This window comes from Aulonocara sp. 'chitande type north' Nkhata Bay, linkage group LG14, assembly GCF_057382095.1.
Source record: "Aulonocara sp. 'chitande type north' Nkhata Bay isolate Kocher_YH1m ecotype deep benthic linkage group LG14, A_spYH_male_GT1.1, whole genome shotgun sequence".
Taxonomy (NCBI): domain Eukaryota; kingdom Metazoa; phylum Chordata; class Actinopteri; order Cichliformes; family Cichlidae; genus Aulonocara; species Aulonocara sp. 'chitande type north' Nkhata Bay.
The window spans coordinates 18,738,924-18,811,012 of NC_141357.1; the positions used below are offsets into that span (position 1 = coordinate 18,738,924).

The 72,089-nt window shown below is 38.7% G+C and overlaps 1 protein-coding gene across 1 annotated transcript; it reads right to left on the bottom strand.

The window, feature by feature from the left end:
• Window positions 1–2,094: 2,094 nt before the first annotated feature.
• Window positions 2,095–55,316, bottom strand: pdgfd (platelet derived growth factor d). The gene is made up of 7 exons (XM_086261372.1): window positions 54,618–55,316; window positions 24,237–24,426; window positions 21,131–21,308; window positions 13,805–13,864; window positions 11,700–11,916; window positions 5,836–6,053; window positions 2,095–2,807 (listed from the first exon to the last, which is right to left on the bottom strand). The coding sequence occupies exons 1-7, from the start codon at window positions 54,733–54,735 to the stop codon at window positions 2,673–2,675; spliced, it is 1,116 nt and encodes a 371-aa protein (XP_086117498.1). The 5' UTR covers window positions 54,736–55,316; the 3' UTR covers window positions 2,095–2,672.
• Between the last annotated feature and the right edge of the window lie 16,773 nt (window positions 55,317–72,089).

A 72,089-nucleotide genomic window follows, 5' to 3' on the forward strand; every position in this document is an offset into this window, starting at 1 on the left:
TCAAAACCAACAGACTGATTTTTTTAAATAAAACAACAGAAAAAGACAATAAATTATTTAGGTAAAGCATACAGTTTTGTCTTTAATATATTTTGAATGGAGCAACAGAGGTTGACTTTTGTTCGTTAAAACAGACATCAACAGCTTTTCTCTGAGTTAAAACTACTTAGCCACCTGTTGAAATTCTGGGAAGGGAAACTGAAACAAATCTCTTTGAAAGGTACGATACTCTCAAATGTTCCCAAAGGCCCTCTGTTTGTGTTTGACCTAAGAAACTAGTTAAAGTTTTACGCTGAGATACATGTGATCTCATATTCAAGAGCTGCAGGAGAAAACAAAACAGCTACATGGAAAAAAGAGCATGTCACTGGTGCATGCAACAGTGGAATGTGCTGATAACAGCAGCAAACTGGCAGACACAGGATGCACACGCTCACACGCACACACACACACACACACACACACACACACACACACACACACACACACACACACACACACACACACACACACACACACGGGTGCACAACCACAGGTCCTGCTACGTTTATAATACATCAATTTGCATGTAAAAACTATTCCTTTATTTTATATGCATGGTCCAGAAACTGCAGCAGCCGATGTCCTTATGCACTCTAAAAAAACAAACCTCACTACTGTTGGTTTTAAAGATTCTGCTTAAGTTGGATTTATTGGAGAAAGTTAACTTGAGTCCCTTGTGTTACTTCAACACAATACTATGCATTTAAAAACGTTTTAGCCTAAAATGTTGACCTGGCAAAACAGCATTTTGTTGAAATAACATAAATGACTTGAGTCATTGTGTGTTGACCACACAGCATGAATTTAACTTGCAGAATGTGATGTCTCTGATATGCTGATTAGTGATGGTGATGACTCTAAGCAGAGTCAATGAGAACCCAATGAGAAGCGATAAGAAAAACACTTTTCTGAGTGTACCAAAAGTCTAACAATGAAATAACACATAGAAATTAAAAAATATTTATTAGCGATTCAGAGATGATTTGGCTTTTGTTTAAAAAAAAATCATAATTTACGTTTAGATGTTTGTTCTGTAAAGTATCTGTAGTCCCTTCTAGTCCCTTCTACATACACCTGTACACTTTTCCAGCAGAGCGCCTCAGAAATCTGTCATTTTACCTAAACTTACCCAGATTTGTCATCTATTAATAATAATTCAGTGTTACAATGTGAACGTTTCATTTAATTTCTAGCTTTGCTGCTTTGACTCTCCATTAAACCGACAGCTACACACACATGCACACACAGTCACATGCTGAGCATTCACATGCTTGGATCCGCTGCCAGCTCTTACAGACTGTTGGTAACCCTCCACCCTTTAAACAAAAGGACCTCTTCCTGCGCTGCTACAGGGGGACTGACACGCATACACACACTCAAGTGCTGCTTGTGTTATGAGCAGAGATCAAGAACATCGCTCACGGTAATTCCCACAGATCTCTGCAAACTTACAGGGCAGCGTGTGAGATTGTGACACACACGAGCATTTAGAAAATTCAAGAAAAAATTGGAATCTATCATAAAAGCATCGTGCTCCTCTTATCCCGACGTGCTGGTGATCTACAAATAGAAGGCTCGATTTCCCCTTTTCCATCAGCCTCCTCTCCTATAAACTTCCTGTTTCCCTCTCTCTTTCCTTTGCTGTGCGTTCAGGGTCTAAGTGTCGCGGTTTTATCCGCGTTAGCAGAATTCCGCTTAGCAGCTGGAATGCCAGGAATGCTTGGAAAATTGGGCACGGGGCAGGAGCCGGATCTGACATTTTCTTTGATGTGTTCGACTCGGAGGCAGCGAGAGAGAAAGAAAAGAAAGACGCATGAGCTGTGTGGATGGACGGACAGATAACGAGGAGCGTGATATCCAGACAAAGTAGAAGAAGCCTCAGGATCCTGTATAAATAACTACAGTTTTTTGGGTTTTGGAAGCCTGGAGTGGATGTGTGTGCATGTAAATGTGTTAATGTGGAGGGCTGTAGTTAGCCTGGAGGTTGTAGTTCATATCAAGTGTTATTTTTGTGTAAACTTCCTTCAACCCATCCCCCCTCTCTCCCCCCCTCTCCCCTTCTGTTTCACACTCACTCATCTCAGCATGCTCGTGGCAGTTGCCTAAAGTTTCTAGAAACAGTCTTATTTAAAACAAAAAATGCAATAAAACATGTGACATAAAAGTAAAAGACTTCTTTTCTAGGGCTTGGAGAAAAATTCAGGTTCAGTTCAATCAGGCTGGCCTCCCTTAAAATCCTTTCATCAAAATGTAAATTTAAGTTTACAACAACGACGGTTTTAAAATTTGGGAGGAAAGAAATTGGACTGAGTTTAATGGGGATTTCTTTGGAAGACGTTAACACTCATACCATACATGTAATGTTTAAATGCAGCACGAACAGTGAAGACAGAAATACCAAGTTGCAGGAATGGTAAATAGCAAACATTGGGATGGGAGTTGCGTTTACAGGATTTACAGGTTTGGCCCATAGACAGAGGAAAGGTAAGTCATGACGCGAGCTGCAGTTTACAAGTCAATTGTTACCTTCTTCTTTGTTGCATGTTTGTCAGCGGTGCTATTATTATATGAAGTCCATTGCAAAATAGATAGAAAGGACAACTCGTCTAACAGTTCCAGATGTGCCCGCCTCAGCGAGGGGGCTGGGAGGGACACGCGCACTCACACTGTTCATGATGTGAGAGGAAAATTTCATCAATGACCCAGCGAACCTTTGGACTCTGATGGCGCTGATACCGAATGGGGTCTGGAGCATACTTCAGCACCTAGAAGAGGCACAGAGGGAAAAAATGGTAAGGACGCAGAATGGGAATGAAAATGGGCACAAATTATTTCTTGTTTTCCGTCTCGTTGCCAGACGTTGTTTTGTGCTGTCAAGTGATTGTATTTGTTGAATCCTGTTTGAATATAAAAGAGGAAATATCAAGAGGAAGCACACCAGTCGGGACAAAACACTACAGGAGTTCAACAACAACAACAAAAAAGAGGAACTGCTACCTGAGAGGATTTGAATATGTCAGAAAACTTGGCTTTGAAGCAAGTGGGCAAGTCAAAAATGTAGATTACAAAGTCGATGATGGGGTAGTCATGGAAAATCATCTTCTCCTGGCTTTTCGGGAGTTTCTGTTCTCCCTGTTTATTGTAAGTGGCTACACTAAAAATCTGTTCATGTCTTAACCTGTCTTCTTATTTGTGTTCAGAGTCTTTGGGAGCAGGAGCTTTTCCCATTATCAGGTAATAAGGAAAACATAAGTTACCAAAAGAAATGTTTACTGGGAAATACATAGCACTGAAATCATAATTTGATTTAGTCACCATTTGCTGCATTTCCTGTTAATGTAAAAATACAGCAAAGGTACAAACTGTTCCACAAATGATGCAGCAAATTTGTTTTCCAAAGCTCAATGAAAGAGACGCGACCAATGATTAATGTCAGGACTTCCCAGAAGTGAAACGTTAGTGTGAGTAATAACGTGTTTCTAGAGAAGTTAAGTCACTGAAGGAAGCAGCTACAGGTCCGTGATTACCGGCAAGGAGAAGAGTGAACAAAGGAAGTCACAGTCTCTGTACCCTACTCTCTCTTAGACACACAAACACACTCATGAGAACCCAAACTGCAGTGGTTCTGTACTCTGCAGTGCAATGTGTACCGACACAATACACTTTTTTTTCCTTTTCACACACATAGCACCATTACAACCCCAAATCCCACTTTTGTCTAAACTGTCATTGTATGATTTTTAACAGTGAGAGAAAGAGAGACAGTGAGAGAGAGCCCTATGGACTATGTTTCAATAATGATGCTATGCAAGAACAAAGACACAAAGAGATGGAGGGAAGTGACAGAGAAGAATGAATGGCAGGCTTAAAGAACAAGAATGGTGGATTGCAAAGGGATAAATTGAAAATGGGAATTGGGTAGAATGAAAGGATGATGGAAACCCAGAGAGAGAGAGAGGAAGGGAGAGACAGAATGCTTACAATGGAGATATGGAGAGATTAGAAAGAGAAAGACAGAGGCGGCATACAAAGCACTGAGAAGAGAAGTGGGGAGAAAGCGCGAGACTGATGGTGCATTGCTGTTTCATTGTTGATGCAGCCCTCGCTACTACTCGCCCAATTTCTCCCTGCTTGTCCCTCACTCTGCATCTAAATCACTTCCTCTCAGTCCCTCTTTCATTCGCTCACTCTCTTCCTTCCGCAGCATCGTGTACCCAGCACGATGTGGAACTTTTAAATGTCGTTCTCGTGCTTGAATAAATCTGCTTCACCTTTCTGTAACATTTCTGTAACCAGACTCGCTGCACCATACAAAAAACAAACCTAAATTAATGATTTTTATGGCCTAATTGATGTTTTTTTGTTTGGATTTGGGAGTGCTGATAAAAAATAGTCCTATTAGTGTAATGCCAGCTCAGCATTTCACTGGGCTTAAAATGTTGCTATGTATCTGAGGATTTTCATATATCTGAGTAACACAAAGAAAAAAAGTAGAAAGAAAGTATCCTATTAGTCTACGATGGGCCTGTAATTTGATATGATTCATGTGGTATTAGTCTTAGTTCTGATATATTACATTTAGCAATAAAAGTGCATTATAGGAATGTTTTTCTTTGTTTGTAATAGACGCAGAAATGTTCTTACAGAACTACTGCAGATAAATCTCAGTGCTTAATGATACGTTCTGTGGAACTAGCTCCCAGTTTGGTTTTGGGAGACTGGAACCCTCTCAACTTTTACAGTTTAGTTAGGTCTAGGCTGCTGGGGGGTTTCCCATGATGCACTGAGTGTTTCTTCTTCACCTTCACCTTTCTTTTTTCACTCAATACGATATCATACAATTGTTGGGATTTTCTCTGTATTTTATACCTTAGAATGTAAAGTGCCTTCAGGCAACTGTTGTTGTAATTTGGTGCTACATGAATAGAATAAAGCTGAATTGAATTTAAATGAAGTAATGAGCAGAAAGGGGTGAATGGAGTTAAAAAAGATTTCACAATATATATATATATGCCGTTTGTATTGCTGGACTTTGTAAATATTACAGTACATTTGTAATTATACATTCTGTCCATTGACTCATTCATCGCCATGTGTGACCAAGGTTAATATGATTTGTTGCTCCCTCTCAGTATTTAATGAAGACAGCAAAAGTTTGTGAAGTGTGAGACATTTTGGGGCGATTTTTTGCTGAATTAATTTTCAGACTTTTTAAGAAGAACCCTTAACGATCCCATGTACTGCTGCATAATTACAGCTGCAATATGCACAAACATTCACGGAAAAATATTGAGTACATTAAACTGTTTATGATTTGAACTATTGTTTTTATGGACAAGAAACTTTTTTTTCTTTTGAAACAGAATGTATTGAAAACAACAGTTTTACTAACAAACAGTGTAATGGTTGTTACAATTTGCTTCTTCTGGTGGACTCATCTAGTTCCATCATAGTTCAACAGTAACAGTAGCAAAATCATCTCTTACACCAAAAGTCTCAAATATCACATGAGCCATTATGGAAAACATCTTTGAAAGGTATTGCTCACCAGATAGACGCAGTAGAGGGAATATGTAGCAAATTTCCCTTTCACACCCTCTAATTTTTCTGCTCTTTTTCCCCATATAAAAAAGATTTCTGCTGGTTTACTGTGAGATCCAAATATCTTAGTGTGCCTGTGTGGGTGTCTGTATAGCTTGCACGTCTTTTCTTTCTTTCTTTGTGATGCTGTGTGGTCTGGAAATCTGTAATTATCTGAACTCGGTGTGAGTGCCTCCATGGTGCTAAACCTACCTCGTGCAGTTTGAGCGTTGTTTTGGAGGCCTGACAGGTACAACCATTATTCCAGTTAGTAGTGCCACAGCCACAGTTGCCCCCGCAGCGTTTCACCAGCAGACATCGAGGGAAAAAGACGGCGTTGGTGGTCTTCAGCTCTTCTCGCAAGTTCACAGAGTAGTTGCGAGGAGTACAGCTGTACCACTTGACATCGTTGTGAAGCCGGTTCAGATCAACTTGACAATAATGCAGAAAAGTATCAAATTAATAAACGATCACATTTTTTTCCCTCTCGCTTTGTGCTTTTTATCAAGACTTACTAATTTTTACAATAGCAAATTACCTTCTCTTTTTTTAATCTGTTGTGTTTTATGGTATGACAGAAATACACTAAGGAAAATAGCTCTTTTTATACTGTGTTACACTGCAAAGTTCCCTTTAACACTAAGATTGAAAGAGACAGGTCAGTTATTGCTTTATGTGATGATAAAGACAAATGTTTGGGACAGTGGAGGCACAGAATGAAGAATGGCGTGGAAGGACGGGAGTGATTTACATTAAAAATATCCTTAATATTGACTGAGTGAAAATGGTTGAGAGGTGGAGACACTATTAGTTATGGGGACAACTTCAATGACAAGTGACTGTAGAGATGGAGAGAGGATTGAAAGAGATGCAGTAAAAAAAGCAGGGGGCATTCATTGATTGAAGATCACAGCCTTTCTTTGTGTCATCACTTTGAAGAAAAATCACCTAGTTAGCACACACTGGACCTGCTGCAATGACTCAAAACTCATTTTGAGGGAATTAAGGCAATTATTTGACAGGTGGACACTTAAAATAATTAATTAAAGCACTTGTTGCTAAAGATTCAGATCCAGGAGCTCGACTAGAATCTTTATACGTTTATTATTCACATAAGTCTGCTCGGTGAAAATGTAGAAGGTGAATATTTGTTCTGATGCCAACAAACAACTGTGATGAAAAGATTGATTTGTAATGTGGTTAAGCAGAGAACTACAACAGTTATCTCAGTTATGCACAGACAAATGAGAGAAATGAAACCGACACTCGTGCTGTTTTGTCTGTGAAAAACAGCACGAGTGTTTTAATTTAATCTGGGAGCAATTCAGAGAGACCACAGGCAGTTTGAAGGCAAAAAGATAAGAGGAAGAATAGAAGAAAGACAGCAGAAGCAGAGCAACAATCAGTGGTGGTTTGATTGCTCACTGATTGTGGTCATCAGCAGAATAATAATCATTGCACTGTCCATACCAAGGGCAGTGAATCTTTACAACACACGCGGCATAGAAATCATAAAGTGGATAAGAACACAAGTTTTTTTATATTTTTTAAAGAAATTATTACACAGTTCACTTTCATTTACTTATCGCATTGATAAAAGTAGATGTAAAAGTTCTAAATGTTTATTCAGTGGTCTCCTAGAGTTTGCTGGAGTCATACTCGAGTACCAAAGCTTCAGCACTTATTATACCACAGTCCGATGTTCCACCGCCTGCAGAAACCACTTCAGGGATGCATGACTGAGTCGGAGCTTCGCAAAAGCAACATAACAAGAAGATACTGCTGATACGTTCACCTTTATAGTAGAAAGCAACTGTCCTCCCTGAGTACAAGGAGAAAGCCCTAAACTAATCAAGTACAGTCGTGGCTTAAGCACTCAAACCCTAGCAGAGCTTTTGTCCATATATATGTACTTGAAACAATTTAAAGGTAAAACTGTCAGCATTAGCAGAGCTTCATTAGCAGTTCAGGTAGTGCTGTAACCCCCCCCCCCCCAAAAAAAAACAAAAACAAAAAACAAACCAAAAACACTGGCAGCAAGACAGCATGGCTGCCATTAGGAGAGAAATGCGGGGAAAGATTTTATCATTTCCTTTGGCAGGGCAGAGAGAAGGAGAAGTGAAGGTAGATAGCGCTCTATATATATTGCATTTATAACACTGATGATGGTTGTTTTAGGCCTCCTTTTTCAGTAAAATGGTCATAAGAAATTAAGAACAGACTTATGAGTTATATAGAAAAGAAATGCATCAAATGAAAGCTATCTCTAGTTGAGGTGCTGCACACGTTTGCCTCTTCCTTTAAAATCCTCGATTTCTGTCTTACAGGCAGCTGATATTTGCACATCTGCGTCAGACTAAATGAAAAGTGGATAATGTCAGTGTTTGTGTGAGCATTAGCAGGTTAAATGAGGACAACTGTGTGACAATATTGGATAAGTAGAGAAGATAGTGTGAAATCAGTTTAAAGCTATCTGCTCATTTGAATAAATCTTATTATACATATAAAAATGTCAGGAAATTAAGAATAATGATCATTTGCTACTCAAATTCTTTCTAACAAGGGAAAGAACTGCCATGTGGAGCCTGGCACCTCGCAACAAAAAGACTCCTGGTTTGAACCATCTGGTTGGATGGGGTCTTTTGTGTGTCTTTACGGGTTTCCTCTGGGTGGTCCCCGGTGCTCGAACATGCTTGTCAGGTTAACTGGTGATTCTAAATTGGCCCTAGATTGTGGATGGGAGGGAATCAGGTTATCTGTCAGTCCGTATTAGCCCTGTGATGAACTATCCATGGCGTATCCTGTCTATTTCCCCTTATGACAAGTGGATAGGACCTAGCCTCCCACCCACAACCCTGAATTGGAGAATGGTCAAGTGTGGATACAGCTGAACTAAATGAATCTACATTTACAACCATATTATAGCCTTTATTCCTTGTCCATGCTTGCAAATGACAGTGAACCCATCATGTAGGTAGTCTGCGATTTTACTAAAGATAAAAAAAGACACATTTTCAGCAAGAGATAATTTCATGTCTGGTGACAGAATTGTGAGGTAATGTTTCTTTAGATTGTACAATGTGACAGCAGCACATTCAGACTTATGCTACTGCATTGCCTCTAATGAGCAAATCCAGTAAGTGTGTTTGTGTACTTTGGGGGTAAGGCACATGCTTTTACGGTTGACGGTGAAGGCACGGGGTTCTTTTTTATGCTGTGAGCTTGCAGGTGTGTATGTGTGAGACTTGCAGGTGTCTGTTTAAGGAGAATGAGTATAATCCCAGAAAGGCACTGGTGTGGAAAGGGGAGGGAAAGAACACAGAGACAGATGAGCAAGCAACACTCCAAGAATGACTGTGTCACTCACACAGTATCAACGTGAACACATCATAGGGTCTGAGCACGTGTGGAAAATCATAAAACATATTCTGCTCCAGTGTTTACCCCTCAGTTTCTTTGAAGATTAGTTTATTTGTATTAGCATTACGACGACTTCATTTGAAATTGTTTGAGGCTGAATATGTGTGAGTTACTTTACGGACCTGGAGCCGACCCAATTAATATTATCATCTGGCTCGCTGTCTTTCATGAGAACAGAGGTGGGTGTCTTTGTATGTGTGTCTTAATGAAAGCAAAGCCAAGCTGCTGACTGTGGCAGATTTCTGCTCCACTGCACAGGTTGAATTCCCAATTAGAGAGAGCTATACTTGTGTATCGAAGACCTGCAGCATCTATGCAGCTCTAGGTAGTCCTGCAAAATGCACTAACTGCCCCTACACAGAGCCTCGTCCTTGTGCCAATCCAGCATGCGCACGCACACGTGCACTAATAAATGAGATAGATTTGCTGTCAAGTACAAATATTTACTAAGGAACAGGACAGCCCTCGGGTAGAAAGACTGAAACAGGAGAGAGATGGCTCAAAAGCACTGCAAATGCTGCAAGCTTGAACATTTTTTTACAGACATGCACACACAAACACTCCCTTTCTATTGTGTATGGAATAAGCATATTAATTTTCATATCTAGTCAAAGACATCTGCAGTCTGTATCCCCAAGGATAAAATCTGCTGCTTGAATGACTGCAGGTCGCTGGCATTGACTTCACAGTAAAGAGCTGCGTTGTTCTGTCTCGCCTTAAACTTGTCACTGACTCACTATAAACCCTCCCAAAGGGCAATTCGATGATGCAACAACTTACGGCAATACTTTTGCACATAAAATGGAGCACCCCCCCGAAAAAAAGATCTCTGGTATTAACAGAAAAAATATTTTAAAGTTTCCTTTTTCAATCATAGTCAATCAGACTTCTCTTAGTTGTCACCGTTACTTTGATCACTATGCTGGAAGTGCATGTGCGTGTTTCTCCTGCTGTTATATATTCCTTCCTAAAAGCCAAATTAAATATTAATGCACTCACCTACTAGAAAGCCTAATGTTACAACAGATCTCTTTCTTAAGTGACAGAGGCTGGCTAATACACCTTTTCATGGGTTGTCTTTGGCTGTCATCTGCGCTATATTTGAACATCCAGCAACAATTTTGCTCCATCAAAGTTATTACATGACTAATTTCCTTCAAATTACAGCAGCAGACGTCTTCTGCAGTGGTGTAGCACTGAGTTTTATGTATAGCTCGGTATGTTAGAATGGGCCTCCTGCTGTTTGGGTCTGTCTGGGTCAGCACAAGGCTTCACGCTCTTCCCCCTCCCCTTCAAGCTACCAGAGACCGACCGCAGCGGCACGAGGAGGAATACTGTGCACGCAGCAGAGATTTTGAGGATCACCATCTGCAGAACAATAAAAAGGGATGACTTTCATCCTACGGCATCAAATGAAGCGAAGCCTGCGAGGTGGTTCAGGAACTGCACTGCGTCACACAGCACACGCAATAAAAAGCCTCATCGTCCTCGTGTCATATACCAGACGCCCTGTTTCAGCTGCAAGATTTCCCATCTCTGTTTCTGACATAGCGCCACATTTGTCTGCTCTTTCAACCCCTCCACCACCCCAGCATCCACTTGTGTGCTGACTGTCTGACTGAAGATAAACTAGTTCATTATTACTACTAGTTAGCTGGTCTCATTACAACACATAAGTCTACAAAGACACTATATAATGAGCAGTGGTGTGAATAATGGCTACTGTCTTGTGTAGTTAGTGTGTGGTGTTGTGGATAGTTTTGCGTTGTGTGTCAGAAGAATGAGGCGACTGCTGTCTCCAGGTAGAAAAAGGAGTGATACACCTGCTGCTGTCAGACCTGAAGGTATCAGGCTGTGATGTTCTTCTTTACAGTGGACAGAAATTATTTTTTGGAGTGGCACAAATAATTTGTGTGGCATCTTATTGAATGCAGAACAGCTGATTGTTCTGTAAATAGTCTGAATTTGTTTTTGTTTTTTAAATAGGGTAAAAGGTAAATGGCTGCAAATAACGTTGTTGTTTGCAAAACTTGATTTTAAAATTGACAATTTATATTTGCATTTAAAGTTATGAAATATGATTCATTAAACATTTATACCAATTATTTATGCCAATTATACCCTGGACCCCAGAGGGTTAAACATTTTTTTTAAAGTAATGCAATAGTTACTTTTCAAGTAATTAATTACTTTTAGAATCTTGTAACTCAGTTACTAACTCAGTTACTTTTTTGAAGAAGTAACTAGTAACTATAATTAATTACTTTTTCAAAGTCATTTGCCCAACACTGATAACAGCATAGAGGTGTTCAAGGTCACCTTAATGATTTATTTGTAAAAGATAATAAGCTTATAACTTAGAAACTATGATTTTTACAGGTGTGGTTTGTATTATCAACATATAAAGATTTAAAATATCATGTCACATTTGACCTCTGACCTCTCCTTCAAGGTCAACAGATTGATTTCAAGGTCAAAATGATAATAATGCTATACAGAGTATTCACAATTATGTTTTTACTGCCACTGTTTATACTGACAGCATATAGGCATATAGGGAATTATATATGGGGATTATAAATATAATCTTAATTTGGGCATCTGACCTCTTCTTTAAGGTCAGATAAGGTCAAACTTTCATAAGATGTAAAACTTACCTTTATTATGTCTGCCTGCCAGGTGATAGGCCCTGGATCTATAATGTATGTGTGTTTGAGTGTAGATGCTGTCCAGGTCCTGTCTCCATGTGTTTGGGTTGAGGGATCTGAGAAGCTGCTCCACAGTGTCAAAGGCAGCTATGGTTCTGTCTAAATCATCGAGTGAAAAAGGTGCCTGCTCTGTGACCGCCGCTGACACCTTCCCGCCACCACTGTCCTGCAAAGGTCAAGAGTAAAACTAGTTCTTTAATTCTATTTAAATTATCCTAAATTCCACAGTTTATCCTAAATTTCCACAGTTAAAGGATTACAGCTGAAGCAACAGCCATAACTTTGGAGCTGTTGTTTGTTTCTGATCAGAATTCTGTACAGATTTCTGAAAAATCTGAATAAACATCAGATTTATAAACTTAGCAAAATCTGGATTTTAAGAAACTCCATTTACTATAATGTAAATGCTCACTCTTTACACACACAGCGCTTCTGCTCAAATGAATGAGTGCATCCAGGCCTGTAAGCACTCTTGAGTGTGAGGCTGACCTTGTATCAAAATTGAAAATGCTACCAGTCATCACATGGTTGAACATGAGCATTACAGCATATATTGCACATATTAACAATACAATGAACCCTATTAAACCTCATGTGAATATTGTTAATGCCAAAATCTTTGCAACAATGCTTTTTAGCTATATGTCACCTGTTTGTGCATATGTCAACCTACTGTCTGAGATATACACATGTGGGGAAAAACATTAAACACAGAATTTCTGCTATTTAAAAACATGTTCTTATATCGAACATACACTCTTGAAATCACAATCTCCTTCTTGTCAGTTCTTCCCAACAATAGTCAGGACAGGGGTGCACAAGTCAAAGTCAAGTCAAAGTCAACTTTATTTGTCGATTCTTCCACATGTACAGGACATACGGAGAATAGAAATTGCGTTACTCTTCAATCCCTAGATAAATAGCAAATGAACATTTAAATATATTTAAATATAAAAGTGATTTAAAAAATGCAAGTAAAATAATTAAAAAGTAAAAATTTAAATAAATACAATTTTACATATAACAAGAAAGCTATACAATATACAATATAATGGGTAAGTGACATTGAGTGTAAACCAGGCAGAGTAGTGCAAATAGGCAAATAGTGCAAATGGAGATTTAGTAGTGTACGGTAAGAGAAAGTGTAACAACAAACAACAAACACAAAACGTAGCACCAGATTAAACAAAAGATATTTGGATGACCACTACTCTAGGAGTATAATTATTATGACATGTTGGACATTATAGGTATGACACTGACTGCCCTAATCAGCAATGACTTTCATTAAGGTCAGAGAACATGGGTCCTAATGAGGCTTCAGCAATTTAAGGGGGAAACGTGGATTCATCCAATGTAGAAACAGGCAAGAGCCGCTGAGATTTGTTAAGATTTATTGTAAGCTCTTAAATAAAGTGGCTTAATAAGTATCCTATAAAAATGATAATTTCAGTATCAGTAAATCTTCCTATCAAAATGTGAAACAATCTCTTATAAAATAAATGTTCACAAGAGCTCAACTGAATATTGAAATAAAATGTTTAAAGCCCCTTTGCATTGTTGTTTAAATAAAGACATTGTCATCTGTTACCATTTGTATTAGCTTTTCTTTTTGGATTATCTAATCCTTGTAAGAGTATAAGAGTATATGTACTAGTGTAAAACGTGCACCCACATACTTATATAACCAACCCATATGTATTAAAATTTCCTCACAGCCAGAAGCCCACTTATTATTAATTATTATGATCAGATAAGTCAAAGAACATACTCTTACAGAAATTACACTGATTTCCGGAACGTACTTTAAACATTAGTTTAAGGAAGCAAGTCATTTGACACTGTAAGGTTCATGCATATTAAATACAGTACATGCATGCAATAATGTATTCTGTGTGGGTGAGTGTTGGCCTATGCAAATGGTCCATATGTTACAATTACAAGTCATTGTTCCTGGTGTGCTTACAAATGCATTTATGCACGGGTTGGAAGTGTTGGAAGGCAGGCTTTTATACTAATAACTCATGAATAAAGTTTGTGTGAGAATGGCTTACCGACATGGGCACGGTGACAGCCTCCCAGTTGGTGTTCGATGCAGGCAAAGGAGACTCATACTGCAGAAAAAGAAAATGGAAATAACTGGTGTTATTGCTTATGGCTGAATAAGCTCCTAAAAAGTCTGCACACAGAGGCTACATGGATATGACACGTGACACATCAAAGGTGACTGACAATGCAGAAATGTGGATACAACTGAGTAAGTTGAGGTTAAGATTGTTGGGATGAGATGAATTACCTTTAAATGCTGCTTAAGAGGACATTAAACATTTTCTTTATTGGCAAAGTCTGTAACATTTAGTAACATTTTCTAAGCCCACCCAGTCACTGCACCATCCCCTGTGACCTTTTGCAGCATACGCCTCTAATGCATGGTTTGCTATGTGAAGAAACCTAAGTGTATCTGCTCCATGGTGTGAATGACTGACCTATAACCACTATTGGTATGTATTTCAGTGTAGTGATAATGCCACCTAAGTGACCTTTTCTCTTAAATCTCTCAGACATCACAGTCATACTGCACATATTTCCACATCTTCTCAAACTGTGTTTTTCTTCACATATCAGCGAAACTACAGTTATTGTAAGTGATGATTGGATTTGAAGTCAGGCAAATAAAATCCTAGGTAAAGGTTAGGAGAGGACTGTGAAGATGAGTGAGAATGGAAACTCTGCTTGCTAAAGGTAAATGCTTCCATCTATCAATTCAATGCTCTCACATTTTTACTGTTCAAGTCGCTGCCCTTGAAGTCAACTTGCAGGATACGGGGTGGAGCGTTCGCATGTTTTCCAAGACATTCAGGTATCTGCCTGTCCAGATGGTAAACTGTCAGTGTGTCAGTGAAATCCTGAAAGAATTTTCAATGAAGCCGGTCACAGCATGCCTTTGTATGTGCATCTGTCTGGGAACGTAATCAGACTCTGGTCAAAGCATTTTTTGACGCGAAACGCTCATCCGACTGAATTATTTGGCACTCATTCACACATTCCTTGTCTTTTTTGCCCTTTTGTTTTCACACAGACAAACACACGCACACACGCACACACACACACAATGTCTGAGAGATCACACTTTTTACACACACATAAAATCTCTCTAGCTATCGAATCCCTCTCCTTGAAGAGTCTTAAATACCATCCCCAGTCAATGTGGAACAGTAAATCTGTCTCGACTGGACTTCAAACACACAGCGCCCTCGCTTTGTCTTAGTGTGTGCTAGTAATAGAGTTGACATCAAAGATAGTCGGTGTGCAAAGGTTTTTTGTTTAACAGATTCTTCCATGTGGCCTTTGGATAAATGTACTCATACAAATAACTGCACACCCAAACCAGCTGTGAATGAGGTCAGAAGGTGTAAGAGCATGTGTGTGTTTGCACTCATATTACTCATGTTATGAGGACTCATACTATGAAATTTTCATGGTAAGGTTAGGGTAAGGTAAGGTTTATGTCATGTTTGGTTACCTAACGCCTGGTTAACAGACAACAGGAAATGAGTGTACGTTGATGCAATGTCCTCTGCAGTGATAAAAACACGCCTGTGTGCTTGAGTAAATGCATGTTTAGAGACGCCTAGTCCCGTTTCCTTTTAAGATCAAAAGCTTCATGTCATCCTTAATAGGATTGAATAAAGAGACTTGACTCATCACAGGGCATGGACAGAGATAATTCTTTTTAAAAATGTGTTCTCGTGCAATGGAAACAAATTTTCAGTACTAGTAAAAAGTAAAAAGATGAAAAACAGAATTTTTTCAACTCAACTCGAGGTCAATGTCATATTAATGCAGAATGCTTGCTTCATTATTAATGTTTCATTATTTATTTGTCTATTTGGTATTTTCTTTTATTGTCTAGCCCTTTCACCAGTATGAGTCTCAGTACATTTGATGTACTGGGAAGCTATCTGATCTAAGACCATTAACAAGAATAGTGGCCTCATACAGGATCTTCAAGCCATCCACTATAATTGTCCTCAAAACCAAATTTGTTAAAGCAGTGAATTAAAAAGACCATTCAGCTTGGTCAACAGCTTTCTCAGCATCCAAAGAGAGCACTAAATCATCAACCTGTCTATTTTCCTGAGAGGAAACAGTGTCTTTCAGTTTAGTCTAAGGAGTTTGAAAAGAGAAGGACTGGACTTCTTGAAGAAGAAGTTCACCATGATCTGGTTGACTGAGAACCTACACAGACATCTTTCAGTGTAACTTTCTTTTTTTTGTCCACTGGAGAGGACATAATGAATAGGTTCGGTCTCACGAGGGTAGGAGGGAATTCCTGGATGATACTGAAAAGATATCATTAATTTGTGAACTGTAGCAACAAAATGATGCATCTGCAGTAATGAATGATTAAATAATCCAAATTCACTACCAAACTCATCAGGTCCAGAGGATATTTCTTTCTCTAAAGTTCTCATATTGGATTAAACACCTTTTTTCTGGAAATGGGAGCATTAAGAGCAGATTGCTGCTATGTTCATATGGTGGGAAGAACTTATTCACTAAAACAGATTTTGAATTGTAGCACTATTTTGTTGCTACAATTCAGTCCAGAGTGTACACCACCTCTTGCCCAGTGACAGCTGGAATAGGTCCCAAACCCTCAGTGACTGTGAATTGGATTAGTAGATCAAAAATGGATGAAAAGATGGATGCTTCACAAATGTTTAAGTCACGCTTTATCAGAAAATCCTGCTTTGTTTTTCAGCACCGTATTTTTTTTATAACATTAGACAAGCCTAAGTGATTAACATAAAAGCAGGCCAGGTCATTATCTTCAGATTAACTGATTAAAGTTCTGCAATGTGCCCTGAACAATATATGTTAGCAGATCTAAATAAGATTCTTTGTAAATATCACGTGAATAAAGCAGAGAAGAGGAAGTAAAAGTCAGGAGAAAAGTTTCAATTCTACAGGACACACAGAGAGGAGAATCTCATTTTCCAACAACAAAGTAATGCTAATCATGGAAGCAACGTTAATATTTCAAGGCACTCTACCACATTTTCTAATGTTGAGAGGATGCAGTCTTATTTACAGTAGCAGCCCAGGGCGGGACATCAGGGAGCTGCCCTTTTCAACCTCCATTTTGTACAGTTGGACAGTGGAGCAGCTGAGGATTAAGTGAGCAGTAGATGGTGAGGAGGGAGAGAGCATTTTTCTGTCGACTTTTACCCTGCATGAGCAGCTATCGCCCTCACAGCCAGAGGACATTTAAGTTAGAAGTTAAGTCACACTGACCACATTTTATGCTGTCTCATCTATGTTTGAGTCGTGAGCTAATGTTCAGCTTAGAGAACTGACAAGACTTACTGTTACAGTTCCTTGTTTAATTTGTATTTATTTATTTCTCTTGTTTTTTGTAATACATATTCAACCAGAAACTAATGCAGTTATTCCTGCAGCTGTGTCAATGGAGGTTTGGTTTGTGGATCAGTGGCAGGAAATTTTAGTCCATGGACCCCACACGGCCTGTTTAGATCTCAAGTGATTAAAACTCTTCACGAAAGATTATACATAACAAACAGGTGATGTCTTGTCCGAGAAGCCTCGAGGGAAATAAGTGCAATTCCAACAACACGTCTCAGATTTTCCACATTCAGTATTTTGTTTACCAGAAAAGCTATTGTTGCAAAGCAAATTAACATGGGCAAAGCTCTTTGGCTTTACCACCTGGCTTCTGTGTGGCATGGCAACCCACAGGTAATGCCTTTGTCAGCAATGATGACTCACACCTCTGACTCAAATGAAATTTGCAGTTCAAAAAACCCACTCACTTTTACTGCAATTTTTCTACTTGGCAAAAACATTCAGTGGGCCAGATTGGACCCTCTGGTGTCACTCCTGATCTAGGAATAATTCAGGCTCGTACTTAATGGATTACAGGAGTTTAGTCAGTATGCAAAACATATGTCCTGTCATATGACTCTATGCAGTGGCTCCTTACTGTTTCTGTAGGATTTAAAAGGGTAAGTAGCAGCCAGGTGCTGATAATCAAATGCACTTGATTAACGGATTATCAGCAAGTCTGAGCACCTCGATAAAAGCAGACGTTTTAGCAACTTGGTGGTCTGAAGCATTTAGATGTGTGCTACAAGCAAATTTAGCCCAAGGTTGGACCATCCTATGTTCAGAGAAACTCCCAAAAATCAAAGAGTTGCATCTGAGACTCTGTTAGCATAAGAGAAAACCAAAATAGAGCTCTTAGGCCATAACGCCCAGCACTACGTTTGGTGAAAACCAAACCCAGCATATTAACTGCACAAACACCTCATAACAACTGTCAACAAAGTGGTGGAGGGGTGATGACTTCAACTGGTTTTGCAGCCACATGACCCAGGCACCATGCAGCCACTGAGTTGACTCTAAACCCCTCTGTATACCAAATTACTCTAGAGTCAGATGTGAGGCCATCTGAAAGCTAAAGCTTGGTCTCAATTGGGTTATGTACCAGGACAATGATCCCAAGCATGGCTGAAAAGAAAAGACACAAAGTTTTGCAACTGATACTCTCTGTGCTTGACGTACCTGCACTTACTAGGAACACTACGAAAAACAATGAAAAAAAAAAAAAAAGAAAATCAATAATATTCTTACAAACATAAACAAAGAAAAGCTTCCCTTCACAGTAAATAGATGGCATATTCAGATGCTCAAAGACATTTTTGGGGCCTTTATAAAAAGATTCTCTTGTACAATGAAATGCACCCTTTGCTTCATGTAATTCTGCAGTGCAGGTGGTGAGTAACACCAGTTTAAAACAATGTTTTAGGAGGAAACAGTGACTGACATGAATAACAAGTTAGACCTCTGACTGCAGTGATGCCTACAGGGTTTTATTTGTCTGTCTCTCGTTTGGGTGGTTTAGCAGATGTGAAATAAAGACACACATACTCACACACTCGCATATCAACTGAAATTTGACCCAAATGATGGAATTGCACTCACAATTGCTGTTTCAATTTTAAGAATAGAGTAGAAATACATTTCCATGTACTTCTGTTTATATCTAGCCACATAAATACCCCCATTGGACAAACATTAGCAAGATATCCAACTTTTTTTTGACTTGTGCTATTTTGTGCAGCACTACCTCATTTAGATCAGCATTTGACATACTGATGGTTCAAATAAGCACCAGAAAGCTAGTTTAAAGAAGGAGAACATGAAGCCTAACTAATTAATGAGCAGCCATATAGGCTCATTATGAGCAGCGATGTGCCATTTTTCCCACATGTCACTGTTTAAGAATTTTCATTTAGCTTTAAAGAACACATTTTTCTTGGGTTCATATTGTGACGTACACACAAGCAGAATTGCAAGTGAGTTTGCAGCAATCTACTTCGATAGATCTGTAAACCCAAGATGTGGCAATGGATCAACACCAAATATTCAGCTAAATTTATGCTAAAGCTAAAGCTATGGTTCGTTATCCTTCCACAACTCCTCCAAAGTAGTCACACTTATGGAGGACTGAGTCTGCTGCTCTGCTTGCATGCAGCTTGGCCAAAGTTGGGTCTTCGTATCTAAGACATTAGGACCAAGGAAGGCTTTTTATCAAACAAACTGAGATTAAAGTAGGTTTGGATATAAAGTGTTTTAGGTGTCAACACAGCAAGAATTTAACTTTTTTTCTTTGTTTGCTTCCTTGTGTGACTCTGCTTTACCTTCCCCCAATTATACCGACTGTTTCACTTTCCCTAATGTTTTTCTTTTATCTAATCCACCTTAGTCCACTTCATATAACTTACTTCTTCACAAGAGTCTCTCTCTCTCTCTTTGTCTCTCTCAGTTCAGGTTGTTTTAGTCATTAGCTGACATGCCGATACCATCTCAGACACCTGTTCTCTCCTTCCACTGCTGCTTCTCCTCGTTCTCTGCCTGCCTCTCCCTGCCTCTCACTTCCTCCTTTCCTCCCTCTGCCTCTTCTCCTCCTCCTTCTTATCTGTTCGGCAGGTCTGGAGAGAACAAATTAGACCTGCTAAATTAAGCCACACACAAAGCTCCAGTCTAGCTGGAGGGAAACTGTGTTTATGTGTGCGTGTGTGTGTGTGTGTGTGTGTGTGTGTGAAAGACGGAAAGAGACAAACACACACTCAAACATGGGAGCGCTTTGAAAAATGGGTAAAACTGATTAAATGAGATAAGCCTCTGGAGCTGGATTCTGCTTTAAATGTACAGAGGCGTGATTATTTGACCAGAGGAGAAATAACAAAGACTGAGGAGGGAGGGATGGCAGCGAAATGCAATGAGAGTCTGAGAGGGAGAGATAAGAGAGCAGTTTGTGGTTTACGCCAGTGGTAGGAAGTAAGTAGATACATTTAGGCAAGTGCTCTATTATGAAGTGCTTTTACTTCATTGTCATTACATTAGGTTGAATGACATTGCTGTGTAGTGTTTGCAGTCGAGGTAGTTAAGGGCTAATTTAACCTAAACACCCTATACAGTTTATGGAGAGTACAAACTGTAATAACAGCAAGAGTAAATAAAAGTAATATGAAAATGGCACTAGGAAAGGGAAGGATCTTCAATAAATACGATATCTATCTTTTCCTCTCTCTGCCCGCTAAGACATTTATTCCTTCTGTGTTCACACCACTTTTTTCTCTCTCTTTTTTCTCAGATAATAAGCAGTGCCACCAGTTCAACCCTGTCTGTGATGCTGTGTCTCTTCCTCTCTCTGTCATAAATGAGGAAGTCTGGGAACATCTTTAAATGTCTGTGCGTCTCTCCACTGATCTTTCTCTTCCCCTTTCCCCTCTGATAATAGGGTGGGTGAACATTTCATATCGGATTCCCTCACTTTCTTCTTTCCTCTTGCCGACAGAATGACAAAGCTAATCTCCTTATCAATTTGTTTGACAGCCTTTGAGAGAACATGTTCTCATCTTTTCCCCCCAACCGTCCTGCCCTCCTTCACCTATCCCTTCATCTCTCCTCTTTTGTTGAATGGACATGTGAGAAAAGCACGGTTGGCTTACACATGTTGGCAGTCTACTGACAGCGTTACAAGATCCTGTGTTTTTTCTGTTGCTCCTGACTCTCCTATCTATTTATCTCCATCTCATGCCTTTTCTTTATTGCCGCCACAAGTAAAATGGTCAAAGAGGCATTTTACCTAGGGCACTGCTGTGGTACTGAGTCTGACACTGATCGGATTTAAAAACAAAAACACACTTGAATGAAGGACTTTATGTTGTGTTTCAAATAACAGCCAATAATTCGTCATCAGCCGTGTGTGTGTGTGTGTGTGCGTGTGTGTGTGTGTGTGTGTGTGTGCGTGTGTGTATGTGTGTGTGTGTGTGTGTGTGTGTGCCCCTTACCAGTGGTGAGTAGTAGATTTTAAATCCTGGCCTTGCAACAAAGTAATCATCAGACTTGAAGGTGACTTTGAGCTTGTTGGTTTTCGAGTTTAGACTGGGTGGTGCCTTCTGCCCGCACCACCGACCCCAAATTATAGTGCTGGTCTCCGATTGGTCCTCCACTTCAACAAAGTCATACCTGCAGTGTGAGTGAGAGCAACATAGAGGTATGTTAACACGTAGGAAATAAGAGAGACTGGCTGAGGATTAAAACTGTACACACACACAAAAAACTATGTTCAAGTTAAGCACAAGTACCGGTAGTTAGATTTTTGGTGCTTTTTTGCACATTATTTCTGGAAATAAAAAACGTATTCTTGCTAAGGTCATGATTAAGCAGCCAGAGAGCTGGAAAACAGTAAACAGCCATCACAGTTTATAAACCAATTTATCTTCATATAATATTCTTGTATTTTCTCCTGCAGGGACGAGGATTACTACTGTCAAAATTTCAGTTAACTCCTGGCCTCTGTCAACACTTTCCTGCTGAGTTTATCAGCTCAGTCACTCGTTTTGAGTCATACTGAATAAATAAATAAGTCTATTTTGTAAATCTTGACTGTATTATGTTTTTGAAATTAGGATTATTTAGTGGTATGAAACTAAAGATTGACTTACGATCAATCACAAGAACGTGCAGTTTTATAGTCAAACGTGTTATTCCTCGTCACATCTAGGTTTTTCTAACCAAGATGACGATGACAGAAACGCTCATGTCAAGGCTTCGAACTGGGACTGGGTTACGGTAGCTACGTCCATCTTTTATACTGTTACATCAGAATTTCTGTAACTTGTTTTTTATAAAGATGAACAAATAAAGATGATTCTGATTCTGTTCATTTTAAATAACATGCTATGACAATAGCCAAAATAAATATGCCCAAAGATTAAAAAACAAAGCTAATTATTCGCTGCAATGCTAAAAGTTCAGTGATTTGTGGCAGAATTGATGCTCCATTTTTGCTAGCACAGCACACGTGGCCACAATAACAATTATGTCACTTCTAAGGTTTTGCATATAAGGACATTAAAAATGATCAACTCCTTACCAGGACTTAGAATTAGATAAATACAACCTGAGACTAACAAAAAACTTGACATATCACATCATGTCATTATTTATTTTATAAAAACTAAACCAAAATGCTGAAGCAATGTGTGAAAACAAAACACCTCCTGATTCAGTCGTTATAGCCAGGAACCCTGGCTCACTCTTGCTTCAGTTCATTAAGATTTGTGGGCATTTGTTTATGCACAGCTCCTTTAAGGTTCTTCCACAGTCTTCAGTCGGGTTAAGGTCTGGAGTTTGCCCTGCTGTATTACCCAATTGTGGACAAGCTTTAGCTGTCAGACAGATGGCCTCACATTTCGGTATATAGAACTCATGATTGACTCCGTGATTGCGAGTTGGCCAGATCCTAGGGCTGCAGTAGTTGTAGTGATGGTCATCTCCAATTTGGTTAATCAGTCAAAAGGACATTGTTTGGTAAGTCTTGTGGTTGTTCAAGTGCTAACCCTGTTTAGAGAGAAGAGGCTTTCTCCTGACAAACCTTTCAAACAAGTCATAGTTGGCAGTCTTTTGCTGTCATGTGTCTGCAGAGTCTGAGATATAGCTTTTTGGTTTTCGCTGTAGTTTGAGGATTTAAAAGTCTGACCTTGGCGTGAATTTGATGGGACATTCACTCCTGGAACGACTGGCAACTATCTCGAATGTTTTCCACTTGGGAATAATCTTTCTCACTGTAGAATGATGGACTATAAATTGTTTGGAAATGACCATATAAACCTTCCTAGACTGAAAGGCAGCAGTACCTGTAAGGTCACTGCTGATGTCTTTCCTCCTTGACTTTTCGTTAACACACACCTAGATGCTCCGGACCTACAAGCTGCCGTTTTTCACTCACTGCTTCTACATGTTAGCTTAGTTTATGTTAAATACATTTTTAAGTCCTTCAAATGACCAGCTATTTTTTTTTATTTATCATATCCTGATATATGACTGTCTATATGACATCACCATGGCTATAACTAGCCTCACGGGCAAAGCTAGACTTTGAATATTTTCATGACATAAAGGCTGATGAAGCAATTTTAAATGAGTCACTGACGCCAACCATGAAATTCTGTTCCAATTTTGTGCCAATCTCACAAACAGCTGGTAGATAGATGGCTAGACTGAACGCAGAGCATAACAAATAACACCAACTTTGGAATAAAGCCTAATTTTTCTTTATGGACACTTCCACCACTGTAATGGTTCAGGTAACTTTTAGGGTTATGAGGCACTTTGAGTAATCAGACTTGTTATGATAGAAGTTTATGATGAGTTCTCAGCCAAGCAGACCATCACCATAAACTGCATGATGATAAGCCCACAAAGATACACACACATAATCAATATGACAAACAAGATTTGAAAGACTGGGCAAAGCTCTCTCTCCTTCTTACTACCTTTTCAATTGTCTCCTCCTCCTCTCAACCCCCCCCCCCCCCCCCCCACCCCCTGCTGCTCCCCCTTGTCTTTTCAGGAAAGTGCTTACAAAGATGGCTGAGTTGCATATGGGGATTAAAAAGTCTATTTTCTCCCTGCAGCCCTCAAGGACAAACTTCTTATAGTTCTTGCCAAGAAAGCAAACTTCAGCTATCCATCTCTCCTACAGTGATTCCAGCACCTTATACCTTTTAATATTATTTTCTCTCAGTTCATTTAAATTCCAATTTATTGTGGAGCCATGTGACTACAGTACCAAATAATTCACACATATTTTACCGTTGCTATTGTTCAGACTCGAGGCTTTTACACAATACACTTTCCTGTCCTCCCTGTCACACTTCTCCATCAGTCTATCTCCTGCTCGGGTTTCTAAATCACTCTTCCTTCATCTGATGTTTCTCCTTTACAGCTGCTCAGAAATGATCAGTGTTCTTTCTTCTTTTTGTTCACTGCCTTAATCCTTGTTTCCGGTATTCTACTTTTTCTACTACTCTTGTCTTTTTTTTCCTGAATGGCTTTCACGTCGCCCTCCTTACTTCTCTAGATCGCGTGCTGTATTGTGTCAAGTTTTACCTGCACATTCCATTCTCAGCCTCCTCCAGTCCAAACTGTCCGTCAAACTCCAGGTGTATGCGGCTCCCTGGTGGTGACAGCAGTTTCCATGACAACAGCAGGTTGCGAGGGTAAGCGTTGGGATAGCGTGGGCTGTGGATGACTCCACCCTGTGGCGTTACTGTGATGTTTTCCTCCTTGCGGTACAAGTCTGTGGTGAGGCGATTGCTGTCTGTTAGTGGTTACAGCTAATCAGTTAGTTAGTCAATTTAATAATAGAAGAAGAAGCAAAGCAGATTGTTCACAGATGCAATTTCACACCCAAGAGAAAAACTTTTTTAGACGTCGGCACCCACAAAGACATGCAAAAGAGGACCGCTAAACATATAAACAACAGCTCATACAGAAACAATCCTCAGCAAAGGACGAAAGACTAATTTAAATAAGAGCGTGCCGAGTACACATATTGAAATGGATCACGTAGATTTGTTTGGGTTTATCTTTATCTTTGTTTTCTAAGTGAGACTGCGGTAGTTACCCAGCAGGCCATTTCACAGTTCGAAACTTCTCCCCACTCTTTGTATCTGAAATCTTTAAACAGCCGTCTCCATACTGCAGTTTTATCTACTAATCAGCCCACATATATACTATTACCCAAAGACTAGCCAACTATAATACATCAAATGTCTGTCTGCCCGCGATTTTCTCATACATGATAAAGAGACCACACTTCAGTGGGCAGACTTAGCACATGGGTACGTCTTAATATTGTGACATCATCATGTTGTTGAGAAACCACCTGCTGATGGCAAAAGTGAACCATCTTTACCATTTTTGCATCCTATTAACCCTTTTTACAAGCAATGCATCATTTTGATGTCAAGATATTTTATGTCTACAAAACCTACAAAACCTAATTATGACATATGCTCATACTGCGCTACGCTAATACTGATCAGTTGACAGTGGAGGCCGTTTAGCGCAGCAAACTCATCATCATGTTCAAGGAACCAGTAAAAGATCATCTGAGTTTTGTGACATGATGCATTATTCTGCTGAAAACAGCCAAATGAACATGGTATACTGTGGTCATACAGTGGTGCACATGGTCAGGACATGATAATTAAACAGTGCTCAGTTAGTACTAAAGGGCTCAAAGTGTGCCAAGAAAATATTATTCCAACAAGATGAACTTCAGGAGGTTGTTTCAACCATTTCTATAAATGCTTTGAGTTCCATGTAAGGTGGAACTTAATACTTAATACTGTGGACTTAATAAATGTCTAACAAGTGTACAATGAGTGTGTATAATATAACATGTGGGTTTTAGTATGAAAAAAGTCTGATATCTTTCAGATAGGGCAAAGACTTGGTTGTGTTTCTATCAAACATGTATTTATATACTGGTGTCCATCAAATAACAATATTATTGTCTGACCTTTTCACACCGATTACATTTGAATATTTCAGTTCAAGGAAACATTTGTCACTAACTAAATTTGGCTTGCTATTATTATTCTGCAGAAAAGGTCAAAAAATATTCACATGCATTCCCTGAAGGTCATGAATATCAACAATAACTGGTCCCCCACCAAAATCATTCAGAATAATTCTCTTGGAACCAAGAGTCATTGCTAGTTTTGGTAGCCGGAGACCGAACCGTCAGGGTCTGTGCCCTGGTAGCCATGATGCGAACGCTGTACCGGTCTGTCGTGGTGAAGAGAGAACTGAGCGTAAAAGCAAAGCGCTCAATTTCCCGGTCGGTCTACATCCCTACCCTCACCTATGATCACGATCTCTGGATAGTGACAGAAAGAATGAGATCGTGGACACAAGCAAAAATTAGCTTTCTCCAAAGGGTGGCTGGCCTCTCCCTTAGAGATAAGGCGAGGAGTTCAGACAATCGGTAGAGGCTCAGAGTAGAGATGTTGCTCCTCCACATCGAAAGGAACCAGTTGGGGTGGTTCGGTATCTGAGTAAGCTGCCTCCTGGGCGCCTTCTAGGTGAGGAGTATTATCTGTGTGAACACATCAATCTATTGTAACAAAAATACTTAAAGTATCTGGAAGAAATATTCTTGCTTCATGTTTATATATAGGTAACAACTTTATATGTACAGAAGCTGTATGGGTAGGTTCTAAAGTTATGCTTTAAGTAAAACGGCTGCTCATTGGTGGTGAACATGAAATTACAACCACTCAAAATGCTGCCACAACTAATCAATGCAATCATAAATCTATTTTTGACATTTGATAACAATAATCATTAATTGGCCTCACAAATCTAAATCTATTCCCGAGCTCCTGAAAATTCAAGAGGGGAAAAAAAAAGCTCTTACACACACACTCCCTAAGGTCAGGCTGTGTGCTGAAGTAGGCTGACAGGGCTATATTTTGTGAGTGGTGTGTGTTTTTTAGAGCACTGAATGCATAATCAAGGCACAGCCTGCACCCCTGGGAGTTGATGGTGATGATGAAGCTTTGGCCTCCTCCTCCTCCACTTCACTCTGAGCTTCTCTTAATTCCTCCTCTTGCTCAGCCCCGTCTTTACCTTTCACCTCCTCTCTGTGTTTCTCTTCTCTACAGTGCTGCAGTTCCGCCTCAGTCACCGGTCATTCTGCTCTTTTCAACAGTCTGCTAATTCCGGCTCCAACAGTTAACACAGCACTCCAGTGTGTATCATGGGCAGCGGGCATTAATGCAGCATGTACTTCTAGTCTGGAGCATGTGTGTAAATGTGACTGCATGTGTGTGCTGGGGCACAATTGTATTTGTAATGAAATTCTTCCACTTTGCTGATCAGAAGCCTGGCTGTGTAAGTCCACTCAGTCAAAAGAAGTGCTTATATGTGAGGAACTCTAACCTAACTATATCCCTGGTGAACAGAGTATGTCTGTTTCTGTTCTTTTCATAAAGAATTTGCATTAAATCTCATGTGACTGCAAGTGGTCGCAAGCACAGCGTGTGCATTGCTTACAATGTCCAATACATATAACCGTAAATACACGTTAGCGCCACTTTTTATCACACCATGAAGCATCTGTCTACTGAAATACATCAAGAGATAGAAGTCAGTGCTTCTGACCATGAAATAATCCAGCACATAATTGCTGTAAAACCACAACCCAATTAATGCACCCATCCATTAATGCACCTGTCCATGCGCACAGGTATGAGTCTATCTGTGTGCAAGAAGAGGGCAGACACTAAAATGAGGAAATATGCAAATGTGCTTGAAAAGCAGTGAGCTCTTCTGGATGATGTTCTGCAGTCACATCATGACCTTAATATAAATCATGCAGTGATGTCAGTGACACTGTTGCAAATTAATGCAAATGATACAGTGATTAGAAAGGAAATTTCTATTAAAGATCCAGTCCACAGAATCAACAGTGGGAGAAACTAACTGGTGCAATTTATCAGACTGCTGAGGATTTTCGGTAAATGGCTCACACGGACTAAGCAGAATCCGGAAACCAGCAGACATATCAGCGGGCACAGATGGATATGCAGTGCAGTCTGGAAATATTAGGACAGGGACAGATTTAGCTCAGGTTTTCACAGGTTTGTACTTATATTTAAAATTTTCATTTTCATTTTCTGATAAGATTAACTTCAATCTGTTTCCACGGTGAGGTAGCTTTGTTCAGTGTAGGTTCTATTATTATTATTATTATTATTATTATTTAAAATATCAATATTAATAATTTAATTAGTGATTATGGCTGTAGGAATGTGAATGTATATAGGGCTCTTTGTGTTAGTCCTGCGATGGACTAACACATCTGCCATTAATTATTATTATTCCTTGCTGTTGTTATTTCTATTTTTGCAAGACATAAGCCTCAGTCACATTATAACTTATTGATTATAGGATCTTTAATCTAAACTAGTCATATAATTTATATGAAATGAAATTGGGCATGTGTATTTGACAGGAAGTCAACATTCTGCAGTCACAGAAAATGATATTGTGCTGATAATATCACTGTCTGACTCAAATCCTACATTTAGCCACCCCCTCCAACCCCCACCATCTTGCTCACACACACAAACACGCACGCACATTGTCGTCTGCTCCACACTCACAAACTCACCACACAGTCACGCAGCATCATTGTCACAGTTATTTAAGTGTCAGATCAGGAGTCTGAGAGTTTAATTGGCAGTCAGTTTCTGTGTGTGTTAATTATTTTGCGAGGACCTACAACCTGCTACTTTATGGGTCTGTGTCTTCCTTATGAGACAAAAAAACAAGTACCTTAAATTTAAATCCTTCCCTTTCGAGATGAAGAGCTCTTTATAAAGTTGGCTTTAGATTAGGGTTTGTCGTAAAGCATTAGCGTTTTGATAAGGTTAGGGTACGTTTCTATCAGATGAATGGAAGTTAATGCAATGTCCTCTGAAGTCATGGATACATGGCTGTGTGTGTTTATGGATGTGGCAGGTTACAAGAAAAAGGTTCAGACTATACATGTGTGTATTTGGATGCATGCATGTCTTGAAGGATGTATGTGGTTAATTTTTCCCTAATTAAATTTAACTCTCCCACATCAGAGTGTAATGTTCTCCATGGTGCTGAAATCTATTTCTGATCCCAGTGCCAATCACACTCTAATCACCAGCAACATGATGCATCACAGAAGGAAAAATAGCTCTTTAGAGAAGTTGCTCGGAGGGATCTGATGTTGAAGCTAAGATATGAAACTTTTATATTTCTCTCTTAATTAAATTCAGATTTTGGTGAAGTCACAGGTGTGCAAAGAGTAAATATTAAAAAAGTAAATCTATTTTTTAGTTTAAGTGTCTGTTCTGTGTGAAGCAAACTCTGTTTTTCTTGAGTGACAGTTTACATACTGTATGATGAATTCCCACACAGAGACACAGTCCCAGAGGACATTACCTATAACAAGGCGACCCCATTTCTTACATCTGCCATCCCCTGTCTAACATATCCTGTCTGACTTTCATCTCCTAACAATGAATTCTCATAACTTTCACACACAAACACACACATATACAAGAGAGCAGGACACACGTAATGGATTCACTTTCAGCTGTGAAAAACTACCCAGAGATTGCTGTTTTCATTCAAGGTGGCATTACTCTTTTTAATAAAAAAAAAGCAGGTGTTTATTTTTGATGTGCTTCACGATTATTAACTAAGTATTTACGCCTGTTTCAAAAATCACAGTTAAGTATTTAATGGACAGGTCAAAATACTTTTTTTGGGGGAAAATGTGCTTTACTTGCTTTCTATCGGAGAGTTAAGATGACATAGTGATACACTGTCTGTTAAAACTACAGCCAGCAGCTGATTAGTTTATTGACAGCAGAGAGAAACAGCTAGTCTGGAAAAGGTAATATATGCATCACTTCAATTTGCTGAAGCATCTCACCTTGGTGTCTAGAAAAACATAAAAAGATAAGAATAAAACTGTGTGTAGAATTGAATAATGCTAGCCCTGGACTATTTCTGGACTGAGTACGCAAACAGAGCAAGGATATTATAACGACAGCACCATGAAAGCACTCAATGATCAGTTTAGACAGATGTGCCTCAAAAAGTATAGCAAAGGAAACACTAACAATAAACCATTCAGTATGTTGCGTAGTACTTTGTATGCAGCACTTTGGCCAACTGTATTCATACAGTGACAAAAATACTTGTCATAGTATGAATAAAAAATATGATCTTTCAAATATTAGCTTAAAAAAACCCCAAAATATTTTGACGACAGACCCATCTGCGTCGTTATCTGCTGAGTTGTTTATTCATCTGTGTTTGGTAACAGAGTGTACTGCCCATTAACAGCAAAACTGCTGATAAACACAACGAGCATGTGTAAATGTGTGCGTCTGTGTATTCGTTTTTATCATTAGTTGTTTATGTGTATGCAATAGGTTTATATGGGCATATCTGTTAGGAACTGGGGTATATATGGGTCACTGTTTCTGTGCTTGTGTACATGTGAGTGTTTATTGGTTGTGGATGTGAGAGCTGCACTTACATGCTCAGAGTATTTCCACCCATGAGAAATAACCAAAGCCTTTTCCATCTGGCTAAATGCTCATCTGGCTAAATGTGTATATCTATCTATCTATCTATCTATCTATCTATCTATCTATCTATCTATCTATATATATATATATATATATATATATATATATATATACACACACACACACACACACACACACATATATATATATATATATATACACACACACACACACACACACACATATATATATATATATGTGTGTGTGTGTGTGTGTGTGTATATATATATACACACACACACACACACACACACACACACACACATATATATATATATGTGTGTGTGTGTGTGTGTGTGTGTGTGTGTGTGCTTCACTGTAATGCTTATGCAGGCTCATTGTTTTACCACTTTCTCATGACAAATCAGCTGTAAACATGCCCCTTTGTTTCTCTGTCATGCTCAAAACACAAGCACAAAGGCATGAAAAAGTCACACACATACACATATATATCCTGGGGTGAACAGTGCATGCCAAGGGGTGTCAGCTTTGGTCAGCATCAGTTCTTACCCCACATATCTACTCCCTCTTGGCTTCTTCTCTTTGCTCATTTCTGCACCATCTCTGTTTCACTCTGTTTCTAATCACGATGAATCACTTTTTCCTTGTTTCCCTAGTAATAGATGCCTAATGTAAAGTCTTAAATTTAACATTTAATAATATTTCATGAATCGTGACCAGGTCAAACCTCTGGTGTATGTAGTTAAAAAAAAAAAACAACTATAATTAATCAGTATATTACATCTTTTTCTGATATTTTACATTTTCTTTACAATTATTACTGGCCTACATTAATTTGTGCTATTTTCTTTTATTCAAATTGATGCATGCCCTCTGCATTCATTGTCAAAGTGTGTGGTGTTGGGATATTTGTGTGGACTGATTGCACTATGAAGGAGGCAAAGACAAACGGCTCTTAGTCGAGGCAGATTGCCGCCCCTCCCAGAGCCTGGTTCTGCCGGAGGTTTCGTTCTGTTAAAAGGGAGTTTTTCCTTCCCACTGTCCCCAAAGTGCTTCCTCATGAAGGGGTCATATGATTGTTGGGTTTTACTCTATATCTATTATTGTAGGGTCTACCTTACAATATAAAGTGCCTTGAGGTGACTGTTGTTGAATTGAATTGAATTGACTGAGAGAAAAGACGGCAATCATTTGATATAACTTGTGAGATGATCAAGAATGAAAATATGTGTTTAATAGAAGGGTGTATGGGACTGCATAGTGTTAACCAGCCCACATGGAAATGCATGTGCCAAGGCAAATGTAGTGTGGACACTACATTTATTATCTCACACAAAACAGAGCTTCTGCCATATTTGTAAGCAATCAAGTCGTGGTTAGAAAGTATATCGACCAGCTTTAGATGTACTGCGTATTAAAAACCACCAAAGAATATGTGCATTAATATATATAAGAATATTTGCATTTAAAGTGCTTTAAAAGTTACCAAGGAGTTAAGAGGTTCGGTTCAGTCACTACAGAATTAAAAAACTAGAAATAGATGATCATAAAAAAGTCACACTTGCACAGCTTTTCCTAAGGGTAAAAGACCAAAAAATGTTTGTACCAAGCTGCAAACATGTCGGCTATTTTAAGTGTAGTGTCTTACTTTGTAATGACATAAAAATAAATTTATAATGCAGTAATGCCAGTATTGCAATACTGTTTTTACTGTTGTAACTATTGTTACGATGTCTGCAAAATGGGCAGATTGGAAAAATAACATGCCCTTTTTCCTTCACACTTGCTAATGCAAACTTCAGTGAAGGAGGAAAATAGAGGAGCATTCTACAACATTTGAGGAGTGGAGAAATTATTTTTATTTCTAAAAAAGGACGAGAACATGAAGTGCAAACTGTGCCCAGGTCAGACAGAGCAACCTGCTGCTGATATCACAACACTGACTCTTCTGAAGCGTCTACAAAGACAACACACTAATACAAAATTAGTAGTGAAGAATCTAGAGTGATATTAAAGATAAGTATGCTGACCCCATCACGCAGCCTGTGTGATCTTCAGCAGGTAACCAAGCAGCAGTGATGAGCAGACAGGCCCATAACCTCGTATTTCTACCCTGACCTGTATCTATAAAAGAATCACTGTGAAGTGCTCTTTGGGCTTCATAACTTACTTAAAGACTTAAAGAAAGATCCCGTTTGTCCTCATTATGATAAGGTTTGCTGATGAACTGATGTTCATGTTATTGGCCTAATATAGCTGAGTTTTCTTCTTTTTTTGTACTTTTTTTTATTGTTTCTGAAAAGGACTTTGTAAAGTTATATATATATATATAAACTTTATTATTATTATCATTAACTGGTAACTAGTAATGTAAGAGTAATGTCCAATGTAGAGTCAACAATTACTTTGTCAAATGAGTAATTTAGTAATGTCATGCATCACTTAAAAACAAAAAAACTAAAGTAATACAATGTTGTAATATATTATTTTGAGTAACAGCCTCAACACATATGGGTACTGGTTCCCTTAAAGCAGGTTTCAAGCTGCAATTTTTACACCACATTGGCTTCATTTTTAAGGCCCACAGGTTAATGCTTATATTTAACATGAGCTACATCTACTTGCTGGAAAACAGGGGAAAATATCTTGAGATATACTCGCTTACGATGTAGTTACACGCTGCGGAAGACGACTAAACATCTCTTGCAACAACCTGTCATTCAACTGCTTCCCTGTGACTTTGCTCAAAACTATGTACAATACCTGCCAGATCATCATACTTTCATTTTGATTCTTTTCAGGTAAAAAGTGAGGCAAATACTTCGTCTGGACTATAAATGTGTGCAACACACTAACGTTTGACTTTTGAAACATTTGCTAAGAAAACTCTTAGTTGCTAGGCAACATTATCAGGCAGAACTTTGTATTTCAAAGCTTTTGGTGCCTGAGTCATATCAGTGTCAGGGCTGTAAATACATTGATTTACATGCATATTTAACTTTTCACATGCAAACATCACGCTCTCACTCTTTTTTTCAGATTCCTGCAGGTAAAACTACAGTGTGTATCAGATCCATCCATTTTTCTTGTCACTTGTGAAAATGCTTATCATGACCAAGCTTATCATGACCAAACCGACAGGGCACTTATCCTTATAACCCCCTGCCTGGGGGCAATTCCAAAACACTGTCGGGTGTTCGCCTCTCTCCATTCTCCACTCGCAGCAGTAGTTACACCCACTGTGAGTGTCTGTGTGGGTGGATGTTTTCAGGGTGACAGCATGAGTATTTGAAACAGAGCATAAGAAAGAGTTTGTGAGTTGTAGGGTGGATTTAGAAGTTTTGTTTTTTTTTTTCATTTCAGGGAATGTGCACGTGTGAATATGTGTGAGAAAGAGTTTCGTGGCCCTTTGAAGCTGAAACAAAGGCGTGTCCTGTGACACGGACAGATGAGGTTAGACAAACAGATGTGAACAAATTATTGTTAACTGAGCTAGAAAACTCTTTGTGGACATCCTTGCAGGGAAAGACGGTAGGGTGGGGAAGAGAAAGATATGGGATGCAAAACAATAAGAGAGATGGAGTAGAGATGAAAAAATCTGGAATGGGTGTGAGAAAAACTGGGAAACTCTGGGATGTTGAGAAAAACAAGAGTAAAAGAGGAAACGATGGTCAGGACAAAAAAGGAAAGATGGAGCAGTGGCCACGACTACTGTGCAGCGAAAACAACAAGAGAAGCCCCAAGATATCTCAACACATGAAAACTGTGTAAGTTACACAAAAGAGCATATCTGAGTTGGGCTCATAAATATGCAAAAAATTTATTATTATGTGTGCATATATATATGACTCTGTGTGTATGTTTGTGTAAGTGTTCCACTTGCTTTGTTGTGATGTGCACAGATTTGTGCAAATTCATCATTATCTTGTTTTTTTTCCCATCTATTTCAAAGGCATAAACAAAGACAAAACATCAATGCAAAGCCATGACTCGCAACGCATTTAAATTTCCTTTGGTACTGGAGCTTTTTAGCTGGCCCTCACATCTTCACCAATGAGTTTCAATGATCCTTTTAGGCCTTTGATTAGCATTAGCATCCACTTAACTTTTCCAAGAGGCTCTCAGGCATCTATGACTCAACACCTGTTGATGAGGGCAAATTAGTCTAATGGATACAAAGAAAAGGGACAAACAGCTCTCAATGATTTGTGCCTGAGTGAGTGGAAATCAGGGATTAAGTCTGAGTTGAAAAGATAATATGTTAAAATGTCTTAATGATGTTTATTGATATGTATGATAAAGGATGTTAAGTATTATACACAAACCAAAAAAGTCATCATATAACCCAGTATTCTGTGGATGACACTTTTAAGGATAAAGTTTGGTGTTTTGGCATTAAGGGTACCCACCTGACGGAAACTCCAATCTAAAAGATCACTCTGTAAAGTTGCCTTAAAGAGAAGGGAGTCCTAAGCTGATTTTGTTTTTTGGGGGGTTTTTTGTTTTGTTTTCCAGGCTGAAGACCTTTTTATTTCTTCTTTAACACTAGAACCACCAACATGTCATTTTGACCCACTGGGATTTTAAAGTCATGTTAACATTGTTAAAAACCTTGTAACTCTGTTAAAATCAAATCCACCATCTCATAACTTTTACTAAATCAGACTTATTTACCAAATTCTGAATTTTGGGGTGTCTGGAAGAAAACAATTATGACAGATTTTACCTAGAATCACCGCGGACGTCATTTTGACCTGATAGAAATTAATCTAAAACCACTACTGCAGGATTTCCAAGCAATATGATTGTTGCTATAACATTAGTCAAAGCTAGGTGAATATGATTGATTAAAAAAATAAACAGGGGACTGTAGTTGTTTTTTATGCCTTCCGACAGGGTCAATCTGACTGCCCTCCAGTTCTAGTGTTAAAATAAAGCCCATCAACTGATATTACGTGACTTTTTTCTAAAATGGTCTTTTGTAAAACCACTGATAATGTTTTTGACTACATATAAATCAATGTTAAATGCTGTGCTCAAGAAAAAATAAGAATTGTTTACACATTTGGATACGTGGAGAACTGGGTACATTGCTGGCTGTGCAGAGCAGCAGGGGAGCTATAGTTGAACTGAGCAGAGAGTCCAGGGTGTGGAAAACTAATATGAACTAATAATAAAGGAAATCTGAAGCAGGGCAGCCTGACGGACATGTGTCAGGCCTGAGGAGCAGAACTGAGGAGGGCTGCAGACTAAAGCAGAGCAGAGGGAACAGTGGATGAGAGAGAGACCTCAGGTCTGGTGATCAGGAGATAGATGTGGATGATAAACCTCTTCTGTTCTGCTTTTACAAAAAAAATTTTCTTTTATATTTTGTTGTATCCAACTGTGAGATCAATTTTAAAATGTAGGCAGTGAGCTGTTCAACCTGTCTAACAGTGAACTTGTTGTTTTTTATGCCTTCTGCACAATTAATCAAATTTTAATCTCCATCGTGATTTTGGCTTCCCACAATAAAAGGAACATAACTGACTGATACTGAAAATGTGTGCTCCGCCAACTGAACACAAAGTCAATCAAGCGCTCCCTAAATCACCGTGCCGATCACATCTTCTCTGGGTAGCTTTAGGTTTCCTGGACTCGCCTGGCCAAATCAAACTACATTAGGAGACAGACTTAAAGCAAAACTCTAACATCTGGCAAAGCAGAGGGCAAAAAAAAGTTTGTCCCTGAAAGTGGATCATCATCAGTTGTTTGGAAATACTTTGTGATGTTAACCAAAGCACTGCAAAGGCAACTTATTCAACCATCTAAAAAGCACACCATAAAAAGTATAATCAGTGAAGGACTAGAAAAACAATGCGGTGTTTGTTGCTAAGGTGAATCATCAAACATCAACTCACACATCCATAAATGTGAGTCTGTACAGCCCATTGGTGTATTCTTGTAGCTCACAAAGATGCAGTGAAATCACCAACACAATCACATACTGTTTGTTCAAAGATATGTGTCCACTAAACTCGGACAGTAACGATTGCTTCAGGAGAATGGCCAACATGCCCCTAATGCACTTTTTCTAAAGCAGCAGAAACCAGCGCTGTACACAAAATAAATGAAAAATGTGGAGGGATCTCACAGCTGTGGAGTGCTTTGCTACAGTGTTATTCACATCCATCAAGAATGAAAGACTTTATATTTTATTTCTACTAGATCAGGTCAGGTGACTAAACATGTTATTTCCCAGCAAAGATTTTTTAATTAACAGGAGTGGAGCACAATGTGAAGGTGAAAAGATTGCCCGTGGAATCGATTTTGAATGAGGTTTTTGTGTAATTCTTTTAAACACATCATCTAAAATTGATTTTAAACTCTTCTACAATAAATGAATTATTAGGATGTATAAGGTTTTGAGTTTTTTGTTGTACCCTTTGTTTATCAGTGGATTCTAAAATGCTTTCACCTTTACAATCTCTAAATAAAACACCCATTTCTGTACAAGAGTCAAAGCCAGCTGCTGGGCATGCTTATGTCTTTTGCGATGTCCAGGACATTACTGAGAAACTTTTATGACACATTGATGGCTTCTGCAATCATTTATGTAGTTGTCTGCTGGGGTGGCAGCACAGAGAGGAGGAGGAAATGACTTTGTAGACTGGTAAAGAGGGCCACCTCTGTCCTGGCCAGTCTCCTAAACTGAGGAGGTGGGTGAAAGGAGGATCTCAGCCAAGTTAATTTCCATTATGAACAACACCTCTCACCTGCTACATGAGACTGCAGTGGCCCTAAACAGCTCCGTGCAGCCAGCATGTAGTACCAAGCCCTATCATAGGTACTTCATTCCAGTCGGACGGTACAATACATGCTTGCTAAAATATACATGTTTCACTTCAACTGCACTTTATGCATATAAAAAATCTCTGTGTATGTAGGTTACTGCATGTATGAGTTTATCTGTGCACTGCTTTTCTTATTTATTTTTCTTATTTATTTTTCTAATATATCTCTAATTTGCTTTGTTGTACTGTGTGCTGCTGTAACATGTAGGAAATCTTACTTATAATTAGAGCTGGGCGATATGAGATTTTTTCATATCACGATATGTTTTTTTCATTTCAGGCGATAACGATATCTATCACGATATCAGCCAAATAACTATATTTGTAAGATTTAAATGTGCCGTTGCTCACAAGTAAAATGTGAAATAATCAGCAGCTTGTTTTTATTTAAATATTTATTTCCCATAATAAGTTCAACAGGGTAGATGTACTTAAGGAACATGAGACTTTTTCAGATAAATAAAGGCAAATATTGCAAACTACACAAAAGGCAGCCGCTAAAGCGTTTAAGTTTCAAAATAGAACAAATGAAACAGACTAAATTGTCAATTCCACTTAGAAACAAAATATTAATTCTAAAAATAAATCTTAGTTTGTTTTACAGAAGAACAGACAAAAATGACTAACTTTTGTCAATATCAAATAAACTGAGAACTAAAAGGAAATTCTCAATCTCTCCTTGTTGTATAGCTGAGCTTTTCAAACAGTGTTAACAGTTACTTTAGTCTGACAAAAGCCGAATGACGAATTAGAGCTTCCAGTCAGAGACTGAGGCTACGTCCACACGTACACGGGTATTTTTGAAAACTGAGATTTTCTGTTTTCGTTTTAAAAAATAATCCCGTTCACACATAAAGGCAGAAATGAAGGAAAACGCTGCTATGAACATGCCAAAGCAGCAGGTGGCGCTAGATTCCTAACCGTGCAGAAATGTTGGCCAATCAGAAGTCTAGAAGCCTATGTGGGAAAAAGTAAACAAAGCTGGGGCATAGAAGCAGAACCGAGTCGTATGTGTGGAGGGACAGTAACTGTGTGTATATGTAAGCATTTAAACACTGCAGAGAGTAGAATTAACAGTAACAGTATTGTAGAAATTCATTTCACTGAAACAATAACGTGGCGCACAGTGTGACGCATGCACCAGTTTATTGTATTTCCAGACTTGCTTTCGGCACAATTTACAGTGCACGCTACTCTGTTTTTTGTCAGACTTGAAATAGCCGAAATACCTTCACACTACGGAACTTCTATGGCTCTTCCGTTCGACAATCTCTCCGGCATTGGAACCATCATCTGTTTTCTCTTCGGTCACGCTCGGTTGATTTTTCTAGTCGGCACACTCATTTCCTCCATTACGCACTGGCTCCATTACCCGCTGGCTGCTTCCCAAACAAACACACGTGCGGCTTGGCACTTGTGCTGTACGTAACAAGTCACGCGACGTGACGCTGCGGCTGTGATTGGTTCGGCTCTGCGCTACTGAATTTGGATCGGCTGACCTTTTTTTTTTAAATTTTTTTTTTTAAGAGGACAAGAGCGGCGAGGTCTATCGCGATAGCTTAATTTCTCTATCGAGTAAAAGTTATATCGCGATACATATCGTTATCGTTCTATCGCCCAGCTCTACTTATAATTAAAAGGTTCTCAGTCATCCAGGTCATCGTAGTGAACCAGTTTTTGTCTGGTAGACAAAAACTGGTTCACCCGAAAGACAAAACGCCTAAACACAAACTTAACAATGTGGTGTATGCTGTACAGTGCAGCGAGGAATGCCCAGACCTCTACATTGGAGAGACCAAACAGCCAATTCACAAGCGCATGGCACAACACAGAAGAGCCACCTCCACAGGACAAGACTCAGCAGTCCATCTGCATCTTAAGGATAAAGGACACTCTTTCGTGGATGCCAATGTTCACATTTTGGACAGAGAGGGCAGATGGTTTGAAAGAGGAGTGAAAGAAGCCATTTACGTCCACTGTGAGCGACCATCTTTGAACAAAGGCGGTGGTTTACGACACCAACTGTCTGCCATCTATAATCCAGTTTTGAGTTCCCTTCCCAGACGCCTTAATGCCCACTCACATCCTGGGCCATCTGACCTCAGGAATTCGCATGATAAGGTGGGGCCAGGTTTCACATTGAGCTCACCCGAAACCCTGGCTGATTGGGACCCACACCCAGTTTCACACCTTGGCTCATGTGATTAGGTAGGGGATCATCAGGGGTTCCTTTGTCCCTCTTTGGGGGGAAACTCCCACTGGATTTATATCTGGGACTCTCCACCATTTGACCTTAGAACTGAAGAAGCTTCTCGGATGAGAGGTGAAACGTCTTCAAGCAACTCAAAGAAGTCCAGACGCTTTTCTTTCCAAGCTCCTTAGACAATTTAAAAAAAACTAGATGAAAAAGAACTTAACTTCTTTCTTCGATACATGGCTTCTTTGTCATTGCTGCTACTATTGTACTTCTACTGTTAAGATGGGATTTTAATGTGTGAGTCATGGGACTGGCTTTGATTTGCTTTTGGGTCACTCTTACAAGTGGCTCTTTGTGAAAACTGCCTCATTGTTCAGTAGTGGAGAACAGCACCTTTAAGTTGTAAACAACTTGAATGAGTAGCATTAAATCAACAGTGAAAAATGTTATTTCCAGTCTTCATGCTCCTCCTGATTTGCACACAAACAATCTCCACGCTTTTTCAAACTAAAATCAAGACAAGCCAGTGTTTCGGGCGTTTAAAGACACATTACTTGTTTTTAAGTCCCTTAGAGAATCTTATTTTGACTGTGACAATCTCCCACATTACTTATGCATTACATAGAAGGATAATGTATTAATCTGAATTAAATACTCAAGCTGATTTACCGTGGGTTTTTAACATCCGTAAATCCAAACAGGATACAGCTTTAGTCTTGTTTCTATAGCACTAAGTTAACATCTCTACATTCTCTTCGCCTTCTGCCAGTCCACTTAGCATGCTCCCATCCTCTGCAGTGATGTGCTCCTGTTTAACACCTTGGCTAAGCTCGCTGAATAATGCAGTGGGGGGAACAACTCGCTGAATCAGCACTGAGGACAGGTCAGCGGAGACACTGTGGTTTAGCGGCTCTGGCAGCCTCGACACATGAATGCAGAGGCAGTCCGCATAAGCAGACGCGACATATTCACATAAACACAGAGATCGTATTAGGGAGATGGGGCTCAAATGCATAATCAATGCAGATTAAAGCATTTTTCATAGTCAACACATTCCAACCACTTCACCAATACATCTTGACATACTAACTACACATATTAGAGCCCAATTTATGTCAGTAACTTCAATTATATTTGCCTCCTTTATTAAATACAATTCAAATAAACACAAAAATGCAGCATTACTAAAGCCAAAAACATTTTTATAACTTTTACATTTACTTTACAAAAACGTAGAAGTGTAACAAGCTAACTAAACTAAAACTTGTGGGTATTTCCATCAGAAGGTTTTTTTCTCCGACATCTAAGCTGAATACAGATTGTGGCTTATGCATAACATGAATAAATCCTTTTCTGGCCACAGTGTTGTACATGCTGTGTGGTGCCATACACAAATACAGTGCGGCACCAAGTGAAGGATGGAGAGGGAATCACAGCATGGTGTCTGATATCTTTTCCCATCTTGCTAAATAAGGAAGACGAAGCAAAAATTTCCTTGTAATTATGTTAAAAGTAAGACTGACAGGAGGAAAGAACTAGAATGTTGGAAGGTTGACGACTGAGTGAGACACGAGAGGAATCTGTGCCTGCAAGCGGGAGAGAAAGTGAGAGGAGAAAGCAGGTAGGTGAGGAGAGTCAGCTCAAGTTGTAACAACAGATTTTAAGGAGGTTCTGAGGGAGGGGTGGGACAGGGAGAAGGGAAGGATGAGGGATGAGAGGGGCTCGTCCCGACGTGGCCTCTAACTCCTTGATGCAGAGCATTTACTAAGCCCTCATAAGCAATACCGTCCCCATATGAGAGTGTGTCTTGATACAGAGTTTTATTTGCCATTTTCATTATATTCCATTATACTCACTTTGTTTGATGAGGTACCTTTACAAGTAACATTGTGAACTGTTGGTTACTGTTTCTTGAAGGCAAATAGAAGGTAAACAGCTCAAAACTGATTCTTAAGATAAAATCCGTCATACAAATACAAATGGTAAATATTAGGACTGACATCTGGTTTTTATAGACCTCTTAAGCTGTCTGCCTGCATGGATTTGTATGTCCTGTGACTCTACATTTATCACAAGTCTGTGCATCTCTGCATTAAGAGTTAATGTGATAATGCGTGAGCTTGTGAGAATATAAAAGTGTGTGTTTGTAAGGCTTGTTAGAGAAGCAGTTGGCTCCTGCTGACAGCTACTGCAGTCTGAACAGCAGGGCTGACGAGGACAATCAATTAGCCCTGATTTGCCCACATACATACACACACAGTGATAATTGCATACCGATGCGCACTGATCTAAACACACCTTATACAGTATTGTATTATAAACAACATTATATACAACATGATCAACATCTAATGAATTTTATTTGCAAAAAAAGCATTTTTATCTTGAAATTTCGTCACCGTTCCAAAAAACACTAACTTTTCTACTGTATGAAAGAAGAAATGAGGAGACATAGTGCTGGGCTGTGGCACTATCTGCCCGTGTGTGTCTGTGCGTGTATGTGTGTTTGTTATGCCCCAGCTGGAGTAGCGCAAGTTTATTAAAAATCAGACTCGATCCCTCTAGGGGCGGCTTGGATGCTGTTTGCTCGATGTATGCTTGTGTGTGTGTTTGCTCTGAGCGCTGTGTGTGATCCTGAGCAGATGCTGATGTTTTGACAGCCATCCTGCTCTCAGTCTGTCCGCCTCACGTCAGCTGTGTGTGTCTGCAAATGTGCATTCGTGTTTGTTGTAGAAAGCATGCGCGCAAGCACAAGCCGTACGTGTGTGCACGTGTGTGTGTGGTCTTAGTGCAGGGTTAAACAGTGGTCTCACTGTCAGTGAGTATCTGACCTTCTATCTACCACTGGGATCACTTATCCTTCTGCAGGCTCCACAGTAGCACACGGCACCATCCTCCTGTCATTTCTTTCTTAGTTTCTCCTTCTTTCCTTTTCTTTTTCAACTTAATCTTTCTGCCACTCTCTCTCATTTTCCCTCTTTGATAGCCCTCTAACAATGCCATTTCCCTTTACTCCTATCCACGTCCCCTATCCCCATTTCTCTGCACTAATAAGTCCCTGCTTCTCCCCCTCAACACTTGCGGCTCCCTTCTCTTCCTTCTCTGCTGCTCAGATACCAATATTCATAGAGTTAATGATGAAATGAAAACAGAGGAGGAAAAGCTAATGAAGAAGAGGGAAGACAGGGGTAGAGGTAGGAGACAGTGTGAGGAATGCTGAGATACACAAACTGAGAATCAGACAGAGAGTGAATATGGGGCAGAAACGCTGACAGTAGGGGAAGGAAGGATAAAAGTGTTTGACAGAGGAGGAAAAAAGGAATCTTTTTCATTTGTGTCAGCGCGCCATTGTCAGAGTAACAAAGACATAGCTCTCACAGTGCACTGGAGGATTTGTCAAACACACTTTCCCTTTCGCACACTCAAACACACATATATATAAAAAGCACGAAACATAAATACACAGGGTGTTTATCTCTTTCCTTCAGCAGGGACGAATCTCCTGGGGTGAGAGCAGCTCCTGCTCTCATCTTTCTGCAGTGTCACTTCTGACATTTGTCATGTTCTCCCCCTCATTCAAGTTTCAGCAGGCATTGAAAACATCTGAAAGACTTTATACCTTTGTGTAGTTTGAGAAAATAATCTAACCACCATTTACCTACCTATCACCCTCAAACGTGACCCATAAGCAACCCTTCACACACGATTAATGACTGGAATGCTAAATTCTGCATCATTTTTGCACAGCACCCTGTATGAGTTCTCACTGTACACGATGCTTGAAGTAAATTATTTTTGCTGCCCACTGTTTTTTTTTGGTTTTTTTGGCCAACTGTATTGTAAAGATTTGTATGAACACAAGTCTGAAAAAAGATAACTTGGTAAGTTGACACAGATTGGTTTAAGAATACAGGATATGTTGAGTTGATTATTGGTCTCAAGGCACTGAGCTCATTAAAAACCACTGAAGGATGCTTCAGGGTCAGCACAGCAGATATTGAGGAGTGATGGGAATAATTTTTCCCCAAGGATAACCCAGCCCTTAAGAGAAATAGGTGGATAAATGGTAGCAAATAGGCTTTGCAAAGCTTTAGGATAGTAACACATTATTTTTGTACTGTTGCCACCACAGTGGGTTTTATATCAAACAACCAAGATGTGACTGAAATGCAGATTTTCAGCTTTAATTTACTGGGTTTATCAAAAAGGTATTGCATTAGCTGTTTAGTAATTGCAGCCATTTATATACACAGACTTTTCCAGTTCTGAGAAGTAATTGGCCAACTGACCGACAAGTAGTTGGACTGCCAAGTGAGTCCTGCTCTTTCACTATTTCGTCACAACCTAAGAAGATAGAAGATCTGGAGTTCATTCCAAATGTTGAACTTGTAGTTGGTAGCTTTGTTTTCTGCTGAAATTCTAAATTTGAGGTCCAGTGGTAAAATTAGTCCTTTATTAGTCCTAAAAAACAAAATAAACCTATCAGATAAAAAAAAGAAAAAGAAATAGTGTACTGCCCAGCTGAATATAAATACAGCAAATTGCAAACCACTGGTTACACTCAACAACAAGAAGGTCACAAACTCTTTCCATGAAACCAAGATAAAGTTACGAGAACAGAAAAGTATTATGAAGAGAAAGAAACAGCTCCTGATTCAAAACCACAAAACGTTAGCAAGCTACTTGACAACCATCCTATCATTTCAGTGTGTGTGTGTGTGTCAAATATGTTAACATTTTTAAAGTCTGTCACCACCATGTTAGTATTATAAACTATTTTCAATAAATAAATATATTGCATGTGAATGTTGTGCAATTCTACTGATATTGGTATTGACTATTAAATTTCTGCTACTGTGACATCTCTAATGGATAGTATGCAATACAGTACAATTTATGCACTTCATGAAACCATTCTACATAACTCACCATTGTATGGCTGTCTTCACTTTCTTAGTTATAGTACAATAGCTGTAGTCTTTGATTTGGAAATAACTCAGGAAAGATCAAAAACAATTATGTTTTAATTCTTAATCCCATGTATAAAATGACTCATTAAGCAATAAGCAATTTGACCCAACTGTGAGCAGTTTTTAAGACGCAAGTTAACCATTTATGCATTCATGCTAAAAACGTACACCTTATATTACCTAAAATACAATAATTAAACCCTACAGAGCCATAAGGGGAGAGGTCTGTGATGGCAAGGTCAAATTTTGCTTCAAAGCAGCTCAGCAGGAAATCATTTTCACTCGGTTTCAGTTCTTGTTGTGCCAAACTGAGGATGTTGTCATCTTTTGGTTTTATGCATCTATGATCTGCAGCGTGATATAGATCAGCAGCTTTCCAACTCAAGTCCAAATGACTGCCAAATAGCTGCACAACAGACTCTTTTAATTGCACCCTCCATCCCCTCAGAGAGCATGTTTCAAAGTACCACCTTGCACCAAGGGACATCGATGTAATTAACACACCTGCTGCAAGTACAACTACAGTGGCGTTGTTAATTAGAGTTCATTTGTTTGTGTAAATAGGAAGCAGAAGCTGTTCTGACAGGTCGTGGAAGTCAGGCGCCTTAAGCAGGCATTTTATGTTTTTATTTATTCATTTTACTGCATTTAATACTTTGTTCCACGTGTTACTTAATTACTCTGTAAGCTTTGAACATGTAAACTTCACTTTTCCACATGTTATAGACAACATTTGAGCTGAAATGCTGTTTTACAGGTGAGTAGCTTTAGGGAAAATGAAGGGATGTAAATCTAGATCAATAAATAAAACTTTTAGAGCCCAGTAGGTATTATTGGACTCATACCTACACAGATGCAGTCCTCCTCTCTTGTATCTTTAACACACTCATACAAACAGATGAGAAGTTTTCTCATGCATGAACTGTTGACTCACATTAGCTTTGTTTGTGAAGGACTGGAGCAGACTAAATGCCATGAGAGAAGCTCACCATCCAACTAATCTACTACCTTCAAAGTACACACTTCCATTTCTTCACACTATGTTTTCTCCCTATTAATATTCCTCATTCTTATTCATCTGCGTTTCTCTGAGGTTGAGGGGGTGCTGTGAATCTTTGTTCAGAGACTCCCTCCCTCCTCTCTCTCCAAATTTTTGTCTCCTCCTATCCTCTTCTTATCCCTCAATCTCTTGTTTATCTCACATTCACTGCTTATTCAGCACAACCCTCTCCCACTCATACTTCTCCTTTTTGATGCCATGCACTCTATATCACTCTTTTCACACCTCTACAGTCTCTCTCCATATCAATCACTCGGTTTCTGTTGTCTGAAGTTATCCCTCTTACTTTCACAAGCTCTCTCTTTCGTCTGCTTGTCAGCTGTTTTTGTAACACACTGGCAGAATGCAGCATCTCTCGCCACCCTTTTTTGAGCCTTTCCTCTTTGTTTTACCCCAGTCAACCTCTTACCTTCTATATAGTTATACATTTCTACTTGTTTAGCTTCCCGTCTTCCTTGTTTAGCTACCTTCACTTTATCTTATTCAACCTTCATTATCTTCTCTGTCTTTTATTTGAATCTGTTCTTTTGTTTCACCCACTAGTCCAACTGCTTTCTGTTTCTGTGCACCTCCACCTCCTTGCTCTTTCCCTCCTCTGTTATTTGCACCCTGCTATTTGGCAGTCCGATGGCTCAGCTGCCAAGACTGACACTCTACAAGGACTAAACATCTGTCTCCCTTTCGCTCTACCTCGCTCTCTAATTCTCCTCTACTGAGTCCCCAACTCAGCTCATTTTCAAAAGTGCATTGCTGGCTTGTAAATTCAGTTACTATAGCTAAGGAAGACAATGCACATCAACAGAGATAAATGATTCTGCACAACTCATAACAAGCTTGCATTAACAAGTGCCATAGTTGCCAGTTATGGGAACCCTAAGTAATCAAAGTCTATACACAGTATAGACTAGAAAGTATTACAAAATATTCTACCAATACTTTTGAATTATCCCACTTTTGGCATGATCGCACATTAGAGTTTATGTTTTCAGCTCACTTTGGCTGGAGGAACATTAAATATGTCAACTGTTTTCATACATATATCACCTCTTATGGGGGATAAGATAAGGAAAACATCAGAATATAAATATTCAAATGGAAGTGTTGTTACTCAAAATAGCAATCTATTACACATTAATCGTTACTTTCGTAATAGTAATACGGTATATTTTCTGGATTTTTAATTTGTTACACTACTCGTTACATTATATTATGATTACTCCATAAAATTACTTGAAATGCATTGACACATAATTTTGTGGTTCGTTTTTTTTCTTTCCGCCCCACACCTTTGTAAGCACCTTTTAAAGCAAGTAATAACATAGTTGTAACTGTCATTTAATTACTGGATTTAGTAAAGTAATGCATTGTAATGTGTTACAGCCAACACTGCCATATGACAATAATTTAAATTATGTATATTCATTATTTTGGTAATTCCCATGCATCTAGCACTCTCACTTAAACCATCCAGAGCATTTTTTAGTAGTAAGAACACAACTGATCTTCTTTTGTGTGCAACCTTCGAGAAAATGTCTGCAACTGTGTACAGGGATTCCCCAAACACTGTAATATGTTCATGTGCAAGAAAGATAAAGATAAATGATCACATCAGAAAAATAAAGCTAAAATGAAAATGTTTAAGCTTGGCATTGGTACAAATACAAACAAGCTATTTCACTCGACTGAATTAGATTATAAACATGCTCCTAAAACTGTAACATTTACTGCAAAACTTTCCTCATCACCACTTTTTTGTCATCGCGTTTTTCTAAATTGTTACAGTATAATCACATTTCTGCAAGACGATGCGGTCACGGTTAATTTTTTTTTAAATCATGAATTTACAGTTCTTGGGTTCTCACATTGCTGTGGTTAATGGAGCGTATTAGATCCTGTCATTGCTTCTTTTCTTTCTTTCTGTAAACTCCTGTAAACTTTGGATAATATTGGGGAATTCATTGTTCTTATTTAGACATTAGTATTTTAGAGAAGGGGTGAAAGGATTTTTTTTTTTTGTTGCATCATGCAAGTTTTAATCAAATACTGAGATATCAGGTAATCTGCTGGTGTTTGGCACTGTTCTTGATCTTGACCCCCCTCCCTCGTCAGAAATAGCTTATCTTTCCCTCCTCTATCAGTTCTGCTTACCTTCATCTTCTCTGTCCATTTGGCTTGCAATTGGTTTCACTATATATCTTTGGAAGCTGACGAGGCAGAAAAGTAGAAGGACAGGTCTTTTAACTTGGCATATCTCTCTCTACACACCTTTTCCCCGTTCTCCTCCTCTGTGCCCTCTAAGCTTCCTTTAAAACTACCACTTCTCTCCCACTGCCCTTGCTTCCTCCTCCTAAAATATGAGCACCATATCATACGTGACTCTACACCTAGACCCACTCAATTTTCAAGCCATCATTTCACCCTTTGCCTCTTTCTCTCCCTTACTCTCTCTCTCTCGCCACACAAACAGCACACACTCCTCTCCCACTACACTGTCCAAGTGGTCACCGCCCTATTTTCTTTTCTGTGCAGGGGAGGAAAAGACCGTCTGCCAAACATTTAGAGGTGGGGTAACTTTGGCTCATGCAAAGTGTGTGGCAAAGCATGCGTGTGTGTGTATGTGCGTGATGAAAAGTGTTTATTGGGGGATTCCCTTGAAAGGGAGATCCTGTAATTGTGTTTGATTCAGCCTGGGTGGGCGGGTGGGGAGTAGCTTCATGTTGAGTGTCCGAAATGTGACTCATGAATTCCAAATAACCTCAGTCATAATCCTCCCTGCTGTCACCCCTGTGTTTAATATAGTCCCAGAAAAACATTTGGAACCCATTTACATCCTGTCATTATTCAGTTTCGCCAGGCTTGTGTGATATCACAAGTCGGTGTGACATTGTGATGTAACACACAAAACAGAATCACTGAATTTTGGTTCCATCACTATCCTGATGAAGCATATGTCTAAATTCAACAAGGGAAATCTTTCACATCTCTATCTTCATCTTCACCACCACCAGCATCTAGACTCCTATCCTACTTCCTATCCTATTCCTGATCTGAGTCTAATTGCCAAATAGCTTTTTTAGACATGATTTTGATTTGAGAAGATATTAATGTAAAGTTCCACAATAGCTAGTAAATGAACACTAGAGAGGATATATTTTCACAAGTGATGCTTAAGAAGGTCAAGTATGTACAAACTTTGCATCTCAACTTTTAAGCCAACACGAGTAAAAAGAAGCCGAAAGTGGTCTAGGAAATGGAAAATGGAATACACAGTTCCATAAGAATGTGAACATTTGGAAAAGCTCCAAGACATCTACCAACGGATACAGAGGTGAAATTGTTTAGTCAAACATGAATCTCTACTTTGAACTGTTCTTCACAGGGTTTCCACGAGTGTATTACAAGTCCAGCGGTGCACCAATCCACAAGACTGTTTTGATGGGAGTGTGATTGTGCCTCTGTGTGTCTGTGCTGTGTGTCCCTGGCCACACTGAGCACTCATACACACTGAGGGCCCGCAGGACATCACAGTTATTGATAATGCAAACAGGTGAGGACATTATCTGTACCAATATCTAAATGAATTGCTGTGGAGCTTGTGGCTTTTTGCTTTTTTCTCATAATCTATGCCCTTTTTTCAGTATACAAAGGTAAATAAAGGTCTATCAAGTGCATCCATAGTGTCTGATAGAATACATTTGACTAAATGTGTTATCCTTGTGCAGGTGTCTCTGTTTTGTCTTAGTATGCCTGTCTGTGACACTGTTTGTCACATTGTATTTGCCAACAGAGCCAACGGGGTGAAATAGCTTTTGATTAAAAACAGCTGAAACAGATGGGTGAAGGCTGAGAGATAGAGACAGACATGAGAAAGAGAGAGATTGAAAGAGGAGGATCTGCAGAGATGAAGTGATATGTAGCGAGGCGCAGACTGATAAGACGGCACTGAGAGGACGGCAAAGATAAGAATTATTGGAAGAAAGAGAAGGATTCAGAAGGATATGCCACGACTCTTCATAAAAAAAAAATATTGTGCTCAATACAAGATGCGTAATTTCTAATCTCTGTCCGCCAAAGTGACCCGTTGCACTCCATGACTAAATGATGGTTTTATGACAAAAACAGAGAAACCTGTATGTCTAACCTGTTGCTAGTAGAGAGCTGGTTATCACTGCAATTATGGTTACTCTCTATTTTTCATACTCCAAGTATAATAACTCTGTATGTGGTGCATGTTAGCGTTCGTGCTAATGGCTCAAACATAGTTGTGCTTTGGCCCTACACAGAGCCTACGCACAACTTTGCAAATCATCCACATGTTACAACTGTTTAGTGTCACCAGGGGGCAGTGTTACAAACAACCAATCTGTGGGCAAGTCACACTTCTGTTGTTGTTAGTCTTTCAATTGGCTGCATGTATAACATACAAAGAGCTAAAGTGACTGTTAAAAACAAGGAAAAGTGTCCATCATAGCCTCTGCCTGTGCTTTTCAGGCCCTTTTTGTCTCCTTTGAGGATTACATGCAAGCAAAAGGGACAAGAGTGTACAAATGCAGTATAATACAAGCCCCCTGAATATGTAATATGCTATCATATTAAGCTTCAAAGTGTAACTTTAATCCTGAAGCAAACAGTTAAAAAGAAGATATCAGTGCTCTTATATCGCTAGAGAATTTCACTTTACCGCATTCTCTCAAAGTCACATATTGTCTGCCTTAGACTTCAGTATGCTAAGTAGCTAAACACACCATGGTACATTTAGATTAGCCCAGCTGCACTAATAAATGTAATATTACAAGGAGAAATCTTAATATAATATATATGGAGTAAATAACTTAAAATTACCATTTTGACATTTTCATTACAGCTGACGTCAGCAGTTTTATTTTACACGGAAAATAAATTTTAGGCTATGATATGAGGAGTCTCACAAGGATTGTTGATGGTGTATTAAAAAGATTAATATTTCACCAAATGTCCCTCTCATTTTTTCTGTTTTTCCACATATACACAACATATCTACACACACACCATGTACACATGATTTAGACGACCTGCTGAAGTTAAAATCAACCATCTCTAAGGTTTACAGAGAAACATCTGAAAAAGAAAGAATATCCAGTGAGCAGCGGTTCTCTAGGAGTAAACACCATGTTGATGTCTGAGGAGAAAAACCCGGCTGCTTTGAACTCATAGGAAGGCAACAGTTACTTAGATAGCCACTCATTGGAATCAATATATGCAGAAGAGCATAAGGACTACAGCCGATAAACTACAGCAACTTAAGACCACAGAGGGTGCCACTCCTGTCAGCTACAACTGGAAAATGAGGCTCCAATTTGCATGGGCTCACTAAATAATAGGATAATAAGATATTGAAAAAATTATGAATCTCAATTCAGACGACGGGTTCAGCAATTGACATAAACAACATGAAAGCATGAATCCATCCTGCCTTCAATCAATGGCGTAACGGTGTGGAGGATATTTTCTTGGCACGCTTAGGGGACTTTGCTCAGTACCAGCTGAGTAACACCGTACCTGGGTACTGCTGCTGACCCTGTCCATCCATTTATGACCACAGTGTATCTATTCTGCAGGTTAACGCACCATATGAATCAGCCTAAATAATCTCAAATTGGTTTCTTGAATGTGACAATAAGTTCACTGTACTCAAACAACCTCCACAGTCACTAGATCTCAATCCAATAGAGCACCTTTGGCATGTGGTGGAACAGGAGGGGATCATCATGGATCTGCAGGCAACAAATCGTGTGATGCTGTCACGTCAACATTGACTAAAATCTCTGACGGATGCTTCCAATACATTGTTGAATCTATGCCATTCTATCATGTGCAATTCTATGTGATGTCGGATGGGCTTTGCATCCATCTGCTGCATTCTCAATACCTAAGGATATCATTTCTCTGAGATGAATACTGAGAGGCGAAGTATTCATCAGAGACTGGCGCCACCAGGCCCTCTGACCACCAGTAGGGAACGGGTGAAGTGTCTTGCCCAAGGACACAACGACCGAGACTGTCCAAGCCGGGGCTCGAACTGGCAACCTTCCGATTACAAGACAAACGGCCAACTCTTGAGCCACGATCGCCCCTAGTTAAGTTATACCTCTGTTAAAAACCAGAGCAGAGCAGTCACCTTTACCATCAGTTGCTCAACATTTCGCTGTATTATTAGTCCTGCATATTAACAAGTTGTTGTAAATTGTTATTATAATAATAAATATCTTGAGCAATAGTAGAGCGGTTCACAGAATATAAGCAGTATGGGAAATAGTTGAACATCTGTGATATTTTATGATGTTTTCGATGGTAGTAGCCGAGTCTGTGTATATGTTTGTGCTTGTGTATTAGTTTTTATTGTATTTGGGTCATCTGGTCTTTTCAGTGGAGATGACAAATTCCTCTGAGCAGAAAGGCCAAATAGTGTTTATTTTGTTGTATGTGTTTACATGTGTATTTTTGTGTTTCCTTCTCTACAAAAATACGCCGTCTCCCTGGCTAACCCCCCCCCCATCTCCACACCACCCAAACCCCTTTAAAGCACACGTAGACTCACTTCAATAGCAGGCAAAAAGAATGAGAAAAATGCTGAACAAACACGGGAGGAAAATAAAACAAAACCTTGGCGGGAATTCCTTGAAATGAGCTAAGACATTCTGTCAGAACATTTACACACAAATACGCACATATGAGCACATTCGCAATGGTTAATGGATGAAAGAAAGCTGTGGAGGCCCTATCAGCTTTAGGTTGGAAACAACTCTAATCAGCTACAGTCAATCAAATAACAGAACTAAGCTCTCATATTCCACATAAGCTGGTTGTTTTGGCAAAAACTAGACACAAACACACAAGTAAAGATAACTTTGTAGCAGTGTATTATTTTAAGACTCTGCAATGGATTAAAGAGCTGTTGAATCTAAACATCTTGCAATCAGGCTGACTGGACAGCAGCTTCGGTTCCACGTGACTCAACTTCACTTTGATCATATCGGTCTGATTTGGTATTATTAGAAAATATGGATGGTTTGACAACTGTGTCAAGAGGCTCTCTTATCGAATGGCTGACCTCATCTCATTGAGTGTGAGTGTGTAAAAAAAGTTAGACTGATAAGACGCTGTTGTTTTAGTGACTAAGGAGTTTGGATTACAATACATGGGAAACAATGAGACTCTAGTATAACAGCTATTTTTTAAATGTTAGAGTAAAACAAGTTTGTGGGAGAAAAAAACAATTTACCAATTTATGAATAATCTCGCATGCATGTGTTGTATGTGTTGACTTGTGGGACTGATTTTTAAGCTTCAAACTTTTTATCCTGACTTTGTTCATTTAATAGTTGTAACAATACAAAGCTGTTGCAAAAAGTATATAGGGACCTCTAAAGCAGCGCTGGATTTGCTTCATTAACCCATTTTAAAGCAGATATAAGTGAGAAAAATCTTTTATTGTAAACATGATATGCTGGTATCATAATTTCTGTGTTTGAAACTTGAGGTATTGCAGCAAACCTCCCTGGACAAGGATTAAAGCTGAAAAGTTCCCCAAGACCATTCAATGGTTAGCTATGTTATTGCCAAAAAATTTCAAGAAGGACAAGAGCATAAATAACAGTATAATGTACAATGATGTCTGGAGTTCGACTGATGTAGGAACTTTAAGACTGATACTGTTACCAGTCGTTTGTGACTTAAAAATCCAATGTAATGGATGATGTTGTTTTTCTTTTCAACAGATGAAAAGGATTTCCGTAACAGTTTGTATGTGAATTTATTCATATGTTCTTACAGAGATAATATGACAGTGCATTTTAAAAATAATCTTGTTTTAATGTCACCACAAGGCTCTACTTAACTCATATCAGCTCGTTCTTGTGTTTGTGGTGTTTCAACAAATATGCTGACGCTGATAGTACGTTTGGAGGGTGTTCCTCCTGTTTCTTTATTTTTTTAATTTTCATTTATCAGCTGTTATAAATGCTTGTTAGAAAATAACTGTAAATATATTATTAGAGGTCATGAAGGTCAAAGACTATTATTAAATACTGTGTCTGGAATACTAAAAGAGTAGAACAACTGTGTTTACAATTGCAGTCTGAGACAGACTTCAGTAACATAAAACTTGAAAACAATAGCAACAATAGCAACCACCAAGGGAGATTTTCTACAGAGCTGTAAAAAGAAAAACAAAAGTTGGAACACGTATTAAAAACACAGATTTTAACAGTATTGTGAAAACTTACTCCAGTGTTAACGCTGCCTTCTTCTGATCTTTGCAGCTAATACCGTTTCTTTTCCTGTTCTGTGAGGGAACAAACACTTTTCATCCTGCTGCTATTTTGAACCTCGCCCAAAAAGATCTGATGCAGCTGCTGTCTTTTTAAAGCACCAACTTTTAATCTGCACCATTTCTTCCATCACTTTTCTATTCCGTCTGCTTGTCCTCATAATGCTGCTACAGCTCTGCAATGTTTGCCGTAAATACATGCATTTATCTAACGGGGTACAATGAAACGTCCTTCGGGTGGATGTTACACTGTTGGATTCAAATGATAAAACTCAAATACTGACCGTTTTGTTGACAGGTTTGGTTGAGATGATTCATAAAATTGGAAATGATGAAAAAAGCTAACAACAACAACAACAACAACAACAACAACAACAATAATAATAATAATAAACTAAAGATAGTTTAAGACGTGTCTAATAGGGTTTTATTGTGTCAGACTTTCATTCATGGCTGAGCTCCCCATGCAACCTTGTGTTTTCTACACTCACACAGGAGAGAGTTTAGTCAAACAGGCCTCAGGGGCAGCTATCCAGGTCAGAACCTAATACAGAGGTATTTTCATGCTTTCCAGCCAAAAGCAACGCTGCAGCTGTTTGGGTGTGCGCGCGTGGTACTCAGCGCTACTTCACCACGACTTTGCCCTCAGGCACGAGCGCAAAGTAAGCATGGCACACATCCAGAAATTTATACAGCCACGAGACTCTGAGAATCTGAAGACCTTATCTTAAATTATGTAGAGATGCATGATAATTATGCTACAAAAGGTGTTTAACACCCAGTGGGACAAAGTGATGCCCGTTCTTTATTTCATTTTCAAAATTTTCAATTGTTATTCAACGGAATTTATGCGCTTCCTGTTTCTCCATCGCTCATTTTTAGATCACTTAACTTTCACCACCAAGTCAGTCGTTTGCACACAAATCCACGTACACACTGTGCACCACAAAACATGTTATTACAGCTACATCGATATTAAAGCTAAAGAAAGTTTAAAAAAGGTGATCTCACCGTCTCTTCTGCTGTTGCCCCTCATCACTTTGGTCGTAGAGACCTGAGCCCTCACGACTCCTGTTAAAGTTCCCAAAATTAGAACCGTCCACATGTGGAAAAACACCGATCCTCTCATGTTGCTGAGAATGATGCTAGGTTAAAAAAACGACAGCGGTAAAAATGAGTAAATGTCCTCTTCGTCTTCTAGTGGCTTAAGCGAAAAATGATGTACTTCAAAAGTTATCTAAAGCTTTCCATTAACGTTTGCAATAACTGCGAGCTTTGAGTAGCTCTCTCCTTTACCCGTAAATTGGAATCACTTGTTGATTCCAACGCTTGAAGTCTGACGCACTCTATGCCCCGTCTTGTTCCAAAGTGCCAAAAAATATGGAAGTCTTTGCTTTCTTTAAAAAGTTATGCGCGCACAGGCGTACCAAGTGCAAAACTCTGAAATAGCTCAGCGCAGGTGGAGGGTAATATAGCCACGCTCACGGTCAGACTGGAGACTGTAGGCGCCGGACGTCTTATCTCTGTGGAACAACTAAAAAAAAATCTATTCTGCCACTGAGAAATATCCCGCATAGTTTTCCAGTTTCTAATGCATCTGCACTTTTAAAGTTGGGGCGTCAAACTTTGCCAAATGAGTGGCGCGTGCGCACCGTGTGTGAGCGTCCAGCTTGCTGTGGGTGTGCGGGTGAGATGCTTGGGTGTAAAGTTATACAGGATAATTCAAAAAAAAAAAGAAAAAGAAAAAGAAAGAAAGAAAACCTTTCAAAAGAAACATCGATAAAATGTATGTAAAGTTTTCTTCGTATCTATTCTTTCTATTGATCCATCTTTTGCTTTCTGATTATTGTAATTAAGTACCTGATTGTTAAAACACACTTTGGAAAATGGAATGAGGAAATGAGCAAACGCAAATTTTTTCTTTAATTTTTATTTTTTTTTAGAAAATCCAGAGGAAATGGGGGGTGTCACCAGTTACATGAAAGGAAACGTGTCATGAACTTGTCCAGGACTTACTGGGAAATTTACTTTCCTCAGGTCTTAAATGTTGAATCATGCTGACGAAATATGAGATACAAGTAAATCCAGGGGATGAGATCTGTTACACAAGTTTTAACCAAGCAGTCACAGTAAGTCACAGCATTGTGCAATGCATGCATGATCATCTGGGTAAGGAAAGCTGGACCTGAGCATCTATGTTGTGTTTTTCAGTGTGAGAAACGTTTCATCACTTGGCAGTGACAACATCACTTTGCTCTGCCTGAGCGATGTTAATGTCATATATTTTCTGTAATTCAAAATGAGGTGTTGCGACCCATCTAAGATAACACAGCACATGTGATAAATCTGGAAATGAACTGTTTGGAATCACTCCCTAACAGTGATCTAACCACCACCGTAAAATATCATATGAGTGTGTTTCTGACTTGACTAATTGCGAATCACTGTTGTTTTTATCACTTTTTCCCTGGTCACACAAATACTGTTAGCATGTCTTGTTTGCTTTCATTTCTTTTGCACCATGTTCATGTGCATAGTCACAAAAATTATCAGAGTTATTTAGACTTTATAAGATGAACTTGCCAACTTCGGGTTTCTGCTGAGTCAGCAGAAAGCCTACCCATTACTGAGCAATTGGCTAATGACTAATGCAGCACCTCTAAAACTTGAAACCACTTAGGGAATTATATAGGTTATTAATAGGGAGAGAAATTTAATTAAAATTAAAAGCTATTAGACTACCCTGCTGAGCTTCAAAGGCATATGCACCACGGGAGTGAATTTGTAAGTACTGTATACGTAGAGATCGGTTGTTGTCATACACAATGTGTATGGACACGCACACATGCGCACACAGACATGAAATCTTCTTATGGTATTAAACCTTTAACCTGCCAAGAATGTAATAACATGGTAGCAATATTTGGATCTTAAGTGAACATAAGTTGCTCATATGTAAAAACATAGACAGCTGAGACCAACTAGCCATGTTGATGCAACTGAATTACCATGAATTTTAAAATAATGATAATCTGTGTCATTAGTTTCTATCTAGACTACAAACATAGATTAAAATGCAGTTACATTAGCAGGTATTGTCTTTTCACTTGTGTTTCATGCCTGTGTTAAGTGTCAGCCTAAGTAATTTTTTTTTTTTGCTAAAGCAAGCATGCATTGTATGGATGTGCTGTAGAACTAATGTCTCTTGTGTGTCTTTGTTTATGGGTGCAGTGGGCTATCCGCTTAATCTGTTGATTTAATCTTAAACACTGACAGGCCTGTTGAAACTTTGGAAGCTAGTTGGAGCAAAGCTCTGCATAGTTCTGAGCCTGGTGAAGCAACACTTCGGCCTTAAAGTCTGAATATTCCAAACAATGATTTTAGCTTAAGGGTGATCTCGATGGTCCTCAGTGAATGTTGATTTCACCCTTGGTTTACCAGGATGTCTTCAGTGGTAGCAAAATGAAACATGGCTCAGGAATGAATGACTTATGAATGAATGATTATAACCCATTGAACGCCACTGTTTTGTTACTGGTCCAAGAGAGGTGATCCACTATTAGCCTTCTGAAAATTTTAGATATATTTAGGAATACTATAGTTAGTAATATTTGCATGTTAGAGCCTCTATTTTTAAGTTTATCATTTTAAACATTTCTATCTTATTAATTTTCTGTTAAATAAATATTTTCAAAAACAAAATCACATGTGAACCAAAATATTTTTAAGGGTAGACTTCTCCCACAGTTCCTCTGCAGATTAAGGCTGCGCTTCTGTCTCATCATGTAATCCCAGATTGGGGCTTGGCTTGATGTATATAATGGGGTCATGCCGGGGCCAAATGTCTATTGCAGTTCTTTGTGAATGTGGGTAGATGATTGTGATTGCTGGCAGAATGGAGGAACTGCACAGATCGATGCATCGGGAGGAATATAAGGTTCATCATATATATATATATATATATATATATATATATATATATATATATATATATATATAGATAGATAGATAGATAGATAGATGGTAAATGGCCTGTATTTGTATAGCGCTTTTCTAGTCCCTAAGGACTAGACTGTTGTCATTCCTTTAACCTCCTAGGATCTGGTGTCCACATATGTGGACATCACATTTTGGGTTATTTAGACCAAAATACTCAATGTTGCTCTACAAGTGCCTGATATCCACTTACGAGGACATTATACTGCTACTGTTCTATCAAAATTTGAAACGAATATCCTCATATGTGGCTCTGATTTTTCATAAAAACAAAAATAAGGTAAAAAAAAAAATCTGGCAATTCTTTGTTTTTACATTCATCGGGCCCCAATATGCCCAAATATCAAAGAGAAATTAAAAATGCATGCTGTGGAAGAGTTCAGGTCTTAGGAGGTTAAACAACCAGTCATCCACCCATTGGTGATGGCAGCTACATTGCAGCCACAGCCACCCTGGGGCGCACTGACAGAGGCGAGGCTGCCGGACACTAGCGCCACCGGGCCCTCTGACCACCACCACCAGTAGGCAACACGTGAAGTGTCTTGCCCAAGGACACAACGACCGAGACTGTTCAAGACGGGGCTCGAACCGGCAACCTCCTGATTACAATGCGAACTCCCAACTCTTGAGCCACAATTGCCCCTAGATAGATAGGTGTGTGTGTGTGTGTGTGTGTGTGTATCAGCTGCGTGCTCTAATGCTGCACCCACTGTGGTGTAATGACGATGCTGTTTTCAGCTACCCATATCTGGTAATCCTGCACAGTCATACCAAGAAACTAGTCAAATTGGGAAACTCTGTAACTACAATCCACTTCTTTCTCTTTCAGACACACACCCACAGTTTCTGGTTTGGGCCAATTAGGCTAGGGTTTCTGAGAATTGGTGTGGTCTTCATAATATAACCATGAATGCGTGTTTTTGTGACTCTGCATGCATGTGTATATAAGAGTGAGGCTAAGAAAAAATGCAAGTCTTTCTTGTTTGCTGTCTGACTAGACTCATACTCATATAAATAACAAACTTCCTTAGCTTATCATGATATAACATAAAAAGTGAAAAAAGGGATGGAATGGAAATTCAAAAAAGGATGTAAAGGGCAAAAAGAAAACAAAGAAGCCATAAAAAGTAGTCAAAAGAGAGTCTGTGTTACATCTGAGAATGATCACATACAGTATAGTAATGAGGTCAGAGGTGATCCAAATGAGGTCAGACAATGTGTTTTTACAAGGTGAAAAAATAGAGAGTAACTTGAACTTGAGTTTGTTTAGTCAGATAGGTTTTTAGGTTTTGCATGTATTCATCATTAAGTCTCGAAATGTGGCAGCCTTCATGATTTCTAAAGACCGGACACACAAAAAGGTGTATCTGTTCTCGCTCTGGGCTGTATTTTCCTGAAAGTAGTCCAGAGACAATCAAAGGAAGGAAAGAAACTTAGAAACTGTCTCTTTTAGTGGCTGAGTGCCTCCATGAAACTATTGCATCTTTTTAGGTGCTTGTATTAATGCACAATTCTCTTAAGTTTAAGTTGCATGCAAGCTTGCATAAACAGTCAAAGCTTTGTTACAAAGCTTAAAACTGACTAAAAACTGGTGATTAAAACTTCAGGTCTGCGTGTTAAAATGTTCAAATTAACAAACATAAACTAATTATTTGCCTCAAAATGTCAAAATCTCTTCAGACACATTGCGTCGGATTAATAGCCAGAGGTCAAAGGTAAATAGGGCAAAGAGGATTGTTATCTTTAGCTTTTCTCTGCTTTGTTCTGTCTCCCTGTCTCATCCTCTGTTTACCTCCTCATCCTTCCATCTTTTGGCTTAGCATCAGATGAAGGGGGATTATGTTTTAGCAGATGGAGACGTGCCCAGTGTTTTAGTGTGTGTGTGTGTGCTAGCATGAGGGCAACTTGGGTATGTGTGTACAGATCCCCCTGGGAGCCTTGACATGAAAACTGAAGCAATCTTTACTCATTAACTTGTACAAGTCAAACTGTAAAAAGTGAAGCTAGTTATAGGTTGAACAGTCCAGGTGAAACAACAACAGCACTTTGTGGAAGCAGTATTTTGAGCTAGCTGAAACAATCAACCTGCTTTAACAGAATTAAGTTTACATTTGTATGAGTGTGAAATATAGTGCGCATACAGGAGTGGATAATGTTGAACAACTACTTGTAGATGTTTCTTTATTTTCCCGTAATGCATGCTTTCCTATAAATGTCATAAAACTAACCAGTCATGACCAAAGCCATTAGAAATTTGCCAAAGCCTGGCAAAAAGACACTAAAATCATCAATTCTAGGATAAAGTATCAAAAAAAGTAAAAAAAAAAAATGTTCAAATCAATGTGGAACTACCTATCAGTGGTGTATGGTCCCTCATCAGAATAAAGCATCATATTGTTTTCTTCTGTTGTTTTATTTCCTGTACATAATAGATGTGCATGTTTAGGTCAGTAGAGTGGCAGATTCCTGGTTCCCACAGTAGCCTGTCTTTCTTGGCTGCCCTCTGAGAATCTCTTAATGAGCTCAACATCTCTCAGTGTGTGCATGAACACACAAGTGTGTGCTTACCCACGTAGCTGTGTGTGTGAGTGTCGCAATGTGAGCAATGAGGCACTTCCTGGTTTCTTGTGCTGTGCTTGCACTGTATGGGTGTGTAGGTGAGAAGAGAGGTGAGTGCATGTCCCTGGAGTATGTGGATGTGAATTCCTAATTGAGTGCTGCATGTGTGGGTGTTTTCTCACAAATATGTGTGGAACATATTGTTTTCTATTTTCAGTTTTCATCAATTAGTAATTCCATAACTGTAGTGTGAGTAATGGCATCCTGTGTCCAGCTAAAGAGGTTGACCATCATGTGTAACAACAGCCTGGTCGAAGAAACACACACAGAGACAAATCAGCTCTTATTTTTGACAAGGGTTTGATTTTGACACCAACGATATAAAGCATTCATTAGTAAAAAATGTTTGCTGTAATCAAAACATAAAATTTGTTCTACCTTTTGCATTGTAGTTTAAGTATATAAGACTGAATTTTTGGGGGGAACAAACCATGGACAGCCATAATGAACCAACAGTGACCCAGCACATGAACTTGCTTTGTCCGTCTTTCCCTATAGTGTAATATTACTTGTTTACGATCACTGATGCCGATATTTGATTATATGTTTAAAACATGGTTCATACATAACCACTGATCGCAGCTTTTGAGAATGCATGAAGCCAGCTGTGCTATTCACCTAAATGAAAATATGATCACTCCAAGCCTTGCTGATAGTTTGATAACCACAATGTCCTGTACTACACTCATGCATGCCTGAATTCAGTGAACGGCTAAAGGCATCTCTGCTGAAAGGCACGGAACTTCTCAGGGGAATCTTGGAGCAGTCTCTGTGGGAATCTTGGCATACATCACTGACTTACAGGACTATATAGGGTAATGTCTCAGAATATCAAGGCTGAAATTGTTAATCCAATCAATAATGCCTACAGACAAAAAGTAATCTCTCTAGGTGCCAGTAAGGTTAAAGAGGAAAGCTAGCATAAGTGGTGATCAGGTCATAATGCATAAATTAAAGAGACTGAACCACTAGTCCAGCTTGTGCAACTCACAATATCTGTCTTGCACTAAATTAATCTGTTAAGACAACTTCCTAGAAGTTTCTAACTTATGCTTAAGTGTTGGGTGTGGATAAAAAAAAACATGGATCATCCAGCTCTGGTTTATGAGCTTCCAAGGAATTCCTACTGCTTATCCACAAAAGGCAGAGGTCTTCAGTGTTGTTATTGTTTTTTTCTTTGTCCAACTGTGCAAAGAGTTTGCAAAACCTACACATTAACAACCCGTTTTCTTTGACTTTTTAAGATTGGGTATTGATTGTGTATCGAACTCTGCAAAGTTTGCTTCCTCCGTGCCCTTCAGAATACTTTTATTTGTACTCCAGCCCTTCCAACAATAAATGGATAAGCAGTAATTTGATGGATGTGTTCAAATACATTTTATTTTCAAGCAGTTCAAGCAAAAACGTTTTGTGTAGTGTTATAGCAATAAGCATCAAGGATTTTTTTTAATAACAGTTTGTTTTTGTATTTCTGATAGTGCTAGTTGTATTCTATTGTCATTGCAGTTACTCTATACGTGTGTTGTGTGTATTTTGTGTAGGGTTGTCTGTTGTCTGATGCGTTGTGTTTGGAGCAGATTATCAATAGGTAGGTGTTCTTAGCAGGTTTGTTACAAAAGGCAATAAGGCAAATGGAGAATTATTCTAACAAGCATTGTTTTTGCTTCACTGACAGAGTTCTCTTGCCTCCAACTTACAAAATCACACACTTACATTCTGTATATAAATTAAACTAGGAGACATTAAATGCACACAAACACACTCAAAGACATATATTAAAATGCATACATTCGCGTACGGCATATATATATATATGTAGGTGAGTTATTCCTGATTCTCGTGAGGGCAAATAAACTTTGAGATGAATACAAGAATAGTAGTGTTTAACAGGCATTGTGCATTGTACTGATCCATGAGGACCAATGCTCTAGAAAACTCACAATACACAAACAAGCACTTACTGGACATGCTTGAGTCACGCCTGAGTCAAACAAATGCACATGTGAAAACAACATAGCCAAGAATATATTCATATCCCCCCTTTTCTCTTTTGCTTTCGCTCTCTCTCTCTCATACACACAAACACACACACTATATGCAAACAAAAGATTAGTGTACACAGTGCTTCCCGACACAGATGATAAGGCTTAATTGCCTTAGTTCCTTATTATAAAGCACACAACAGAGTCACACAATGTGAAATTAAATCCTTTACAGTCATTACATGAATTTAAAAAAAGAAACTCTTTATTTACTTCCTAAGCATTAAATACCAGAATGTCACACATGGACAAGTTATCCACCGGCATCTAAATGCAATTTTCATTGAATTTAAAAGTATAACGCAGAGTTACTTTCTTAACTTTAAATGACATCTCAGACTCTACTTGATTCAAAAACCCAAATCGGTTAAACAAGAGTCAGTAGAAATGCTGATTACTCTGTGCAGCTTGAGCAGAATAATCAATACTAACATTCCAAACATTCCAACAATCTCACAATGACAACACGAGCAGGGGTAAGATTTACTTAGTGCATGTGTAAGTATGACAATGGGACTGTTAGTTTTGTGGGTATTTGATTATATTCAAAGTATTGTATTGTGAGAAGGCACGGTGACTGAACGTCTGCAGTTAAACATGTGGCGGTGGATTTTCATCCCTGGAACCACGCTCCTTGCTTGGCTCGAAAGACACTGATGAAGAGTGTAAGGTTTGAGATTAAAGGTTTCAATAAAAATACAACACACAATTTCAGCCACCAAATTAAATTTCAACATTACATTTTAAATCGAACGCAGCTCACTTCACCCATGGTAGATAAATGTTTGTGCATATTTCTAGTTTATTGTGATGAAGTCCAAAATTGTTCAGCTACTGTTATGTTCTTGGCCTAGGAGTAAATCGAACGAAACAAGAAATGTGACCTTCCACTCACGCACCACCCAAGAGAGAGCCAACACTACAACAACAACAACAACAACAATCTTTATTTATAGAGCACATTTAAAAGCCTTGGGCATACCAAAGTGCTTTACATAAAACAATAAAAGGTTCAAACATTGATAACGGATAAAAAAAATAAAAAATAACGAGTTATGTTCATAGATAAAAGCTACCAATAAGAATGACTACAGCACATGGGTAATAGCAAGATAAAAGCTGTACCACCATAATAAAAGACACCAATAGAAAGATAGGAGGGAATTAATACAAGAGGTCAATAGGTCACAGCAACCAAACAAACAAACAAACAAACCAGCAATTAAAAGGTGGAGAAGGCAAGTTTAAAAAGATATGTTTTAAGCTGTGATTTAAAAGAATGAATAGAATCAGATGCCCGGATGCCAATCGGGAGATTGTTCCACAGCACAGGTGCAACAAGAGCAAACGATCGATCACCTCTAGTCTTAAGTCGAGATCTGGGCTGAGCCAGCAGTAACTGTGACGATGACCTTAAAGCCCTAGCAGGAGCATAAGGGTTTAAAAGGTCCTTACCAAAATGCTATGCAGCCATTTATTGACGTCGGCAGTGAGCAATGCCAAAATAACAAACAAAAAAGGTTACAAAGCTTCCCTGTCAAAAAAAAAGTCAACCAAAAGACAATTTGCTTACCTAATGTTCTACTTCAAAACTGAGAAGAAAACTGAGTCAACAGAAAAGGCTTCTCACTCCTATCAGGCTGCTACATTGGACAATATATACAAAGTGAAAAGGGTACAAATTACTACTTTACAAAGCAATTTACAATTATTTACAACAGTAATGTTCTCGCATCAGACATGCACATCAATTTATACTTACTAATATACTAATTTGCTAAGTTTTCAGTCAGAGACACTCAAAGTAACAATCACAAACCCAGACTGTTTGTTGGGTGGTGGAGGCCAGGAGTGGTGGTTAAGTACTGGTTGATCAACCAATTATCCAATCCCGGAACAGGAATGAACTCAATCCAACCACTCAGCAGGCACTGGTCTCCATTAATACACACCCATCTCCATTAAGACACGCCCATTTCCACAGTTGAGAGCGAGGGAAGAGAGAAAAACCCCACAGCCATCCTCTGGTGGGAGGAGTCACACAAACACACACACACATATGATCCACATGATCTTGGGTCATAACACTACATATACCCAACAGTATGATTACATTAATTGGTAAACTGAGTGGTTTGAGTGGTGTGGATAATAGGTAGCAGTAGGGCTGTTCAATATAACGATATATATCGGATGAAATATAAAAACGTCTATCATTTCATTTTACGCTATCGTTTGTTTCGTGGTGTCGCAAAATAAACTGTTTACGGCAATATTTTTTCATCGTTTTGATGGTCACTGTAGTGGCTATATTAATTTCTTAAACTTCTCTCTTTCTCTTATATTTTATATAACCACACTATGGACGGACAAGCGCCTGTTTTTATGCGTTGTGGTTAGCAACAACCACGGTAAAACCATCGCGTGTCCGCTTGTTTATGTTCCACATGAACCTTTCACAATAAAGCTCAAGATCCTGTTGAGACTTTTCAAAATAAACCGAACCACGTGAAAAAGCAGATTATTTATGGATGAGAAGTAAAAAAGAGCCGCCAGGTGCTAAAAAATAAACCTTAGACTCAAACATTAGAACAGGCTTTTCCCCGCAGCACGCCGTTTAATAAATACTCACAAAGAAAACGGCGGCCGTTACAACTTATGTCTAAAAATGTATCGTTTCATGCATCGGTTAAAACACTCGACTCCAGCTACATGACGCCCAGCTGGAAACACTTCCCACAAGTCGAGCTGCCCGAGATTCACAGAATTTACAGAAAATGTTACATTTTTGTGATTTATATCGTTATCGGACGATAGATGTCTTAATATCGGGATATGAGATTTTGGTCATATCGCACAGCCCTAGGTAGCAGGTTAATGTGTTAAACATTTTCTAATTAGTGAAATGTTTCAAAGACAGTAAGAACAAACTATGATAAAAAATGTTTTTCTAAATGTATCCTTGGTGACTCCATATAAATAGTTATAGCATGATGTTACGGTATACTTTTAGCCGTTTGAAAGAAGATGGTGACTTCTCTTGAACAGCTGTGAGATTTCGCATTTGGTAAAAAACAAACACCAATGCATTGATTGGCAGCCTTTTGTTTGCCTTTTGAGTTTTCCTATATATTTTCTTGTTATGGCTTTCTATATAGCAATTTATATAGCAATACTATAATTCTAGCTGTGTTTGGAAAATCATAGATTAATGGCCAGTAATTCTGCATGCCACGCAGAAGTAAACTTTTACTTTGTTTGATTAAGTTCTATTAAATGTAAGGGTCTTTTAATTTGGTAGATATATCACGGGTTACAAAGTGCACGCACTCTGAATAGTTTAGCAAATAGAGAGTTTGACTAGATTTATGGATTTATTATTATGTGTGCTTATAGTACATTATGTCACTGGAAATCCATCAGTCAGCTTTATTTACCAGCATCTCTTTCTCTGTTCGTACAATTTATTTTGTGTGTGCATGTGAAGAACATTTGTAATACAGTAGCTTGGCATGTATTTAATTTTCAATTTATAAAAACTGTAAAATAATTTTATGCACCTGCAGTATAACAAGTATCATTTTTGTGTTGTTCTGTGTTGTTTGCCTGTGTGTTCATGTTGGCGACAGTGGAGCGGGGCCTTCCAGGGTTGTGTTTCTTGTTCTCTGCAGAAGAAATAAGCTTCAGAAATGTCAAGTAGCCTCAAATGGCCCATTAATCCCCGTGCTTGGCTGGTGGTGGTCTGCAGAGGTATTTACTCTGCTATATGACAGGATACCCTGATCCTCAAGCACACAGCCGCATAGTTAAGGCAAGGACATCCATTCAGACTTCAACATCCATCCGTGAATCTGTGCAATTATTCTTAAAATATTCAGAATTTTTTTTTTCTCTTTTTGGGTTTCAGTGGAAACAGGTCTGTGGCCTATTTTGCCTTCAGTGATAATTTTGTCAAACTTACTTCTTATTTAAACAGTGTCCTATTTCACATTCATACACACTTGCATTTCGCATAATCACAACAGGGGGCCACCGTTGATCACTGAGCTCCTCCATTGAAGCAGCTGGAGTTTATTTGCCTTGTTTTTTTTGTTTTGTGCTATTTATGTATTTTGCTTTTTTTGAACTTTGGAATCAAACTGATGATCCTCTTCTCAAATGGCCTTTTCTCATATTTAGGTCACCACCATTTAATCTAACACAGAACTCTACCATGGCAGCATTTGCAGTATGTTTGCTTGCTGGGAATTGTTTTGTTGTAGAGAGTAAAAAAAACCCTGTTTTTCTAGTGCTTGGACACAAAGTGCTTTTCATTACCAAAAAAATAAGTACACCAAATTCATGATATACTGTAATATAAGTATGGATACTGTTTTAAACTAAATTAGACCAGTTATGCACTCTGCTTACAGAGGTACCGTATATTTGATCATTTCATTAAAAGAAACTGTCAGACATCGTTGACACGTCAGTAAAAAGAAAAATTTTTACAGGCTTATATTTTGAACAGATGACCCGATTACAGTGATAACACAGTGCTGCACTTGTGGAAGACATACTATGTTTGTTTCTCTTCTCTCTCTTTCGGGGTTAATCATGCTGCCTTTGATGATGTTTGGTCAGGCTTGGGCTGAGGATACCACAGTGATACGTTAACGTCTCCTGGGGCAGTCGGATTTCTGCGCTTGCTATTCTAAGACTGAGTAGTGCATTTTTGTCAAGTAATAATAGTTAATAGCAACTTAAGCAATAGCAGAGAAAAAAAATCCCTTTCAGCTCTTACTGGCTGTCAGATCTGCATATGCTGCCATGGAAAATCATAAGAATAAAATGTGTGTTATTCTATCGGAAGCACTGCCATGAAAAGACTACATAAATATGAAATGATGTCACTGAGGAATTCTTTACATTTGCCATAGAGGTAATTTTTCTGCTAATGAATGCAAGATCACCATTGCAGTAGGTCAAAGTTATGTCAGCGCATGAGAACCTACAGGTTCGACTCTCAATCAGTATGCCAGGCTGTCTTTTGCCCTTCTTTTTTTTCATGTAACTATTTTATTTTATGAGTGGTATATTCCCTCAGGAGGGGTCTTTTTCTTAACAGTATAGCAGAGCAGTTTTAAGCAGCAACAAGATAAAGGGCTGGTGCACTTTCGTGTAAACATTGTATATTGGAAAGAACTGACAGTAATTTGTCCTTGCCCACGCTCAAACTGTTGCTGAATAACAGGGAAGATTGATATTGTTTTGCTTTGTCCCACCCCTGAGACAAACAAACTAGACAACAACTGCTTGTGTTCATTGCCCAATTATTTACCAGCTAATTATTCATTCCCCTTTGGCTCGTAGTGAAGCTTGATTGGCACTTACGAAATGCAAACTGTAAATGAAGATGGTGATATCCTTCTTCCAAGCAGTTAAAAAAGATGCACTGCTTGCCAGTCCAAACTCTGGTGTCAGGCTGTTACTGCTATTTCACCCACTGCACCTCTAGGCATTCTGAATAAGAGTGCCCACTTACATTCACTTAGTGTTTATTTCATTTTACATTTATATTGTCTTTCTTACATTTAAGGCTGCAGGATAAATCATTTTTGGTAATTTGTCCTGCTGAGGGAAAAAAAATCTTATCTAGGACCTTTTTTTATGGTTTGGATGTAAAAGGGACAGGATTGGAATGCGTTAGTGCTGGGAAAGAGATCCTTAGAAACAGGGTAAGCGAGGGGAGAGAGTGATACATATAACTGGATTGCAGAGTTTCGGCATCAGTTTTTTTAAAATTCAGCTAAAGTACATGGCTGATTCAGCTGGGATGATCAAACGGTCTCGTCTCGAGGGCACTTTATTCTCTTTATCTTTTCTGTCTCTTCTGTTCACCCTTACCCCCCTTCTTCTATTCCCTCATCTTTTTTCTTGTACTCTCAATCTTTGTTTTCTTATGGTTACAAAGCTTAGTAGCACATAAGACTGCTTCCTCTAAAGTTTAGATTTATGTGCTGTAGGACAAAGGTTCTTTGCAGCAACTGCAAAGGTCTTGTTCACACTTGTTACTGCTGGATATGGAAATATTCCTCACATTAAAATGGATAATACCTTTCATTGAGCAACATTTTCTTTTGATCTCTGTCTTCATTATGCATTTTTTTTTCAATTTATCTTCAGTGATTCTTCCAGTGACTGAGGCTGCATTTGAAGTATTTTTAGCGATTAAAGATGGCAAGTTAACTCTATCCATCACTAGTTTGCACGTAGCTGGACATTTTAACATTGCTATCCTTGCTAGTCAGAGCCAGAAATACTGGTCAGTTGAATGTATTACCCTTATAAAGATGCTACATCAACAGTGGCCTCTACCCAGGAATACAGTTTTCACAGACGTCTCTCATGCTGTCTTTGTCTCTGTGGAAGTTCACAAGTGCTGCCCAGCAGTACTTTTTACCCCCACAAAAAATAAAAAGGGAGCAGCTGTTATGTCAGCTTTCTTAAACTGGAATATAACCAAGAAACCGAAGCAATGTGTAACCACATTTTGCACAAGGATGTTGATCCTAGCATAAAAAAAACACTAATGCTACTTGCACCTCAAGGGTCAAAAAACTCCACAAATTATTTTGCCACTGTGTGTGTTTGCAGCATTATAAACAACCAAAAGTGCAGCTCGTTTCACCAACAAATGCTTGATTTGATTAACGGTTGGAATCAATATAGCTCCTACAATACACATAAAATATTTGTTTAGCCAGTGTTTAACAAGTTTAAATTGTGCTTATTTTTAAAGGTTTTCTCATGGCATTTTTGTCATTTAATTGACTATAGTCTAATGATTTGTTCCCATTTTAATTAGCAAGATAGTCACCCCTGTTGTAAAAGGTATACATCACAGCACACTCTGCCAAATGCAAAAAATATGTAGACAGAGGTGTTAAAACGCAATAAACACTATTCCTGCTGTTATTTTATTCACTAATGTGTAATTTGGGAAGTTGTATTAAATAAGTAAAAATACTTTTTCTCCCTGGAAAGCATCTTGGTTAAATTACGTTACACACTAGACACCAGTAGAAGTGGTGCATTTTTCAAAATGAGCTATTAGCCAATACCTATCACCAGCTAAATGTCCTCACAGACATGTTGAACACTTTCGGCATCAGTGCCTGTTGTGAGGAAATTTATCAGCTAAACTTATGAGTGTCAAGTCACATTTGGAATATTATTACCTGCACACACAGGTAGCGCTTGGGCTTATTATGACCTGCCACTGCACAGTTTAGCATTATTGTTAAGCAGTCATTTCAGAGCCCTGCTTTTCTTGCAAATGGATACTCAACTATCTGGTTAAATTTAGCTTCTGGGTAAAATATCTATATTTGGATAGATTCTAGTCACCTGTGCACAATAGCTTTACTATATAGCTTGACTGCTTTGTATCAAGAAACCTTGTAGTTAGAAGTCTAGTATACTTTTAGTGATTTCATAATGAAGTTCCTCACCTGTTGTCTTGACGCATGCTGGTGTTAAGCCACAAAGTGATCTACCAAAAAGCGATTTACCAAAAGGTTTCCCAGTATATTTTTCTTGGTGGACCAGTTCAGTTTTGTTTTTCTGTTTTGTGCAGCAGGGTCTGATAGTTGCAAGAATAAAATACGTTTTAGAGTTGTATAAGAATGTGACAAGATGAATGGAATATTATATACACACTTTACACAAAATTTCAGCCCTCCCAGCTTTAAGACCCTTTCCATGGTTCTAGTCACTGGGAACCTCTCCAGCCTGACTAAGTAAACTGGTCGATCTCCTGACTTCATCAAGGTTTACATTTTCATAAAATCACAAAAATGTAAAGTAATGTGTTCTAATCTGTAAGAAGCTGGAATCTGTGTTTAGTGCAAGGTATCAAATGTTCGCACATGTACATGATAGACAATGAACATTACATTAACATTAACATTTTACATTTTACCTTACAATTTAGCTTCTGGTATAGCTGAACCACAGAATGACTCTAGTTTTGCATATCTATCCCATTTATTTGTGACTCTTATCTTTCCATGATCGAACTTCTCCTCATCCCATCACATCCATGTCTCTTTCTTTTCCCATCTGGTTCTGTCACTGTTATGCCCTCTAAGTTGTCTCTACTTTACTCTCACCCTACACCTTTTGCCATCCTTTACTCCTACCTTCCATATTCTCCCTTTCCATTGTTTTTGCTCCATCCTCAGTGTCTTACATCCTTTGTCCCTCTGTCCCTCTATGCCACCTCCATCTTTCCACTGTCCTCTAATCATCTCTCATTTTTTAATTTCCCTGGCAGACAGCTCTGGTGCTGGTCCATTTAGTCACAGGCTTTTAATTAGAAGAAAGAAGATTAGGAAGGCCACTCTCTACCCTGCTAATGGTGAACATGCATAAAAAGTCCCTTCCACTTTCCTCTCACCCTCACATAGGCATCTATGCACATACAGTACACAACCAGTGCCACATATTGTAAGCGCCATGTTCTTTATTTAGAATTTTTTTTTTTATCATGTTACGAGAAAACCTATGAATTTACTTTCAGTAAGTAGCCCATGGTCATGTGACTGTTCTTACAGGAGACATGCTAATACAAAGAAGTTGCAGTAAGTAATTAATAAACTTGCACTGTGATGCATTGTGACAGCAGTGTCCTGTGGTGGTGCAGATCAGCAACCAGATGTTTCCTTGAAAAACATTAGATAAATAGTGCAGATAAGTCTTTTGTTGCACATTTCATGTCAAATGAAAACGCTATAGCAGTAGAGAGTTGTTCAAAGGAACCAATGATTGGTCGATTTTGATTATAGTTGCATATGTTCTATTCTATTCTATTGTTCTAGTTAGTTATAGTTCCAGCAAGTTGGCTATACCAGCTAATGAGTCATCCAGGGGCTTTGAGGGATTTATAAACATGTTAAATTATTGATTTAAGAATTGTAATGACTTACTGTTAAGTTAAAGAGAGCTTAAAGATAAAAAAGGATAACTTAGCATTATGAAGTCAAAATAATAACGTGACCATCAGCATTTACAAGGATACAAGCAGAAAGAGATTCAAGAATTCAAGAAACGAAAGAAGAAGGAACATAATAAAATAAAAATGAACCCTACACAAACTTCATAAAATTAACTTCCAGACAAGATTTCAAAGCCTATAGCAGTAGTGGAAGAGTCTGACTTATTAGTACAATTTGGTGTTTTAGTTTGGTTTCATGAATGTTGAGATTAGGTTCAAATTGGGATTCTTCTTCTTGCGGTTGTGTATTTGACAGCAGCCAGGCTGTTTTGAATCAGGAGCTGCAAGGAAACAAGGATGGACAGTTTTCTTTTTCTCAACACATACAGAAGAAATTCTTTCTGCTAAGCCAACATGAATGAGTAAACTTGCGGTTTCTCTCCTAATGTTTTCGTCTGCCCCTCCATCCACCTCAACACCAACTCCGGCTGTCCTTTTGTAGTTTCATATTTGCCCAAAACAATATTGAAGCGCAGTTATTGTTTCATAAAAATATATGCTTTACCTTATATCTTTATTTAACATGCTTGCATATTTATCTTTGTCTTTACTATCTGTTTTGCTGGTAGCTACTATATTGGGGGGTGGGGGGTGCAGAATCTACTGACGTTTAAGAAAATAAAATCTACTTAAAAAACAGGAGTGAAAAGAAAACTTTATGACTCATGGAAAGTGGTCTTTAAGCAGCATGTGGGAGGAACAAGATGCAGCTGTTATAACCACATCTACGTGAAAACGATACCTAATGCAAAGTTTAAATATGAACGGAGTATGTCATACAGTAAATGT

Excerpts from the sequence above, each read along its gene's own strand:
- pdgfd (XM_086261372.1), bottom strand. The coding sequence starts at position 54,735 with ATGAGAGGATCGGTGTTTTTCCACATGTGGACGGTTCTAATTTTGGGA. Across the intron at positions 24,427-54,617 it reads GGGCAACAGCAGAAGAGACG|ACTTGTACCGCAAGGAGGAA; the intron begins GTGAGATCACCT and ends GCCTCACCACAG. Across the intron at positions 11,917-13,804 it reads CTGTCACCGTGCCCATGTCG|GACAGTGGTGGCGGGAAGGT; the intron begins GTAAGCCATTCT and ends TGACCTTTGCAG.